We start from the raw sequence: 72,089 nt of genomic DNA on the forward strand, positions 1-72,089 counted from the left end.
TTCTTGACACTTTCCCAAGTTCGCCATCAAAGATTTTGGCTGAAGAAAAATACCTCACATATCGCATTACCCACTTTGCTCTCCAGCGAATCCAAAAACTCAAAGCTCTTAACGTGGGACAGAATCAAAACTGAAAAGGCAGTACCATGATCAGACACACCGAAGCTTAAGTGCTGTCTGTGAGGCACTGTAAGTCGTCTCTGACATGAACTGCTCGCACAAATAACAGCGAGGCAATTCCAAACCCACTGGAGATTTAGTGTATTGCCAAGTCCCAGAAAGCGCTCAAGTATCATAAAACAAAACACAACAACGAACCATTAAAAGTGAACATTTCCAATTACTTCCGTGATTAAATTAGGCCATCAAAGCGCCGGTGCCCCCATCTGATCGAGAGAGCCAATCACCTTTCTCCCTCACCAGGACAGTAATGAAGGAAATGAAAGTATAGCAACGTTTCACATCACGATTGCCCACCTTTTCGCCACAGCATCAAAGAACGGAGAACAGATTCAATGCAGGATCTTCTTTCGAAATAACGGTGAAATAACTATGTCTATTCACTTTCAGAGTAAACGGGGAACAACGCAAGTTGTCTGAAATATGAATAACCAACACAAACTACTTGGGTCCCAGATTCTACTGATGCACAGACTTTCATATGAAAAGGTACCTTGGGCGATTGCCGTACACCCAGAAATCTTCTGGCTGCCTTCTGTTTGCCCTGTCAGATTAACCTTGTGCTGCTCTAATCGAATTTGTAGTTATTGCCATTTGTCCGTAATGCTATTAGGGACAGCTGGTCGTGGCAACTCGTGACTGCAACACAAATTCTTTGCCAAAATTGGATAGTCCCGCAACTTGATTCGCAGTGCACGAACTTTGCAACGAGTATATGCCACGCGGCAAGTTAAAAAGCACGCTTCCATTTATTCAAGTAAGTTTCTGGGAACTGACAGCCAGATTCCTCCTTACACTCGGAATTATGACAACACATAAACCAACAGCCTCTCTCAGAGACAAGTGACCAATGCCCATCTTGTGCCGGACATACGTAGTTGACAAGATTACACGCAGGGACTGCACAGAAAACTATAGAGGAGAAGCAGACAGACGACCATCGAGCTGCATTCATGCAATTCAGTTACCCTGTAAACCCCATTCACAGCTGTTCCTTGTAGGTACACACAGGGCACTGAGTGTCTCTGACTCCGGGACTTGGAACTCGGATTATATGACCATCTGCAGCACTGCTTACTGCCTTGTGTGAGGTAACTCCCGATGGAACATATGTAAAACACGATAGCTCATTGAGAAATACGTCCAAAATAGTACCCAAGAGACGTATTTCTGTTGTGTTTCTAGTCCTGTTCCTGACATGACATCCAGCATTGTACTTATTGTGTGCTTCCTGACGGTTCGGTGCATGCTTCTGTGATCGCATTGTGTGCAGTAATCTGCGTTTTAGCTGCAATTACGTGTGTTTGAAACCTAGGACCACCGGCCTCTATTTTATTTTCCTCTTCTCGTGCGCAATTGCAACACAGTAAACGATCAATTAATATTGGGAAATGACATACACAGGCGTGTGAAAAGCCCAGTTTCCGTGACAATTATGCAATGGTTAGAGATTACTTTGATTCAGGAGATAAGGATGGAAAGTGTGTTTGGGTAGAGATGAGGAACATTGAGGAAAGAGGAAACCAGCCGCTGTGGCTTACAAGAACACTAACAGTAACCACAGTGTAAAAAAAAGTACAGGAAAAAATACCGCCTGTGAATGATAAAAGAAGGCAAGAATTATGGGAGACATTAATTTCCCTTCTTCCTCTCCCGTTTGAATTGTAAAGAAACTTTGAAGAAAAACAATCGAAAAGTTATATATGCCCCATCGAACAACGTTTGCCGGACCTTGGTCATTGATTACTGTAGATTAGAATACTTACAATGTGCAAACAGGCCCTTCGGCCCAGCAACTCCACACCGACCCGCCCGAGCCCAAATCCATTCCTCTCCTTTAACCCCGTCAATTTAGCACGGCCATTTCAACTAACCGGTACATTTTTGGACTGTGGGAGAAAACCTTAGCAAGCGCACGCAGCCACGGGGAGAATGTGCAAACTCCACACATTCAGTTGCTTGAGTCTGGAATTGACCCTGACTCGGTGGCATTGTGAAACAGCAGCGCTCACGATGGTGTCAGCGTGAGATGGGACTTATTTGCCTTCTTTAATTGGGAAAAATCTCTGTCATTGTGACCATCTGGAAAGACCAGTTCTTTCGCCAGAAAAAGAAATGAATATGTCATTAACCTTTGTTTGTTTCATGTCCAAGAATACTCAGATCAACAGCTCCTTTCAAAGAATAATTTTGGCTCAATTTTGCTGCAAATAGCTTTTCCTAACTTTGTGTTTTTCTTCTTTTACATTGGTGTCTCGCACCTTACAAATGACAGCAAAGGTATGAAAGGAGATGGAAGCATTTAACTCATCAAGTCAGCGGCAGCTTTCAATGAGATCACGGCTGATTTGGTCAATGCTCAAGGGTGCGGTGCTGTATGTAGTCATTGCCAAGTGGTTAAGCGAATGCATTGCAGGAAGGTTCAAATCAAGCTGATGCTAACAACGTCTCGTTTGGAGCCGCTAATTTGCAGTGAAGTGGCGGCGCCAATAAAAGGTGTCACGTATCCCGTCTAATTCCACATCCTGAGCTCGAAATGACCAGATGTCTCTCGCTGAGTTTCGGCAGGGTCTTGCTTGGACGACACCATGACACGTTTTCACTGGAGTGGATCATGAAATCGCGTCGTGACTGTGAATAAAACGATGGACACTTCCAGCAGAGAAGGAGGCGACCCTGAAGCAGGCAGCTGAGGACAAATGTTTCTCCTTTGCCAGTGAAAGGCACTGCTTCACAAATTGGAAACAGTGTTGGTGATTATCTTCGCTGCTTGTTCACCTTTTTAATTCTGATTCCGTGAAAGTCCATGGCATTACATATCGACATTCTGCCAAGAAACCACGTTTCCCTTGGGCCAGTGGCGTAATGGATAACGCGTCTGACTTCGGATCAGAAGATTGTAGGTTCGAGTCCTATTTGGCTCGAGGGGAATGTCTCACTTTAACCGTGCCCCACGTTGACGCTCCCCTGTGAAGTCCTGCCGGGACGTCGCTTCTGTGCTTCCGCATTTAAAACTTGCATTTGTCCTATTGTCCATTTCAAATTCCAGCTCACCACAACGGAGCCCTCTGTGGGTTTGGGGGTATCTTTCTTTGTGGGTGAAAATGAGCATGAGTTCCTCAAAAGAGTTAAAAGTCGTTGTGCAAAGGTCACACATCTGCCCCATTATTGTGCCATTTAAGAACACAGGATAAAGTCATTGACATTTCCCCTGGGAACATTGGAACACACGAGACTTCGGGCCAAAGTTGGAAACTGCGACTGGAATAGATGGCTCTCTGATTAGCTGCGATGCACACAGGCGGAATGACCTTTTCCCACTTTGTAAATCTACGAAGACAAGTTGAAAATAATCTGCAATGAAAATGTTCATAAAGGGTGTTTTATTTACACCAAATACGATAGTATCTATCGCCTTGTCTTGTTATTTACTTGTGAGGATTCGGTACTCTCAGCACCGTGGTCCGGATCGTATTCCCGCTCATGGAATGGTTGTATTGTTCAGCTAACATATCGGTGTACCAGTACTTCTGCCGATTTTCCGATGCTGGCAGGTCATTGGTTTTGTCCAAAACATTATGAATGTTAACATAGTACAAATTGCTGCAGTTGCTGGAAATCTGAGCCAAAAACGAAAATTGTTTGTGGAACGCAGAAAGACTGGCAACAGAAACATCGACTTTCCTGCTCCTCGGATGCTGCTGTGCTTTTCCAGCATTTTCTGATCTAAAATCAGGTTTCCAGCATCTGCAGTCCTCACTTTTGTCTAGTTCCTTCAGTGTCGCTGGTTCCCAATTCAAGAACTCCATCTCTAGCGGTTTCATGTCTGTACCTCCATGCTGTGGAGTTTAAGAGTGAAGAAAAGTAACTCACCCCCTCCATCTCTGGAGTAATTAGGGGCTGAAAATGAATCGTATCACATTGAAGTATATCTACAAGCGACTTAATATCTGTCTTTTATTGGGAACCATCTCTTTCATTGTAACCATCAGGAAAGACCATTTCGTTCGCTAAAAAAAGAAATGAATGTCACTAACCTTTGTTTGTTTCATGTCCAAGAATACTCAGATCAATAGCTCCCTTGATTACCTCTGCTAGTCATGTTCGCAAAGAGATCTAGCAAATTGCCAAGTGTGATTTTCCTTTCAATAAATAATTTTGACTCAATTTTGCTGCAAATATCTTTTCCTAACTTTGTCCTTTTCTTCTTTTACATTGGTGTCTCGCACCTTACAAATGACAGCAAAGGTATGAATGGAGATGGAAACATTTAACTCAAGTCAGCGGCAGCTTTCAATGAGATCACGGCTGATTTGGTCAATGCTCAGGGCGCGCTGTTGTCTGTAGTCATGGCCGAGTGGTTAAGGCGATGGATTAAAAATCCATTGGTGTTTCCTCGCGTCGGTTCGAATCCTACTGACATATGTTATGGACCCTTCCTGCTGGAACAATTCAAAGTTCAAAAAGTCTGTTTTGCAAACCAGGCCTGTAATTTGATTAGACTTGAGAAACTCGAGTTCTTCATCAGAAATGCTCCACATTTAAATCATTATCTCTGTTTCTCTTTCCAGATACACTGGAGAAACGTTCTCAGATGCACTTAAACTATCGAGAATTATAACCCCCGTAAAAAAACCAAACAATGGAATTTATCACGTTCTTAGTGTCTGTTTAGAACATAATGAGTTTTTGTCCATTCCCCTCAAGTTTCAATGCAATCACCTCTTATTCTGTCACAGCGCTACAGATTAATCTTCACTCACTCCTCATGGTACCATGATCCCAGTGATTAGTCTGTTGACACTCTTTCACTTTCTCTCTGTGACGCGGAGATCATTCCTTATGAAGGAGAGAAAATCTGCCTACAACGCCCTAAATACTGCCTCAACAACACTCTCAGAGATTATCATAATAATTGAATTCCATCACTTTTCCGTCTCTGTTTCTTTCCTGTGTTGTGAAAAAGCCATTCCTTCTCCATGCCCTGAGACTGACGTGAAATTTACAAGTTCCTTCCGTCTGTACATCAACATCAATAAAGCCAACACCAGAGATGGAGATGAACATCACTCTTGTGGAGAACTTCAAAGATGTAGAATACACCTAAAACAAGGAATGGTCACCTACCCCAATGGAAATGAGCTTTCGGAATATGGTAAACACGCAGAGGAAGGAGCTCTCTTTCCTTTGTTGTTCCCTCACGGGATGTGTGCAGCCCTGGTCAGACCAGCACGTTATACCAATCTGAAACTGGGTGGCTGGTTCAGCTGTTCCACAGGACAGTAAAGAGTAAACTACATTGCTGTGGGATTGCAGTCACACGGAGACCTGACCAGGCAAGGATGACCCATTGTCTTCTCATAAGGACATGAGGCAAGCAGATGGGCTTTTTCTCACAAATGATAATGGTTTCATTTTAATTATATCAATTTCTTTCATGAGATATCAATGGATTATTATTCGATGGCAGTAGGTTACGCGTCATTGACTTGAGCACTATACAGTGTCTTACATCTGATAGATTCTGTGCAGAGAATAAGTTAAACATCTCAAGTGCAATTATTTTGTGCTGGACTCGTGGTTTGAAGAGACTTGAAGCAACAGCTGCTTCGGATTTAACAAAAACACAAACGATGTTTCATTCAGGAATTGCACTGAGGCTGAGGAGGTGACTGGGCTACCATAATGGTATGGTGGTATTGGAAAGGATTGGTGGGTAGGGAGGATATGGAAATGTAAATTTGTGCAGGATAGAAAGGATTATGGAGTTTGAGAACAGTCCGGTTCCTTCTCGCATATCAGTGAGTAATTCGTAAATAGTAATTTCCTTTATATATTTTATAAGGAAAGGAATTTTTGATTGGAACCGAAGACATTGATTGCCATTTCCTAATATTTACATATCATGAGCAGAAATTCAGTTCAACCCAATTTAACAGTCAAAGAGAATGACTTACTAGGAAGACCAACTATAGCGAGGATGGGATAGTAACCACCTTGAATAATACAAAGGATTTCCTGGATCCCCCATGCTAATGATATCCAAGGCTGAGAAAGAAAGTAAAGACGCCAGGAGAAATCTTGTTCATTGTTGGAACATTCGACTGTAATGTTCTCAGATTCTAATCTCTCCTCCCTTCCCTTTGGAGCTGCTGATCCCTATTAGTGCTGTCGGTGATACTCCCTCTCACACTAAGGGATAATACATTGAGCGAGCCCATTTATTGTTTAAAGATGGAAACCCTCCACTGGGATAATTAGAATCCACAGAGATTGACAATAATCACAGTCGGTGAACAATTAGTTCCAGTTAACCCTTTTCAATTCAATATTAATTTTATTAAAATTCAAAATAACGTTTAAAGGTTTCACAGTCCGCATGGGATCTGTTGGAGTGACTGAGGGAAGGGATGCTGGAGATGGCAGATTGTTTGTGTGTAATCTTTCAATCTGCCTTGGATAGGAGAGGAATGACAGAGAATTGTTGGAACATAAACCAGTTTCTCCATTTATAAATGGAAATTATAGCCTGAAATTATTGATCAGTGATTATATTGATGAATTAACTCTTATAGTCCAAAATCTGATGGGAAAATGTGCTTAAGAAAACATGGATTATAACAGGCAAACTGCATGGATATGTTAACAGAGAATTGTACGTGACAAATACAATTCAGATTGTTATTTGAGGATGAGAAGGGGCAAGTAAGGGTCATGCTGTTGATGTTATTGATGTCAATGAACTCTTATCAAGTATCATTTATTAGACTTCAATTACTGTGTGATTATGACATTAGGGATGAGACAGAAATCAGAGAGAATTGGCGGAAATGGCTGCTGCGACTGGAGGGAGAGATAATGAGATTGCCAGTCATCAGTATTGGAACGTGCCTCTTTATAAATCATTAGGTCAGAATCATGATGCAGCTATAGTAAGGGATGAGGACAGCCAACATTAACCATAAGATCAGAAGACATAGGAGCAAAAATGTGGCCTTTCTGCCCATTGAGTCTGCTCCGCCATTTGATAATATCTGTTAAGCTTCTCAACATCACTCTCCCGCTTTCTCCCCATAACCCTTGGTCTGCTTGACAATCAAGAACCTATCGAGCTCAGTCTTAAATATACGTAATGACCTGGTCTCTCCAGCTTCTGTGGCCGTGAATTCCATAGATCCCCGACTCTCTGGCTGAAGAAGTTTCTCCTTATCTCTGTTCTAAAAAGTCTTCCCTTTATGCCGGGATCTCGAGTCCTAGTCTCTCCTATCAATAGAAACATCTTTCCAACATCCTGTCTGTCCACGTCATTCAGTATTTGGCAAGTTTCAATTAGATGCCCCAGATCATTCTAAACTCCATCAGATACTGACCCAGAGTCCTCAAATGTTACACATATGTTAAGCTTTCCATTCCTATGAATCTTCTCTGAACATCCTGCAGTATCAGTACATCCTTCCTGAGATACGGGGCCCAAAACTGCACACAATGCTCCAAATGTAGTCTGACCAGAGCCTTATACAGCCTCAGAAGTATGTCCCTGCTTTTATATTCAAACCCTTTTGAAATGAATAGCATCATAGTATTTGCTTTCCTTACTACTGACAACCTGCAAGTCTACCTTGAGAGACTCCTGGACTAGAACTCCCAAGTCTCTGCACTTCAGACTTCTGGTTTTACTCTTAATATTGAAAATAGTCCATGCCTCTTGTCTTTCTGGCAAAGAGCATGACCATACACTTTTGCACACTCTACTCTATTGACCAGTTCTTTACCCAATCTCCCAAACTGCCCACATCCTTCTGCAGGCGAATGTGAGGACTGCAGATGCAAGAGATCACAGCCCAGAAGTGTGGTGCTAGAAAAGCACAACCAGTCACGCAACATCCAAGGAGCAGGAAGTGCGACGTTTCAGACATAAGCTTTTTGTCAGGATTGAGGAAGGTGGGCAAAAGTGTGCTGAAAGATAAATAGGAGATGGTGAGGCTGGGGGGATGCAGCGTGGAACAGAGTAGTTCGACGAAGGTGAATTATGATCGTGAAGGACAGGGAAGATGGAGAGATTGGACAGTTCAAAGGGACAGTGCGAAGTTGGAGTGTTCGATGTGAGATAAGGTGGTGAAGGTGAGATGACGAAATTGGTGAAATTGACATTGATACCGTGTGGTTGCACAGTCCTAGGGTGAAAGATGAGATGTTGTTCCTCCAGGTGTTCGGTGACTTGGGTTTGGCAGTGGAGTAGACCCAAGACTGGCATATCTTTGGCGGATTGGGAGGGAGAGTTTAAGTTTTCGGCCATAGGGTGGTAGGGTCATTGTGTGTGTGTGTGTGTGTGTGTGTGTGTGTGTGTGTGTGTGTGTCCCAGTGATGCTGCCTGAAACGTTCCAAAAGTTGACATCCTGTCTCCTCAATGTAAAGGAGACAGGGAACAATGGACGAAGTACAATGTCTACGGGGTGTGGAAGGATCCTTTGGGGCCTTTGATGGAGTTGAGGGGGAAGATGTCGGCGCGCATTTTACACAACTTGGGATGGCAAGGGAAGGTGCTGTGAGTGGATGATGGCTTGGTTGGGATGTTGGGGCGTGGACTACTGAGGGAGTTTTGGAGGAAATGGCCTCCGCAGAATGCTGATAGGGGTGGGGAGAGAAATATATCTTTGGTGGTAGGGTCTGCCTGGAGCTGGCAGAAATAGTTGAGGATGACGATTCCATCTGGAGGTTGGTGGGGTGGAAGTTAAGGACCATGGCGGCCTATCCTTGTTGTGGTAGGAAAGGTGGGGTTCAAGTACAGAGGTTTGGGAAGCTGAGGAGAATCGGTGGAGCAACTTTCCGCAAACTCACTACCTCTTCAATGCAATCTGACCCTCTTCATATTTTTGTACTTTTTGCACATCAAGCTGTCTGTGGCAAGGTGGCTTAGTGGTTAGTACAGTGTCAGGGACACAGGTTCGATTCCCACTTCGGGTCAATGCTAGTTTGGAGTTTGTGTATTCTCCCCAAACTGCGGGTGTTCTGGTTTCCTGCTGCAGTTCAAACATGTGAAGATTAGGTGAAATGGGCATGCTAAATTGCCCAGATATTGCGTTATTGGTCTGCTTAGATTACTCTTCGGAGGGTTGGTGTAGGACTTATTTTGCCAAAAGAGCTGTTTCCACACTCTAGTGATTCTAATACTAAAAATTAGCCAAAGTGTCCTCTGTTCCTTCATCTAGATCGTTAGCTTTATAAGGTGAAATTTGGTGCTCCCAACACTGAGCCTTGTGGCAATGCTTGTCACTGACTGCCATCGTGAGATGGCACATTTTACCGTTACTCTCTGCTGGCTTCAATCAATGCTAGCACGTTGCCTCTGACACCATGGGTCCCCTTTCTCAATAACCTCCAGTGTAGCAATTTGTCAAAGGACGTCTTGAGGTGTAGGTAATAATATCCATTGGCTCTCCCAATCTGCTCAGTACTTCCTCAAAACATTCTAGTATGTTTGTTAGGCATGACGGCCCCTTGATGAAACCATGCTGACTCTGCCCTATTTTACCATCTACATCCAAGTATTCAGAAATCCCATCCTTCATGATGGATTTCAGAATCTTACCCATAACTGAGGTTAGGTTAACCAGTCTGTAATTTTCTGTCTTCTGCCTTACTCCCTTGTTAAACGGGGTGTCACGTTAGAGATTTTCCAGTCCACTTTGCCCTTTCCTGATTCTAGTCATTCCTGAAAGATCACAACGAACGCTTGCACTACACCTTCAGCTATCTCGCTTACAAGGCTTGGGTGTAGTCCATCTGGTCCAGATTATTGATCTGCATTCTGGTTATTCAGTTTTCCAACCCGTTCTCTTTGGTGATGACCACCATACTCCGTTATTCCCCTCACTCTGTTGATTTTTTTGGAAAAGTAATCGTGTCTTCCACTGTGAAGACTGACGCAAAGTTCCTCAGCCATTCCTTTGTTCCCCAACACGACCTCTCTGGCATCATTTCCAATATCTACTTTTGCCTCTCTTTTCCACTTTATATATCTAAGTGGCTAGCTTACCTCGTTATTTAATTTTCTCCCTCCTGAAACATTTTTGTTGCCCTCTGTTGGTCTTTATAAGCTTCCCAATACTTTGGTTTCACACTGCCCTTCACCACATTACATACTTCTCTCCTTTGCTTTGATACTATCCGTGACTTCCCGCGTCAGCCATGGTTGCCTCATCCTCCCTGTACCATGCCTCTTTATCCTTGCAATGTATCTCTGCTGTGTCTCCTAAATTACCCTTAGAGCCATTGCTGTTCTACTGTCTTTTCTGCAAGGCTACTCTCCCAGTCAATTCTACCCAACTTCTCCCTTATGCCTCTGCAGTTGCCTTTATTCAGCTGAAGTACTGTTGCCTCTGATTCTATCTTCTGCCTCTCAAATTGTAGTGTAAATTCAACCATGCTATGATCGCTGCTTCCGACGGCTTGCTTCAATTTAAGATCCCTTATCTAGTCTGCCTCTTCGCACAGCACTAAATCCAGTATTGCCTGTTCCCTCGTGGATTGCACCACAAGCTATTCAAAAAAAAATCTTGTAGACATTTCATTAAATTCTGTTCTTACAATCCACTACCAATCTGATATTCCCATTCCCCCTGAATATTGACATCGCCCATGATCACTGTAAGCTTGCTTTTCCTACATATCTTTTCTATCTCCTGATATATCTGATGGCCCAGCTCCTCACTACTGTTTGGAGGCCTCTATAAGACACCAACTGTCGTTGCTTTAACATTGTGCTTCCTCAATTTTACATATGCAGATGCTACACCATCTGACCCTATGTTATTTCTTGCTATTGATTTAATTTCATTTCTTACTGATAAGACAACCCCACCTCATCAGCCCACCAGCGTATCTTTTGGATAGGGTGCATATCCTGGAATATTTAGCTCCCAATCCTGATCCCCTTGCAGCTATATCTCCGTGATGCCCATCACGCAATACCTGCCAATTACGTTCTGGGTCACGAATTCATTTACCCTATTCCTCATACTGCATGCATTCAGATATAACGCTGTCAGTCCTGTATTAACCATCTCTCCTCTCATTGTCATTCGTATTCCAGTGTGCCAGAAGTTTCTTTGTTAATCATTTCTAGATACTCTATTCTATTTATGTCTGTGGAAGAGATTTTAATAATCTATCCTGAATTCTGCACTCTTACCTCCTCTTTTAATTCAGGTTTCTAATTACCCCCATAACTGATTCCCGTTCCCCCACTCCTATTCCATTTCCAACTCTGTCTATCGCCCTAGTTAAGCGATTCATTCGGACTCTGGTCCCAACATGGATCTGATAAAGGCTGTCCCATCAGGACAGGTCCTTTCTTCCCCAGAAATGAGATGCGTTTATTCAACACAAAATACAGCGACAAAATGATTTTCTCGACAAACTAAAATATGAAATGTACAAAGAGATAAGATTGTTAAAATACACTCATGATATCGAGCTATATGAAGTGAAATGTGGATTACTAAACCATGGAAGTGGTGTGCAAACCTTTTCAGTCATTACTTGACCAACAGCTGAGATGCTGATTTCCCCTCTGACAGTGATTCCACTCACTGAGATTCTCTGGCTCACTCACTCACACAGTGTCTCAGGGGGTTACCAGTTCTGCTACCATTGGCACAGTCTATTTAAATTAATCCACCTTCTCTCTGGAGCCAGTCAATTGGTCTATTGGATTCTGTTTAGCTGTCAGTCACTCAACTCTGTGATATTATATAAGATAAATGATCTGGGATCAACCAGTATCACCATGGTGCTCACAGGGTGTGGCTCCCAAACAAAGAGCTTTTGGTTCAGGGGAAATGTTTAAATATAACTTCCATGTTCTGTCTATGTCTCCTCATGCTGTCTCCTGATCTATCTAATTTCATCCCCATTTCACACCCCTTCATTTCTCCCTCACTCTGTCACTCCATTTTCTCTCCTCTCTGTTCATCTCCCTTCACATTCTTTCTTTCTATTTCATTCTCTCTCTCTCTCTCTCTCTCTCTCTCTCTCTCTCTCTCTCTCTCTTTCTCTGTCTCTCTCCAATAACTCTTTCTGCTTTCTGATTGCATAGCTGGAGAGCTCGTGAATGTACGAAGGACTGAATGGCTTCTGTCTGTGCTCTATTAATTCTGCGGTGCTCTGACCCACAATAAAAACATTAGGTGCCTGTAAAGACAATCTGATTCAATGAAGGACACAAGTCACAATCATCCATTACCTCTTTCTGTTCTCTGGTATACAGCGACTTCGAAATATCTGTTCAAATAAAATAGATTGAAATTCGAACAGTCGGGAGGACGTTCGCCAGATGATATTGCAATCAGGATTTAATAAACAGTTGCCACACACAAAATGTGTGTGGCCCTATTTTACTATGCACCTCCAAGTACTGCATAGCTACTCCAAGGGCCCAGTTCTGCAGCGAAATATCCCAGGCCAAGCCATCTCCAGCTGCTTCATCAATGTCCTTCCCTCCATCATAAGTTCAAAGGTGGGAATATACAATGACAAATGTGGAATTAATTCCACCCACAACTCCTCAGTTTAAATTTAACTTAACACAATCCATTAGAGATTGGGCAACTTTAGATTTAGTCCGAGCAATGAGAAAGTCCAATTGCTAGGCCCCAAGGGATCCTTCCATATCCGCCACCAATTCACCTGCACCTTCACACATATCATTTACTGCATCCGCTGCACCTGATGTGGCCTCCTCTATATTGGGGTGACAGGCCGCCTACTTGAGGAACGTTTCAGAGAACACCTCTGTGACACCCGGACCAACCAACCCAACCACCCCCTGGCTCAACACTTCAACTACCCCTCCCACTCCACCAAGGACATGCAGGTCCTTGGACTCCTCCATTGCCAGACCATAGCAACATGACGGCTGGAGGAAGAGCGCCTCATCTTCCGCATAGGAACCCTCCAACCACAAGGGATGAACTCAGATTTCCCCAGTTTCCTCATTTCCCCTCACCCCACCTTGTTTTAGTCCCAACCCTCGAACTCAGCACCACCTTCCTAACCTGCAATCTTCTTCCTGACCTCTTCGCCCCCACCCCCACTCTGGCCTATCACCCTCACCTTAACCTCCTTCCACCTATCGCATTTCCAACGCCCCTCCCCCAAGTCACTCCTCCCTACCTTTTATCTTAGCCTGCTTGACACACTTTGCTCATTCCTGAAGGACTTATGCCCGAAACGTCGATTCTCCTGCTCCTTGGATGCTGCCTGACCTGCTGCGCATTTTCAGCAACACATTTTCATCCTAAATTATTCACAAGGTTTATAAATAAAACATGCAGAACTGACAGTGCGTACTTAAAAGGAGAGTGCAGCTCTGTGTTCAAAATGCTACTTCAGGCTCCCTCAGAAATGACCTTAACTACATCACTCTGTACATTCCCCAAAATAAGAACAGCAAGAGATTGTCCCACTTTTTCCATCGCTGTCAGGATCATGTGGTGAGGAATACAATCTCCAAAATTACACAGCATCCTGGCTTGAATCAATATCATTGTCCTTTCACTGTCGCTTATTTAGAATTCTGTGGCTCTCTTTGAAACATATCAGTTAGTGTCCCTGCACACCGAGGATCACTGGGGTTCACCACCATATTCTGAATGGAAATTAGACATAGGCAATAAATGCTGGTCTTGCGAACGGAATTCACCTTACAAGAACAACTGACAGGAATCTGCTCAATTAACGGCATCCATTCTAATCTGTCTGATTTCTAACGCAGTTTTAATGAAGCTTTTACTTTGACCTAAGCATCTGATCTTTCTGTAACTCCATGAAACTTCCACGAGTGCTTTCGCAGTGCTGATTAAAAATCACATTTGCAAATTGTGCTCATCATTCTGAAAGGGAGAGCCTTTTTGCAGTTGAGAATGCTTTCATTATTTGTCATTATCCAAAGGCAATAGAAACAAAGAAACTAAGATCAGGAGTAAGTGATTGGACAACTTGAATCAAGTCTGCCATGTGATAAGATCATGGATGATTTGATTGTGGCTATGCCCTATAACATTAATTCATAATTCATAGCTGATAAACTGTCTGACTGTGTCTTAAGAATATTCATTGTCCTACCTTTCATCACTCTCTGGGAGGGAAGTTCCCACAGACGCAGAACCCTTTGAGATGGTTAAAACAATCACGAACTCCTTCACTGGGATATTCTCCAATTTCCAGGAGTCCATCCATTTCTGGAAATCTCTCGCACAAATTGAAATATTGTTTCAGCAATCAACTTGAATAGACTACTCAGAATATTATGGGTTTAAAAGAGATCATGCGTCATTTGTAAAACCCCAACTGATCCAAGGCCAATCTGACAATGTTCTCCCAGAGATAAATGCTCCTCACAGGAATCAGTTGAGTGAATCTTCTCTGGACTGCTTTTCATGTCATTGGGCCCTCAGCTCTCCTACTGTGGTCTCACTGTACCCTACGAAACTGTAGGATATCTTCCCTACTTCTGAATGCATTCTCTTTCAAAAAGTTTGAAAATTTATATTGCCTCCCTATGATGTGCACGCAACGTGTTTTTTTGTGTGTGATCCAGGTGCCTGATTCCTCTGTGCCTCAGCTTTGCAATCTCTCCATTGGATTAATGCATTGTTTTTCCTTCAAACCACCAACCTATTCAAACACAGACACATGTTTCCTGCTATGCCCCATATACCAATATATCATTCACTTGACCCACTTCGAACTCTGTATAATATAATGAAGTGGAAGTCAACATCCATCGGATAATTAAAAGCAATGCACACAGCGAAGAGAATGTGACAAGTGATGTAACCCACCTCCTTGTTGACAACCCAGTTTGTTATAAAGGAATGTTTCAATGAAATGGAATCCTTTCACGCATTCTGTAATTAACAAGTACTATTTGCTTGTTTAGGGGTGACACCGTGGCTCAGGGGCTAGCACTGCTGCCTCATAGTGCCAAAGACCCAGGCTTGATTCCAACCTTGGGCAACTGTCTATGTGGAGTTATCACATTCTATTCGTGTCTGCGTGGGCTCAAACACGTGCTCCTGTTTCCTCTCACAATCCAATGATGTGCAGGTTACTTGAATTGGGCATGCCAAATTGCCCATAGTGTTCACGGATATGTAAGTTAGGTGCGTTAGTCAGGGGTAAATATAGTCAATATTGTAGAGGAATGCATTTGAGTGGTTTACTCTTTGGAGGGTCAGTGTTATCCTTGTTCGTCCACAGGGTCTGTTTCCCTACTCTACGTATTCTATGATTCTAACTTTAACAGTGAACAAATCGCTAACAAACTGAACAATCTCTCTGTAACTAAATACGTTTTCCAGAAAAAAAAACAAGATTTTCCTGATATGCGGTTTCACTAATACAGATTCCACGCATAAATCCATTATTACTAAGAGTAAAATTAAAATTTATTTTCTCAAAGTTCAGTCAGAATGGACTCTCTTGCAATTTCTGTATCTTATTCCCTCGTCTTTCTCTGTCTGAAATGCCTTCTCAGTTGTTTTCTGGTTTCAAGAATATTTGCTCAGCGTGTTGTGTACCTTTATTGATGGATAGAGCTTTTTAGGCAGAGCATGGAGATTTTTTGTGAGACCCCAATATTTCTTTCACAGATGACACTTCCCTGTCATCGTTTTTTCAACTAGCAGTGGACTCTCCCCCTCGCCCAATTGCCTCTCTGTTATATATATATCTCCTTGACACAAGAAATTCTTAGTATATGATTGGTTTCATATTGTTAACGCTAAAATGGATCCTTAATCTTCAAGTGCCGTTTTAAGTTAATTGGCAGCATTTGAACTGTTGCTTGGATAAAAATGCTGCTTGGGCCTGAAAACTGAACGAGTTTGATCCATTCTGTCAATTGGGAACCTGCAAAATGCTTACCCACAGACATTTGTTCTTCTGTTTAATCACCGAAAAGCCCCTTACCTTGTCAAAGGTCATCATGGTATTGACCAAAATTTTGCAAGTTCGCCGTTTTTACTCACCAATAGACTGATATGCACACGGATACCTCCACCTCTATAATAATAGTCCGATCAAAAAATCCAGATGAAGATTTTTTTAAAAACTCTTATTTCAAAACCAGGCAACTGTCGATTCTTCTCCACATTCCTGACTTCTTTCCTTATTTTTGGGGATTCTGCTTCCCAGGTCTTTGGTTGATAAAGGTCCCTGTCAGAGAGCAGATCTTTCTGCTGCCAGGCTGGACTGGTTGGCGGCTTACTGCTCTTTGCCGCTCTGACCAACTGTTCAAAATGTTTGATATTTATAGCCCAAAAGATTGGATTGTTTCATTGGTTTTAATATTGTCAAAACACTATGTACAAACTTGATTAGCGTTTGGCATCTTGGCACATTATTTAAACTGATTGGCTGAATTTGAATTTGAATTTGTCTCATAGCAACGCAGATACTGCTAGCTGTTTGACCAAATATTGCATTTTTAATTTTTCTCGTACTCTGGCCAGCCTTTCAACTCTCTTGAAGGTATAGTACACTTAAAATTTCATAACACTGTCCACCCTATCTAACCCTCTGATTATCTTTTCTAGATCAATTCAGACAGCTCTCATCCTTCTTCTCTCGAATGAAAACAGCGGCAACTACCTCAAACTTTCCTTATAAGACTTTCCCTCAAAATCAGGCAACATTCTTGTAAATCTCTTTTGAACCCTTTCCAAACGTTCCACGTCCTTCCTGTAATGCAGCAAGCAGAAATATACAGTACTCCAAGTGCGGCCACATCGGAGTTTTGTGCACCTGCAGTATGATCATGTGGCTCCAAAATTCTATCCCTCTTCCAATAAAAGCTAACATACTGTACGCCTTCTTAACAAGCCTATTAAACAGATTGGCAACGTTCAGTGATCTACGTACATTGACACTGAGATCTCTCTACTCATGGACACTGCCAAGAATCTTACCATTGGCCCAGTACTCTTTATTCATTTTGCTGCTTCCAAAATGAATCACCTCACACTCTTGCACATTAAACTCAATTTGCCACCTCTCAGCCCAGCTCTGTAGTTTATCTATGTCCCTCAGTAACCTGCAACATTCTTCACCACTATCCACACTTCACCAACCTTAGTATCATAATTAACTTTACTAACACATCATTTTATGCCCTCATCTAGGTAATTTATTAAAACGACAAACAGCAGTAATCCCAACAAGTTCCTCTGTAGGAACTACAGTTTTTCGTGTATTCCGTGAAAACAGAAAACATTGCTTTTGTGCCTTTGCCATTTTTGAGTTTTTCGTCGTTATCTTGTCAGTTTCATCCTGCAAAGAGGCATCACTTAGTTTCACTCTGCGATTCTTTTTTATGTACTAGTGAAAGCTAATGGTATCAGTATTTATGTTTCCGTTCATTTCCTGTCATAGCTTCTTTGAATGTTTGTGTTAACCCTTTGCTTTTTTTTTTGTTTGTTTTCATTAATTCACAGGAAGTGGGCATTGCTGCATAGGCCGGCATTTATTGCCCATCCTTGATTTCCCAGAGGGCAGTTAGGAGTTATCTTCATTGATGTGGGTCTGGAGTAACAAATCGACCCGACCAGGTAAGGATGGCAGTTTCCTTCCCCATAGGACATTAGTGAAACAGGTGAGCTTCTCCTGACAATCTGTTCATGTTCACCACCAGTTTGTTAATCCCAAATTTGAATTCAAATTCCACCATCTGCCATGACAGGATTCGAATCCAGCTCCCCAGAACATTATCTGGGTCTCTCGATGAGCAGTTTAGCTGCAATGCACTAGGCCACCGCCTTACCCAATCCCCGGAGCACGACTAACTTGTGCAGTATGATTTGCCCTCGTTTTTGCCCTCATGCTGTCATTGAATTCCTTATCTAGACATGGATAAATTTTCTCTGTCATGCAATTCCTCTTCTGTCACAAATATACTTTACTTGAGACGTATTTAGTATCCCCTTAAGTATTTGCCAAATTTCTTCATCTGTTCTGTCTTTGACTGTTCCCCTAACCCCACCCCCCCTCCGCCCCCGCCTCCCCAACCAACACCTTCCTTCAGCCACTGTAAGTATTATTACTCAACACTAAGGCTCTCGTATGTGACTCTGTTCTCACCAGTATGTTGTGGTCATTCTTTCCAAGAGGATCCTTTCCTGCAAGATCGTTTTTCATTCCTTGCTTATATCAAATCTAAAGTACCCTGCTCTCTGGTTGGCTCCATGACATGTGTTCTTAGAAACAATCCTTCATATACTCTATGATTTGTACTTGGAGCCTACCCTTTGCCAAGTTGATTAATTGATTCAATATGCACATTTCTCCCACCGTTGTTAACTTGTCACGAACCCTCATTTCCGACCTCAGAAGTACTTTGGGGAGACGGTGGCTGAAAATTACTCTTCCAAAGAGGTTTCTTCAGTTTCTTTTTATTTGCACCTGGACTGATTTTAATTTTGTTCCCTCGTGCCAACATCATTTCTTAATATCGTCTTGATATCATCCTTAACCAATACCCCAAATCCACCTCCTTTACATTAATGTCTATCCTTTCGGAATACGGAGTACCCATGCACAGTTCACTGTCCAGTCCTGATCTTCCTGTAACCATGTTTCAATCATCCTTACCAGGCCATACCCATTTATCTCAGTACCTACTGCCAGCTCATCAATTTTATTCCAAATACTGTGTGGTTTTAGGCCTAAGGATTTTAAATAAGATTTTTTCAATTTATTTTTCCCCGTGAATTGTTTCTTGAGTACGAGCTTCCTGATCTCACACACCTCACTCCTTCACGAACCCCATACATTCCATCTTCATTTGTTAATCGCTGACATACATCTCCATTATTTATTCCAATCTCCAACTCACATTTTGGACTGATTTGATTCCTTCTCGCAGCATGATACTGGCCGTGCCTGATGTCCTATTCACCTCTACCTTCTGCTCCGTTCCTGACCTACTGCTTTGTTTCCCAGCCTCCTGGTTTATTAGTTTAAATCCACCCAATTTGCACGAGAAAACCTCCCCTCTAGGATGTTGGTGCGCATCCAGTTAAGATGCAATCTCTCCATTTCTTAAAGCCCTCACCTGTCCTGGAAGAGGGCCCAATGATCCAGAAATCTGAAACCATCGCCCCTGAACAAGCTCTTTTACCATACGTTAATCGTTACCTAATCCTTACCTCTTTTATACGAGGCACTGGGTGTAATTCAGACATTACAGAGAATTGTTTTTTCTCTCTCCCTCTCTCTCTCTCTCTCTCTCACACACACACACACACCACACACACACACACACACACACGCACACCCTTCATTACTTTGAAGAAGAATACCTGGAACCTTATAAATAATCAGAATGATAAGTGGAATGAAGAAATTAGTTAAAGGTAGGATGCGAGAAATTAGAGTAATAAAATTGCTCCTGATTGATCAGAACAGACGAAGATGTGAACATATTGCAGTAATCAAAATTATGAAAAAACAGAGTAAAATAAGAATACTTCATTTCTCTTAGCTGGCATTACAGCATCCCAGTTTCAAGATCGTCGGCACAAGACCTTGGAGTGAGATAAGGCAAAAGCTCTTTATTGAGAGAGTTGTTAGGATTTGGAATGCCCTACCTGGGAGATTTGTGAATGAAGACGCAAGAGGGAACTGGATATATATTTGAACGTTCCGAAATTAAAGGGCAACAGTGATAGAGGTGGCAAATGGGAGGATTTGGGAGACACTTCACAAGCTGATGCATAAACAGTGGCCAAATAGCCTCCTTGTGTACATTAAAGTTCTGAACTCTATCATGTACAGATGCAAGTCAAAGCCAGTATCAGATTATTTCCAGCTGTAAATGTTGGCAAATATGTGATCATTTTGTTGCAGCATAACAATTTATAATGCAAGTATTGCAAGTTCAGTTTGATGATGAAGTCTAATTAGTACTCAGCACACGAATATTTTAAATTTTGTATCCCAACAAATAAAACAAATATTTCCTTTGCTTTGCCACAAAACTCTTTCGAAAATGTCTGACTGTTCACTCACATGGATATATGTTCTTCATTCTTTTTCACATTTCACATTAATACCATTCATTCTGAAAATTGCAAGGTTTCAAATTGTTGTTCACTTCAATTTAATAACACAAATCATTTATTTAATCTAATATTCTCTGTTCATATTGAATTATTGTCATTTTTCAATTGTTGGTAAAGAACTGAAGCTCGCACATTTAGTGAGAAATTAAACTGATCGATTATGTATAAATATGTAAGAAAGCAATTTCTGTATGACTGTTCAATCGTTTAATCACTCGAAAAATACAATCATTCAGATGCCAACGACTTTCCAAATGTTGGAGCAACGATGTATTCATTTGAATACTGACAATGAGTATGTAATTGTAGCCAGTTTTGAGAAGATTTGTAGCTCAGGTTGAAGTTTTGGGTGTCGGCTTCTTCGCTGAGCTGGGAGGTTCATTTCGAGATGTTTTACCATCTTCATCTTCAGGGGAACCAACGCTGAAAATTCCTGCTTTCTATTTATATGTTTGAGTTTCTTTGGGTTGGTGATGTCATTTCCTGTGGTGAAGTCACATCCTGCTCCTTTTCTCAGGGGTCTGAGTTGAGGTCGAACTCGGTGTTTTTGTTGATAGAGTTCAGGTTGAAATGCCATGCTTCTAGGAATTCTCGTGCGTGCCTCTATTTGGTTTGTCCTAGGATGGATGTGTTGTCCCAGTTGAAGTGGTGTCCTTCCTCATCCGTATGTGAGAATACTAGTGAGAGAGGATGATGTATTTTTGTGGTTACTTGATGTTCATGTATGCAAAAGCATGTAATTGTGATCACCACTGTAGTCAGATAACATGTTCTTTGTTCGGTATTAAATAAAATATACAATCTTTATTTTTGTGTCATAAAATGTTGGCAGGAAAGTATATTTTAGTTCCATAAATATAAAATCAACCTAATTGTTTTCAGAAGTGATGCAATTATTGTTTGGTTGAATAATGATATTTCGCACTTTTGTGAATCACAATTCACGAACATAGCAAATATGATTTTTTTCAGATCAGATTGCAATCATAACTTACATTGAAAAAAGACTTTAAAAGATTTGAATTCAGTCACAGCTGCCTGTGATACTGGGTAAGACATTTGTCTGCTCTTAAATGAATCCAGAGAGCTTCCACCTGGGTCACGGCAGTCATTCGAACATTATTTCACAACAAATTATTTCGACTCCATCTTCGGTCTGAGACTTGACTGGGGGCAGATGAATGGACATCGAGTGTCAGAATCACATCGCACAAGTTAATTATGGTGATGATATCTGGCCTTCCTCCCAGACTCCAAGCATCTGCTCTCTGGACCAGACACTGGGTAAAGACGTTAACAAGTTGACAGTATTCTGCAGCACATTGTGTCTCGCAAAGAAAGCTTCAAAACCGTGTCCAATAAATGTCACCTTCACATTCACCAGTATACAAATAAAATTGTACATCTCTGTTGATGGACAAAAATTAATACATGGGTCAACCAATAAAATCTATCTGAAGATAACAGCAGCAAATGACAAGTCCAGAATCACCTTAATAACAGAACTTGACGGATTCTGTCTGGTGTAGGTCATCACACACATATTGTACTGGTACTCAGGTGATTGTAAGAATGCACTCCAGAAGTGGACATCTTGGCCTAACGCCCCTACAGAGTGTCCTGATCTCACACACATCACTCCCTCACACATTCAACAATTGAAAAGAATCCACAGGCTGAGTGAAACATAGAACAGTACAGTGCAGACCCTTTGGCCTTGACGTCCTGCCGACTCTTTATCCTACTCTAACATCAGACTAACCGACATACCCTTCATTATGCTATCATTCAATTGCCCATCCAATGGTCTCTTAATATATCCCCAATGCAGCTGACTCTACGACAGTTGCCAGCAGTACACTCCAACCATCCACCATTCTCTGTGAAAGGAACCTACCTCTGACATCTCCATTCAACCTTCCTCCAGTTACCTTTAGGTTTTTCTCCCTCATGATAGATATTTGCACAATGGGAAAAAGTATCTGGCTATCCACTCTATATTTGCCTCTCGTCGTCTTATACACCTCTATCAAGTCATCTCTCATCCTCCTTTGCATTCATCAAATGCAACTTTCCAGAACTAAGTAATGGAGAAAGTGAGAACTGCAGATCCTTATGAACTGCTGATGCCCAAAGCTTTGACTCTCCTGTTCCTCAGATGCTGCCCCACTGGCTGTGCTTTGCCAGCGCCACACGTTTCGACTCTGATCCCCAGTACCTGCAGTTCTCACTTTCTCCATTACTTAGTGCTCTCCCCTCTGCACACTGCACAGGGAATTAATCAGCAGAAACCCATTGCATGTGGAGCTGACGGTTTAGTTCTGGAAAGTTGCATTTGATGAATACATTTATTAAAAGAGAAATTACAATTCAACAAATATTCAGTCATTCCCTGAGTTACAGTTTTGGTTCATGAATTTGGCAGTTTGAGAACAAACAATGAATGACGAAAGATATCCGCGTTATAGAGTATTCCAGGTGTTATATTCCAGGCTGGATGCTGTTTACCTGAATGCTGGGAATATCATCGGGTAAACTGATGTGATAAGGGAATGAGGCGAAATGGGGAAGTGTGACATTTTTGCCATCACAGAGATGTGTTTGAGGGAGGTCAGGGCTGACAACTCAATATCCTGTGATACAAGATCTATAGGCACGACAGGAGAGGTGGTAAAAGGGGAAGTGGGGTTGCATTACTAATTGTGGAGTTAGTTACTGCAGTAAGAATGATCTAATGAGGCTTGGTGGTTAGAGCTCAGGATCAAAACCATGAAGACACACCGCTGGGGATATATTATAGACTCCCAAACAAAAGAAAGTACAGGAGCTGATATAGAACCAATTTACTGAGGTGTGCTAATATAACAATTGGATCATTATATTCAGGCATTTCGATTCCAAACATTCATTCGGACAGTGATAACATTATTAAGATGGGACAGATGCCTTGAAATTTATTCCTGGGAGCTTGTTATATCTACGTGTAGCAGATACAACAATGGGCGGGGCTGTGTTGCGCCTCACCGTGGGGAACGAAGCCAGTCAGATGTTGCAGGCAGGATTGGGTGAGCATGAAAGGACCAGTGACCGTGACTCCTATGTCTTGAGTTTGCTAAGGAAAAGACCCAAAAATGTTTGAAAAATAAAAGCTTTTTGCATTTGGGAGACCGATTTTATGAAAAAAATATGACAGGATCTGACTAAAGTGCAGAACATCGTGAGGCGCGAGTTTGGGGTTCACTTGAGCAAAATGTCATTGATGACAGTGTCGGCTCAGCATGTTACACCGAAGATGAATTTTAGGAATACAAGCCCAGAGAAACTCAGGTGTCGACACATTTCTGAACAGAATTAAAAAGGAAAAAGAAGCTTAAAGCAGTTACAAAGTGAGCAGGTCAACGGAGGTCCGAAAAGAATATAGAAAGTGTAGGGCTAAACTTTAAAAAGTCAGTAGAAGAGCAGAAGTGGTGGCGGGGAGTTAAAACATTCGAGGGTAGAGATTAGCAAGAATTGAAAGACATTCTTTCAGGTTATTAAGGGGAAGAGGATAACGCGGGAGAGAATGGGCAGTATTAGGGACCAAGGGGGCAGCCTGTGCACGGAGCCAGAGAATATGTTAAACACTGACTTTCTTCCGATCTTCAGTTTGAAGAAGGAGTTCCTGGATTCAAGGAGAGTGACCGTGTGATCCTTGAGTGAATTGATACAGAAGCCGACAAAGAATTGGAAGTTTTTGCGGGATAGAGAGTAGGCAAATACACAGACCAGAATGCGCTGCATCTTAGGCTGACGTGAGGAGATTACAGTCTCTTAACTTTTCATTTTTGTTTTGCCTCTGGCCACAGAGAAGGTGTGATTGGACAGGATAACATCTAATATTGATACAACTTTCAAACAGAGTGCTAGAAATACCGCATGGGTTTTAAGACCACCAAGTCTCACATCAGTGAGAGGGAAATCATTTTCGAAAATTCTTCGGGCTGTTGAGGCTGGCTCAGTAAATATCTTTAGGATTGAGGCAGGCTGATATTCATACAAGGTTTATGGGGAAAATGCAGACAAGTGGAATGGGGGGATTATCAAAATCGATCTCACCGAATTGAGTGGAAAAGCAGACTCAGTAAGCGGATAGACATACTGTTGTCCCTATGTCGAATTGTATCATTTTTACAATAGCCTTGTATTCAATGGAACATTAACCTCTCTCGCTGTGGAGTGAGACACAGTTTGGAATGCAGTCGACGGATTCAAGGAATTAATAAATGCAGTACTCTTAAACAGAAAGGACCAAGGGACTGTGACAACGCAGATTGGCTATCGGGGTGAGGATTAGCATCAGCGCAGTTAGCATTACCAGAAGGAAAATCTCAGTAAGACATATTCCAAGGCCAATCAGTGATCTTGGATGGAGAGCAGGTAGTCAGCAGCCAGGTGTCAAGGAGTGCTTAATGCCCAAGTGCTACATCACTGCAGTGTCTCCCTCCTTCCCTAACCAAAACTTAATGTGAAGGGGTAGAGAGACATGCGGTTGGTAGCAGAGTCAGGAGTATTGTTTGGCTCAAGAGGTTTTGGACAGCAGCAGCTCAGCGAAAACTACTGGCAAGCTCAAATAAAGCCCTTTCAACTTTAGTCTTGCAGCAATGGAGATGGCAGTTAGGACTGTTGAATGTTCCTCCTACGGGATGTGGGGAGCTCAGGGAAATTCCCACAGTCCCTGGTAACTACACGTGTGGAAAATGCACCCAGCTGCAACTCCTGGGAGACCGTGTTCGGGAGCTGGAGCTGGATGCCCTCAGGATCATCTGAGATATTGAGAACTTCATAGATAAGAGCATTCGTGTTGTGGTCACACCCAAGACTTGCCCCAATCATGTTTCTGTAAAGATTATAATATCCCAGTCCCGCATTAAGATCCATGCTATGAGTACATCAGGCCTATCTGTCCTGTTGCATTTAAATAAAGGCAATTTAATCCAACAGGAGTCCTTGCTCCCTGTTGTGTTCAAGACAGAGAGGAAGTTGGCGACGACCTGGAATGGCGAACGGAGTAAGCAGAGAATGCAGGAATCCCCTGTGGCAATTCCCCACGAAAACAAGTACACCGTTTTGGATACTGTTCAGGGGAAATACATTCCAGGGGAAAGCAGCAGTAGCCAGGTTGGTGGAACTACCATTGACTCTGGGGCACAGTGGAAAAGGGTAACAGTTAACAGGACCTCAGAGATAGGAGAGTCGATTGTTAGAGGGACAGATTGGAGATTCTGTGGCCTCAAATGGGAATCCAGAATGTGCCAGGTGCCAGGATCCAGGATGTCTCCGAGCGGCTGCAGAACATTCTCAAGGGGGAGGGGGAGCAGCCAGAAATCATTATACACGTTGGCACAAATGACACGGGTAGATGTAGGAATGAGGTCGTACAGAGTGATTAGTGAGAGCTGGGAGAAAAGTTAAAAACCAGGACCTTGACGGTGGTAATCTCCTGATTACTTCCATTGTAATGAGCTAATGAAAGTAATAACAGGAGGATATGGCAGATAAATAAGTAACTAAAGAATTGGTGCGGGGGTGGGAGGCAGAGAGATTCAGATTTTTACATTGTTGTCGTTTCTGTGACAGAGTTGACCTGATCAGGAGGGACAGGTGGCCCATGCACTGGGAAGGGGACCAGTATCTTGTTGGCGAATTTTTTTCATGCTACAAGGGAGGATTTAAACTATATTGGCGAGGAGCAATACCGTCATGATCAGGGAGGCAAGAACGAGGCTGGTAGGAGATACAGTAATCAGAAACAATAATGTGATGAGACAGGTCAAGCTGGAAAATGATATGGACTAAGGAATGCCTGTTGGATTAAACTACTTTTATTTTGGTGCAAGAGGGTTGGCAGGTAAGACCAATAAACTAATGGCGTGGATAGGAACATGGGATTGGGATAATGTAGCCTTTATAGAAACATGGCTAAGCGAGGGTCAGGACTGGCAGCTTCACGCATCAGGTACAGGTGCTTTAGGCGGGACAGGGATGGTGGAAGGAGGAGAGGAGGAGTTGAATTTCTGATTAAGGGGATTATCACAGCAGTAATCAGAGATAAAATAACTGACCGATACTCCAGTGAGGCTTCGTGGGTGGAGCTAAGAAGTAGGAAGTGGATGATGATGTCACCGGGGTTGTCCTATCGGCCTCCAAATAGTCAACGTGAATTTGAGTAACAAATGTGCAGGGAGAAGGGAGACATGCAGGAGCAATATGGTTGTCATAAGAGTGGATTTTTATTTTTGTAACAGACTTGAGACTGCCAGAGCGTGAAGGGATTTGATGGAGTGGAATCCGATAAGTGAATTCAGGAAGGTTTCCTCCAGCAATACGTAGAGGGTCCTACTTGGGAAGGGGCAAAACTCGAACAACTCTTGGGAAACAGAGCAGGACAGGTGACTGAGGTGACAGTGGGGGAGCACTTTGGGACCAGTGACCATCGTCCTATTAATTTTCAAATAGCTATGGAGAGGGACAAAGCTAGTCCACAGGTTCAAGTTCTAAATTGGGACAAGGGGAATGTTGATGGGTTTGGACAGGATCTTGCAGGGGTCGACTGGAGTAATTTGTTTGCAGGTAAATGGCCCGCTGGCTAGTGGGAAGCCTTTAAACGTGAGATAGCTAGAGTTCAAGGTCTATATGTTCCTGTGACGGTGAAGGGCAAGGTTGGCAGGAATGGGGAACCCAGGATGACAAGAGATATTTAGGCATTGACTGGAAAAAAGAGGGATGCGTGGCTCAGGTACAGGCAACTGGGATCAAGGGAGGCCCTGGCGCACAATAAGGGATATAGGAGTTTACCTTTGATGGAAATCAGGAGGGCGACAAAGTGGACATGAAAGAACCTTGGCTGAGAAGATTAGGATGAATCCAAAGAGGCACTTTGAGAATATGTGAGAAGTCTGGTTGAATTTATAACACAGATGGCAAGCTGGAAGATTAAGTCCAATCCCAAGATCCTGTGCTTAAACAAAGTGGACTACAACAGGATGAGGCAGTAATTTTTCAAAGTGCACAGCAAAATTATATATAATGGTGAAAAGGAAGGACTGTAGGAAAAGGAGTAATCTGCCATTTGTGTCAAAGGAAACAAGGGAGTCTATCAAATTGAAATAGAAGGCATACAAATTGGCAAAGACCAAGGAGAAACTAGGAGATTAGAAAAGCTTTAAAGATCAACAAAAAGCTGGATGGGATTTTGACTGGGTATACAAATGAGTAGCTATCCCCAGGGCAAGAATAGCAGTTTACACTGCTCAAGGGAACCTATTGCGTGGGGAACATATGGCCTGTTTAATTGTTGAAGTACTTATCTGAAGAAGTTGTCAGCATAGAGATGAACCTGATAAAGTTAAAAATTACATCGTGTTTGGAAAGCTAGTGCTTCCTAATAAACCTGTTGGACTATAACCTAGTGTCGTGCGATGTTTAACTTTGTCCACCCCATTCCAAGACCGGCTCCTCCACATGAGAATCCTGACAGACAACCCCACCGAAACTGAAGCACCTTTCAAGTACTTGACTGAGCCACGGAGGTGTTGGGGAGGGGTGTGTTGTTTAAACACAAAGTGCTGAATTGAACTAGACTTTTTAAACTGCCGTTGCCACGGAGATAATCCTGACAACCAGCCTCCATTCAAAGCCACAAAGCACTCTTACATGGACTTGGCTGTGGCTCAGTACTTTTGCAGTCACACTGAGATTTGAAATATTCGCCCACGGACAGAATGCACAACTTTCCTTCCAGATGAAAAGGCCAATGATATTCAGATCGGCACGGATCAAATAACTATCAGATCAGAACATGAAGTTCAATATGAATTTCTCATCTGCAAATCCACCCTTTCCATACCCTACAACAGAAAAAAAACAAGTCACCATTGTTAATACAGGATGGAACTTTATAAGACAATGATAGTATTAAATTGTAGATTCCTTGTTCCCCCAAAGCTTTAAATCTCAGTCTCACAATTTCTCTCTCTTGTTAACTGAAATCCAAACCAATCTCGTCCCTCCTTTCCTCCATACCCCGTTCTCACAATCTCTCTCCTCGCCTTGAATTCAGTTTCCGAGCTGCTGTCTGCAGACTAAGAACCAAATCAATGAGTTTGACTTGGAGCCTCCAGGGTGTTGGTGAATCCTCCCCCTCATCTCCCAGAACTCCCATTCTCTGATGAGAACCGTTCTGCACACACTGGCCAAATCATATCTGGTTGAACTAAAATTAACCAAATTAGAACTCTAATTGTAGGCTCATCCTTGTCATTTTCCATAACAATCCTGACTATTCATAAGAGTTCTGACAACTTGCTGCAAAATGCTCTCCCATTGATACTTTGACCAATCGTCAGGACACCAGGCAAAGGGCTATTCCCCTGGGTCGTGCCCTCAGAAGAAAGAAGGAAGGGAGCTGTTAATGACAGATTAATCCCACACATCCACAGCCTCCCTCCCTGGCACTGACCTGCCCTGCACATACGCCAACAACTGACCAGCACTGCGCCCGTGCACTGATCTCCCTTCCTACGGAACATGCTCTAGATCACACAGGAGCCTGGAGGATTGAGATCAGCTGCTGTCCAATAGAGTGGAGGGGCCGGGGCTGGAAGACTGGGACCATGGGATTGTAAACAATGAATGAATGTGGAGGACACTGGGGGATGGACAGGTCAGTGAAGGACAGGATCAGTGCAGCAGCAGGAGGGGACCCTGGACAAAGGGAGCAATGGGAGAGTCTGACAGGAGAGAAAATACAGGAAGGTTCTGTTTGGAGGGTCAGGCAGGGACAGCTGGGAGACAGTATGGCCTGGTGGCTTGGGCAGGTTTTCTAATCATTCTCTCCAAAGCCATTGTTACCAAACTTGGTCCAGAGGAAAGGACACTACCACCATTTCATAGTGGGGTGGTGGAAAGAAAGGAAGATTTTCTCAACCTCACTCACATGGAAACTCCATGAGCTCCTCGTACTTACTGTCTACGGTGGGGATGGAGGAGACAGAGCAGTTGGGAGGGGGTAGGGATATAGGGATTGCCTTTCAAAAGGAACTCACCTGTGTTGTTGTTATTAACAAGGCTCAATACACAGTCACCAACACAAAGCTGGTGTACGTGAACGCATCCAGAATATTAACTCCCATAACTGGGCGACGCAGACCCCAATGTACAGAGTTAAGTCCTGGATATCAATAAAAGCCTTGCCCGTGGGAAATCATGTCTCATGAACTGGACTGAGTTTACTGAAGAAGTAACAAAGCGGATTGATGAGGGCAGAGCGGTGAACATGATCTTCATGGACTTCAGTAAGGTGTTCGACAAGGTTCCTCATGGGAGATTGGTTCGCATGGTTAGATCTCATGGAATACTGGGAGAACGAGCCATTTGAATATAGAACTGGCTCAAAGGTCAAAGACAGAGAGTGGTGGTGGAGTGATGCTTTTCAGGCTGGAGGCCTGTGACTAATAGAATGTCACAAAGATCGGTGCTGAATCCACTACTGTTTGCCATTTAATCAATGTGAACATAAGATGCATCGTTAGCATGTTTGCAGATGACACCAAAATTGGCAGTGTAGTGGACAGTGAAAAAGATTACCTCAGAATACAACGGGATCTGGATCAGATGGGTGAATGGGCTGAGGCGTTCAGTTTACAAAAATGTGAGATGCTGCATTTTAGGAAAGCAAACCTTCGCAGGACTTTTGCAGTTAATAGTAAGTTCCTGGGGAGTGTTGCGAAACAAAGAGACCCTGGAGTGCAGGTTCAGAGTTCCTCGAAAGTAGAGTCACAGGTGGAGAGGATAGTGAAGAAGGCAGTTGGTATGCTTTCTTATATTGGTCAGAGAATGTAGTATAGGTGTTGGGATGTCATATTGTGGTTGTACAGGACATTGATTAGGCAACTTTTGAAATATTCCAGCAATTCTGGTCTCCTTCTTATCGGAAGGATGTTCTCAAACTTGAAAGGGGTCAGAAAAGAATTACAAGGATGTTGCCAGCGTTGGATAGGGTGTTTTCCCTGCAGCGTCGGAGGCTGAGGGGTGACCTGATAGAGATTTATAAAACCAGCCGGTCATGGGTAGGGCAAATAGACAAGGTCCTTTCCCTGTGGTTGGAGTATACAGAACTAGGGGAGAGGGAGGGGAGAGTAGGCAGAGAGGGTGGGTTGAGGGTGGGGGGAAAGAGAGGATGTGGGGATTGAGAGTTTCGCACAGGTGAGGACAGAGATGGGGGCAGGTGAGGACAGGCAGAGGCAGGGGAGAATCAGAGAACGGGGAGTGGAACAGAGGGGGAGGGAAACAGAGAGGGGGAACAAAGAGTTATTTTATAGATCTACTACTCAACCCTGTTCCTGTTTTCTCCTCCTCACTTTTAATCCCTCTGAAGAGCTCAGAACTGCATAGTTCCTGGAAAGTCGAGTTTCAGGGAGACTGGGTGCTGAAGACTGCATTTGGGATGCTGACCTTTATTGGTCTGGGCACTTATCAATAAAGGGACCTCGGCTCGATTCCACTCTGTGTCGTGTTTGCACATTCTCCCTCTGTGTGTTTGCACGGGCATCCTCTGGGCGCTCTGGTGTCCTGAAAAAATCCAAAGACGTGCAGGTTCGGTGGATGAACTGTGGGTAATGCTGGGTCACATGGTTCAGGTGGGATGCTATTCCGATTGTTGGTAAGGTCTCATGGGCTGAATGGGCTGCTTCCACACTGTATGGATTTTGTCACTGAGTATAAGAGTTAGGAGGTCACGTTGTGGCTGTACAGAGCATTGGTGAGGCCAGTTTTAGAATACTACATTCAATTCTATTCTCCCTGATTTCAGGAAGACAGGACTCAGCCCCATAATAACAAGTTCCTGGGAAGTGTTGATGAACAAATACACTGTGCAGAGTGGTTTGATAGTTCCTTGAAAGTGGGGCTGAAGGTAGACAGGTCGGTGAAGGTGGTGTTTGGTATGCTCGCTGTTATTGGGCAGTGCATTGAGTATAGGAGTTGGGAGATCATGATTCGGTTGTACAGTTTATTGGCTCAGCCACTTTTGGAATGCCCAGACTGCTTTACATTCTAGTCTCTCTGCTATAGGAAAGATGTTGGGAAACCTGAAAAAGTCCAGAAATGATTTATAAGGGTGCTGCCAGTATTGAAACATGTGACCCATAAGGAGGGCCTGAGGACATTTTGCCTGGAGTAGTGGACGTTGTGGGATGGCATTATACAACATCTTCAAAACTGCAATGTGACCATTTCAGATGCTGCCAGACCTGCTGAGGATCTCCAACAATTTTTTTTTGTTTGTTTTTATTTCAGATTTCCACGATTTTGCTGAGGCACATAGAGTCATAGACATTTAAAAGGCTTCATATTTTGTTGACTCTCACCCCTGAGATGGCAGGACTGATGGATGAAGAGGATTCAATCCTCGTTTAATTCTCCTTTCCTTTGTCTTTCTGAGCTGTTGCCTGCATCACAAATACTCTATCTCCCATTCCCTGACCTGAATCTGGCCCATCTAAGCCACTCTTTAGCTTCCAACCCCCTGCCAGACTAGTTACAATCTCACCAATGGAACTGGCAATCACCCTACCAGGAGATTTCTCCCAGCCCTGCCCATGGGTAACCAGTCAGGCTGGTACAAGTCTCACCTAGCCCAGAAACGGTCGCAGTGCCAGGAAAATCTAAACCCTTCTCTGGTACACCATTTCTCCAGCCACACATCCAGCTGATCTATCCTCTTGTTCCTGCTCTCACTAGCACATGGCACTGGGTGTAAGTCTGACATTATTACTTTTCATTTTAATATATCTCTGATTTTCCTGTATACATACTTCAGGCCCTCATCCCTTTGTTTCGCGATGTCGTTGGTATCTGTGTGTTCCACAACCATTGGTTATTTACCCTCCAGCTACAGAACTCACTGTAGCCACTGCATGCTATTACAGATCCTAGCACCAGGGAGGTAACATACCATCCTTGATTCATGTCTGTGGCCACAGAAGTACCTGCCCTTACTCTGACGATTGATCCCATGTCACTATAGCCCTGTAACTGTCTTTCCTCCTGTTCTGTGCAGCAGAGCGATCTGTGGTGTCATGACCCTGGCTGTTGCTGATTTCCCCGAGAGGCCACCCCACCCATTCACCCCCAACAGAATTCCAACCGGTAGACAGTATCTGTTTGAGAAGGGGATGATCACTGGGGACTCCTGCACTCCCTTGCTGAGCCTTTTATTTGGTTTGATGGTCACCCATTCCCTTTGTGCCTGTGTAACCCTCACCTGCAGTGTGACAAACTCACGAAGCGTGCTGTCCATAATATTCTCAGTTTCATAGATGGTCCACAGTGAGTCCACTCACAGCTCCAGGTCTGAAAAGCAGTTTGCCAGTAGCGCAGATGGACACACTTCCTACACACATAGCCGTCAGGGACACTGGAAGCGTCCCTTATTTCCCACATTGTCCAAGAGGAACCCACCACGCGTCTGAGGGTTCCTGTCTCAATGTCTCTCTAGATTCAGCTAGTTCCTCCCATTAAGAGAATTTAAAAGAGCTTTCAACCTTCCTTCACTTCAAACATGTCCATTATAATCAATATCCCCAATCTTTACTTAAGCTGATGTATTATACTTTAAAAACTGTTAACAAATACTCCGCAGTATCGCTTACAAATTGACTGTTCCCATTGGGACCATGCGAAATTCTGAATGGCCTAAACAAAACCAGAGTTTCAGCTTAACCTTCTCCCTATCTCATCTCCCTCTGTTTACACCCAACTCCAAAACATTCTCATTGAGCCAAGCAGCACTCAGCATCAACATGACCTTCAGCAATTTCTGGATGAACAGATAATTGTCAAAATCTGGAAAATTCCACCTGAAAAGTTACTGGAATTTGAGTCCATAAGAAATTTTATTGGGAAATTTAGAGGGATTTGAAAAGGAGTTCACAGGTTAAAGTCATGAAGTGGTTGACTGAGTCTAAACATGACAGTTCCTGAAAAAGAGTCGAGGTGTAGTTTGGATAAATCTATGTTCCATCTCAGACCAATATCTCCTTTCCGGGCTGCACGGCCTAGAACAGAGCACATACCCCAAGGGTGATCCAACCACGAATTTGGACATCTTTCTGCTATTTGCTTGACAAAACTTTGACAGTCTGGAATACGATGTTTATGGAAAAGCACAGCATTTCAGGCAGCAACCGACGAGCAGTAAAGTCGACGTTTCGGGCAAAAGCCCTTCATCAGGAATAGGGACAGGGTGCCTGCAGGGTAGAGAGATAAATGAGAGGAGGGTGGGGGTGGGGAGAACGTAGGAAAGAGTACAATAGGTGAGTGGGGTGATGCTGAAGGTGATGGGTCAGAGAGGAGGGTGGAGTGGATAGGTGGAAAGGAAGATAGGCAGGTAGTACAAGTCATGGGGACAGTGCTGAGCTGGAAGTTTGGAACTGGGGTGAGGTGGGGGAAGGGGAAATGAGGAAACTGGTGAAGTCTACGTTGATGCCCTGGGGTTGAAGTGTTCAAAGTCGGAAGATGAGGCATTCTTCCTCCAGGCGTCGGGTGGTGAGGGAGCGGCGGTGAAGGAGGCCAAGGACCTCCATGTCCTTGCTGAGTGGGAGGGGAGTTGAAATGTTGGGCCACAGGACATTGTTTTTACCTAAAAATATGAGCCACTTTTCGACAGACAGAACAGACAAACCTTTCTCGTTCCACAGTTAAATGCCAATGATATTCAGATCTTGATGACTCCGCTGACTGTAGAAACATGCTTTTGAGATCCCGGTCTCAATTATTCTCAATTAATATCTGATATAAAAAAAATTCACAAGACAAAGCTCACAGTCAGTGCAAGATGAATATTAAAGACAAATATTTCCTTGGTATGTGTCTGATGTGTAAATGCTCCTCTTCAAATCTCCCCGCCCCCACCCAGGAAGAGGACATCTCCATGCGCCTCGCTGTACCTTGCCCCCAAAAAAGATGGCGGCGATAACCTTGGACCTATCATTGCCTGAGGGCCAGAGACATTTTCCCTTTTGCTGCAAACGTGGGAGCAGGAGTGTCTAATTCAGGACTAGTGATCTGTACAGAGTGTAATTAAACCCGTCCCAGTCTAAACTGATACATTTCATTCGGTTTCCGCTGCCACTCTCCCTTTCCCGTTTCCACCTCCTTCACACACCAAGGGTCATTCCGGTACCTGTAACCCTTCCTTAGATCCGATTGTAGGAATTCTAAATTTTCTCAGCTCCCGTGTGGAAACAGGGCCATCAGCCCAACAAGCTCACACCCACCCTCCGATGATGATCCCACCCAAACCCATTCCACGACCCTATTACTCTACATTTCCCCTGACTAATACACCAAACTGTGCATCCCAGAACACTCCGGGAAATGTAGCTTGGCCAATTTACTGAATCTGCATATCTTTGGACTGCAGGAGATAGGGGATAAAGAGTAAATAATAGGTTGAGATGGAGTGCAAAGAGATACAAGAACATTTGGAAAGACAAAAGAGTGGATAATGATCTTGCTGGGAGGGTGCATAGCTGTTAATGGAGGGGACAGGAGCCTGTGTCTGGCAGCATCTCAGTGGCGGTAGTGGAAATGGGGGCTGATGATCTACGTTCTGCTTCAAAAACAGACCCTGAGCTTCCAGTTGCCTGCTCTTTAACACACGAGCCTGTTCCCTGGCCAACATCTCTGTCTCAAGCTTAGCGCAGTGTTCCAGTGAAACTTGATGCAAGCTGGCAGAACCCTCCAGAACATACCAAATTGCCTCCTCTTTCAAGGATTCACAATTTCCCCTCCCATGTGGTCAACAATGCCCTCCAGTGTATCTCCTCCACTTCCTGCACCTCTACTCTTGAACTCCACACCTCCAACTGCAACAAGGATAGAATCCCCCAGTCCTCACCTTCCACCCAGATACAACACATCATCCTCTGCCAGTTCCACCACCTTCGATCAGACCGCACCATCAGAGATATATTTCTCTTCCCACCCCTTTCAGCATTCCACAAAGACCATTTCCTCTGTGACTCCCTCATTAGATCCATGCTCCCCACCAACCCACCCTCCACTCCCAGCACCTTTGATTTCCAGTTTAAGAGGTGTAAAACCTGTGCCCACACTTTCCCCTCACGTCAATCCACGGCTCCAAAGGATCCTCCCACATCCAGCAGAGATTTCCCTGCACGTCCAGATACCTCATCTATTTTATCCTTTGCTCTCGATGTGGTCTCCTCTACATTGGGGAATCAGGACGCCAACTTGATTCAGAGAACATTTTTGGAACACATGCACCAAACAACTCCACCACCCTGTGGCCGACCACTTCAACGCCCTCTCCCACTCCACCAAGGACATGCAGGTTCTGGGCTGCCTCCATCGCCAAATCCCAGCCACCCGACGCCTGGAGGAATAACACCTTATCTTCCATCTTGCGATCCTTCAACCACACGGCATCAAGGTTTGCTCATCTCCCCTCCCCCCACCTTATCTCAGATCCAACCGTCCAACTCGACACTGGCCTCTTGAACTGTCCCACCTGTCCATCTTCCTTTCCAATTATCCACTCCAACCTCTCATAATTACCTCCCATCTACATCTACCTATTGCCTTCCGAGTTCCCATCCTACCAACCCCACACTCCCCTCTTATTTACCTCTCAGCCCTCTTACCTTTGGAGAGCTGATGAGTTAAGCAGCCTCCTATCCGCATTAACAATTCTGTGAACATTTCATCCTGAGCCCTGTAAGGAAATATCAGGGCAGGCTTTGTAAACAGGTCAGATTGAATGAGGGTCTCAGTGAACAAAAGTGAGACACAGATACAGAGAGGTTTTGGGAAGGATTGAATCAAATGTTATCAATTTGCACGGATGCCAACATTACAGAAGTTACAAAGGGGAGTGATCAAGAGAGTGGAATTAGAGCAGCAAATAAATCTTAAACATTTATGGAGCTATAGGGGATGCTGGGTAAAGATACCACAGTTAGTACTTATTTCATTCCAGACACACCAGCCAGGGCATACATCCTTGCTGTGTCTACCATATTGATCTCTTTAAGATTTTGGTTCATTTGAAGTGTTTCATGTTTAGATAGTCCAGAGAAGACAGCTTCATTCTCCTCAATCTCTTCTGCCAAGGCAATGCTGCTGTTAGAATTCAAGTCACTATGGTGTGTTACTGGCTGCTTCAAGGACTGGAACTGGCAATTGAGACTGAAAGGTTACTGTATAAAATATCTTCAACTGTATTGCCAGATTGCCAGACACGAGGGGTTTTAAGAAAAAGAACTTAAATGATGGGCACTGAGCGTCAGAGTGGCTACCGTTGTGGGGACATTCTGTTTAGATCCAATCTATTGGTAATTGTTAGAATTGACTTATCCTGACTCCAGGGAAGTGGGCAGAGCATTATAACGGTCATCGAAGATGGTAACAAATTTCCCAGAGGTTGCAAATCGTAAATGACAGAGTAGGCATGAGTTCTGCTGGTAAAGTGTATAAATTTATTCAAAATGGCTCCAATTTACTTTCAGAAACAAGTGAGAGAAAAGCACATTACTGAGGTGCATTAGTCCAAATTTCGACATTCAGGAGAGCTGAAGGGAGAGCTGGTGTTGGGAGTTGTAGTAATGATAGGGAAAAAAACTTGTTTCACAGAGAGAGAGTTCCCTGATGGAAAACTCAGCTTTAACATCACATCAACTGGAAAGTCGTCCAATTCTGCAGGTCCTGATCCTTATCAGTAATATAAAAGGGGAAAGCAGCTTTCCTAGCTCAGAGAAATCATTCCCATGACCACTTCCCTGTGTGCACTCACTGGTCTCTCAGTCGTGTTGAGTCTCTGCAAATCCCTTGTCACACAGAGAGGGAAACATCTCCTACCCAGTGTGAACCTGCTGGTGTCTCAGGGGGTCAGGATGAATCACTGAATCCCCTCTCACACCCTGACTATCTGAATGTCCTCTCCCCTGTGTGGGTTCACTGGGGTCTCAGCAGGTGGTGCATTTGAGTGAATCTCTCCCCACATTGGGAACAAGAGAATGGTCATTCTCCAGAGTGAGCTCGCTGGTGTTTCAGCAGATCAGAGGACTGAGTGAATCCTTTCCCACACATGGAGCAGCTGAAGGATCTAAATCCATTGTGCCCCCTCTGGTGCAGGTTGTCGAATATTTAACCGGTCATGTAATCTGGGAAGACACCAATGTAACGGGACCAGGGCGAAGCTGTGTAAATGTGAAGAAATTTACTTACCCCGCTCAGTGGGATACTCACTGACACAGTCACACTGGGGAGAGGCTGTTCACCTGCCTCACGTATGGGAAGGGATTTACTCGATCTTACAATCTGCTGAGGCAGCAGAGAGGGCACAGTGGATTTAGATCCTTCACCTGCTCCATGTGGTGGGAAAGGATTCACTCAGTCCTCTGATCTGCTGAAACACCAGCTAGCTCACTCTGGAGAATGACCATTCACTTGCTCCCAATGTGGGAGAGATTCACTCAAATGCACCACCTGCTGAGACCCCAGTGAGCACACACAGGGGAGAGGACATTCAGATGGTCAGAGTGGGAGAGGGGATTCAGTGATTCATCCTGACTCCCTGAGACCCCAGTGAGACCACACAGGGGAGAGGCCATTCAGATGGTCAGTGTGGGAGAGGGGATTCAGTGATTCATCCTGACTCCCTGAGACCCCAGTGAGCCCACACAGGGGAGAGGCCATTCAGATGGTCAGTGCGTGAGAGGGGATTCAGTGATTCATCCTGACCCCCTGAGACACCAGCAGGTTCACACTGGGTAGGAGATGTTTCCCTCTCTGTGTGACAAGGGATTTGCAGAGACTCAAGACGACTGAGAAACCAGTGAGTGCAGACAGGGAAGTGGTCACCCCCTGCTCCGTGTGGTGGAGAGTTCACACATCACTGCAGGACTCTGATTCTGCAGTTACTGTCCATCAGAGTCAGGACTGGACCTTGTACATGATGACACTGCTGGAGTATTGATGTTGTTGTTGTTAACCACATTAACTGGGCTGGAGTTGACTGAATTTATATTGCCACTTTCTGAACCTCAGGGTGTCTCTCTGGGCAGTAGGTCACCACAAACAGCAATGTGACAAGGAGCAGGGTTCATCTATATTGATTTAAATTGTGATCATAGCACTGCTGTCTCACAGCACCAGGTAAAAGGTTGGAGTCCAGCCTTGGTCAACGGCCTATGTGGGATATGCATATTCTCCCCATAATAGTGTGGGTCCCCTCCATGTGCGCTGGTTTTCTCCCACAATTCAAAGATATGCAGGTTAGGTGGATCAGTCGTCATAAATTGTCCACAGTGTTCAGAATTTACAGACTAAGTGAATCAGCCATGGGAAATGCAGTGTTACAGGGATGGAGTGCTCTGGGCGGGATGTTCTTCAGATGGTTGGTGGGATTTGATGGACCAATGCTCTCCTTCCACACTGTAGGGATTATATTCTATGATTGAGGAGAAAGAATATTCTCAGGGTCTCCTTGGAGGAGGAGCATGTGGTGTGTATCAATGCTCTCTATGCCATTAGATAGAGGTGGGCACCGCAGGGGATACAGTGCATTATCTCCACCGTCACCCCCAACCCCTCACCCCCAACTCTACTTTGATTTAGTCCCTTCCCACTGTGTCACTTGTAATGGTTTGCTTTGCCCATATTGGGCTTTGTTTGTAAATATTCAACTGATGACACTGGTGTGCTACTGCTGGTGATTATACGTTAACAAAAAGCTAAATAATGGAATAATGATGTTGATGGTGGGAAGGTTGCTCAGCTGTGTGAGATAACACTTCTGGGTCGGAGAAATGGGAGAAAAATGCTTCACAGCTCACAGAACAAGAACTGAAAGTAGTTAAATCAAACCAAAGGTTCAAAGAGGGAAGGAATATTTCACTGGAGTTTGAGGAACTGAAAAGTGATGGGGTCCGGGAGTAGACAGAATTTTGTTTAAAGGGCATTGGAAATTTTAAAAACTGTCATATGCAGATAGTTTCGATTCTTTAAGTTTTATTTATTGTGGAATAAACTTGTACTTTTCAAAACAAAAACAAATTCACAAACCTTGCGTTAAAGACAAATGTTAAATAAAATCCATCAAACCATCCCTCACTGAAAACTGATGTGGAAGTGCAATCTCCTCCAGAATCCCTACCCTGACTACTTCTTCCTATCTGGGCTCCATGGCTATATACATACCTGGGAGATAGCAGCAGGAGAAGGCCATTCGACCTTTGAATCTGGCTCCACCAATCAATGGGAAACAGCTGACCATCCAGCTCAGTCTCCTGTTCCTGCTCTGTTCCAATCCGCTTTCATGACTTCACCTTGAAGAACTATATTTCAGTCCTCCTTTGGCTTCACTGTCTTTTATGCCAGCGATGTTGCTGTGTTTTTGCTGGGTGTAGGCAGGGGTAATATGATGGTTCTCTTCCTGGAGGACACACTCAGCGTCCCTCATCATCCTGCAGTAACATCAACTGGGTGTCAGCAATGAGAGATAGATCCCATTTCCAGGATATGGGCATCACTGGCTCAGCCAGCATTTATACCCCATCACTAGGTACCATTGAGAAGATGGTAGTGAGCTGCTGTCTTGTACCATTCACAGTCCATTTGTCACAGATAGACCGACAATGCCGTGAGGAGAGTGTTGCAGGATTTTGGCCGAGTGATTCTCCATCTTTGGTTCCTCAAATGCTGGTTAACTTAATCACAATCTTTACATGATGTTGAGATTTCAGTCTGCAAATCTTCATCATCTAGCACCCTGTGTAAAGGAATATGCACAGATTAGAAATTCAGAACAGACGATTCCAGTTTCTCTGGAATATCTTTTTCCCCTTTCTTCCCCCAAAGCTGTAACCCTCCAGCCCACTTATTCTCTCCCACCGTTCTGACTCTGCTACCACTAATGTACACCCTTCTCATTCTCATGGAGTTACTGATAAACAGTAACAGTGGGCGGCACGGTGGCACAGTGGTTAGCACTGCTGCCTCACAGCGCCGGAGACCCGGGTTCAATTCCCGCCTCAGGCGACTGACTGTGTGGAGTTTGCACGTTCTCCCCGTGTCTGCGTGGGTTTCCTCCGGGTGCTCCGGTTTCCTCCCACAGTCCAAAAATGTGCAGGTCAGGTGAATTGGCTATGCTAAATTTGCCCGTAGTGTTAGGTAAGGGGTCGATGTCGGTGTGTGGTGTGTGGTGTGTGGTGTGTGGTGTGTGGTGTGTGGTGTGTGGTGTGTGGTGTGTGGTGTGTGGTGTGTGGACTTGTCGGGCCGAAGGGCGTGTTTCCACACTGTAAGTAATCTAATCCATGCCACCACTTCCCGTCCTGGTTAGACTCTGCACCCTTTCTGGGTTTACTTGCTTTCCCTTCAGTTGCTGCAAGTCAATAATGTAAGAGCAGAACGAAACATTCGGAAACAGAAAGGGGGGGTGGCAGATCCTGGACAGAAGAGGAACCTTCAGTCTGGGAGAATGGGTTAGATTCTTCCTTGTTTCCCATTAGTTTATTCCCAGCATTACAATGAACTGGGGATGGAGGGTGGTCCCACGAGGGTGTAGTGACACTTTGACCCCCTCAACTGATCAATTCTACATGCAGATACGTTCCTCCTCTAGCCAATCCCAGTGTGAAATACCTTCCCCTAATTATCCCAAAACACGTGCTCCAAAACCCACCCACATTCTGTACATATACAATGCCGGGTTTCCCAATACACCTGTGGTTCCTGCCTCAGGAATTATGGGAGTTACAGTCCCCATGAAGTCACTGGAGCCCTGTCTCTGGAAAGTGAATGAAACGTGTGGGGTGGAAGGGTGTTGTGTATAGGATCCCCATTCAGACAGAAAGGACATATGGCTTGTCACTGGGTTTTACTGAGACATCTGGTTAGACAACCCAGTTTCTGACGTAAGGAATATAGATTCAGTCAATTGCGGGGTGGAGGGGTCAATAAGGGGAAGCAGTTTTAGTCAGAGGTGGCTCAGTGGCTAGCACCTCTGCCTCACATCTTCAGAGACCCTGGTTTGATTCAAGCCTGAGGTAACAGTGTGGAGTTTACACGTTCTCCCAGTGGCTGTATGGTTTTGTTCGGTGTTCCAGTTTCTTCCCAAAGTCCAAAGATGTGAAAGTTAGTTGGATTCGCCATGCTAAACCACAGTGTCCATGCATGTGCAGGTTAAGCCATTAACCATGGGAAATACTGGGAATGGGTGAATCTGAATTATAGGATTGGTGTGGACTCGATGGATGAATACCCTGCTTCTGCACTGTAGGGATTCTATTTCATTAGCATGAAGAAGAATGAACCAATCTCAATGTGTTATGAATCTGTGGAATTCCCTATTCAAAACACAGTGGATGCCAAGACAAGGATGAGAGAGAGAGAGAGAGAGAGAGAGAGAGAGAGAGAAGGCGGGACAATCCAGCTGAGACCGAGGTGAGCTCAATCATCACCGTATTAAATGGAGGAGCTGGTTCGAAGGCTGCATTGCCTCTCCTGTGCCCAGTGCTTATCTTCTTACGGTAATAACCAGAAAGATGAATCCAAAACTCACCACCTTCACCAAAGGAGATTTTCGGAAAATGTAGGATAGTCAAGTGGAATAGCATTCAAAACTGAGATAGTGAGGAAGTGTGTAGAAGATAATGATTTTGCAATTTTAAACTGAGGGGTAACAGTGATTTATGGTTATAGATTGTGTCGTACATTCACACTGTCCAGAATACTCTGTTGTGAATATCTATTCTGTAATTTATTACAAAGCCAAGGTCACTGATAATGAAAACCAAAACACCCAGGAAACATCGCCTCACCTCGTAATCTGACAAAAGACGCATGATAAATCTGGTTGAGTTTAGAACACAGATGGAAAGCGGGTCGATTAAATCCAGTCCCGAGATCCTGTGCTAAAACAAAGAAGACTACAATAGGATGAGGCAGGAGTTGGTAATGTAGACTGGGATCAAAGACTGCACGGTGGGACAGTTGACAGACAGTGGAGGAACATCAAAGCAATTTTTCGAAGTGCTCAGCAAAAGTATATATCAGTGAAAAGGAAGGACTGTCGGAAAAGGGGTAATCTGCCATGGGTGTCTAAGGAAATAAGGGAGTCTATCAAATTGAAATAGAAGGCATACAAATTGGCAAAGACCAAGGAGAAACTAGGAGATTAGAAAAACTTCAAAAGGTCAACTGAAAGCTTAATGGGATTGGGTATAAATAGTGATGAGTAGCAATGCCCAGGAACAGAATAGCACTTTACACTGCTAGAGGGGAACCTATTGTTTGGTGAACATATGGCCTCTGTAATTGTTGAAGCATTTAACAGTTACGAGAGAGATAATCCTGATCAAGTTAAAAATCAGAGCACACTCCAAAAGCTTGTACTTCCAAATAAACCTGTTGGACTATAACCTGGTGATGTGTGGTTTTTAACTTTGTCCACCCCACCCCAACTCCGGCTCCTCCACATCAGAATCCGGATAGAGAGCCCCACGGAAACTGAAGCACCTGTCAGGTACTTGAGGGAGCCACGGGGGTGTTGGGGAAGGGGGGGGGGGGAGAAAAGGTGTGGTGGGGGGGTGGTGGGGAAGTGGTGTGTGGTTTAACCACAGAGTTGAACTGAACTAGACTTTTTAAACTGTTGTTGCCATGGAGATAATCCTGAGAGACAGTCTCTATGCAAAGTCACAAATCACAAAGGTAGAAAAATGGCAGCCGTACATCGGACCTGATGCGGCCTAAAGGCGTTTTGCACGTAAAATATCCAGGTAACTACCATGTCTCATCAATAAATACTCAAAGAAGACCTCTCAGAGTTCTGTGCCCAGTTATTCCTATCCAGCAGGGTTCAGGAATATGAGTACACAGCAGTCAGTCTTCACAGTGGAGGATACGAAGAACATGCCAGTAATTGATAAGGAGACTGAGGAAGGTGAGGACCTAGATAATAACCATTATCGTGAAAGAGTTAGTGCTGGACAAGGTAATAGAGTTAAAGGTACACAAGTCTCATTGCCCTGATGGAATACATCCCAGTATACCAACAGAGTTCGTGGGAGAAATAGCAAATGCACTTAGTTACAGCATCCTACAGCAGAGACAGGCCCTTTGGCCCAAAATGGCCCATGCCGATCAGAATGTCCATCCACGCTAACCCCATTTCCCTGCACTTGGCTCATCTTCCTCTGAAACTTTGCTATCCATGTATTTGTCCAAATGCCTTTTACATGTTGTTAGTGTACCCGCCTCAACCACTTCCACTGGCAGCTCATTCCATATACATACCACCCTCTGTGTAAAACAGTTGCCCTTTAGCTTCCCTTTTTTTCTTTCTCCTCTAACCTTAAACTGATGCCCTCCAGTCCTTGGTTCCCTGGGAAAAAGACTGAGTGCATTCACGTTACCCACGCCTCTCATGGTCTTATACACTTCTATAAAATATTCCCCCTCGGTTTCCTCTGCTCTAAACAAAAAAGCCCTCACTTGTCCAACCTCTCCCTGTAACTCAGATCCCTGAGCCCTGGCGTCATCCTTGTAAATTTCTTCTGCACCTTTTCCAGTTTAAAAAGTGAAACGTACACTGCATTCATCACATTTCCAGTGTTTCCCCACGGCGTTGGAACAGACATGACAACGCCAATGGATTACGATTAATGATCGATAATTTACCCCGTTAGAACAATCCCATTTTCATAGCTTTTTCCATGATGCAGGAATCCTTTTGTCTTTCTGGTTTCATGGTTAATTGTCCTCATACAAAACCAGTGGCTTAACTGTTCCTGTGAAACATGCCATGGTTTTTTAGACTTTCAAAAACCAATGAAATCTCTCTCCACAGTCCCCACGCTGACATGGACTTCACTGTCTCAGTACATTTTCCCCAGTCACACTGACATTTGAAATATCCGTCCACGGACAGAATGCGCACCTTTCCATCCAGATAAGGTAAATGATATTCAGATCGGCACGGATCAAGTAACTATCAAAACTGAACATGAAGTTCAATTTGAATTTCTCAACTGCAAATCCCCCCTTTCCTCTGTTTGTAATTTTTATTAATGACTTAGATGAGGGAGTCGAAGGGTGGGTCAGTAAATTTGCAGATGATACAAAGATAGGTGGAGTTGTGGACAGTGAGGAGGGCTGTTGTCGGCTGCAGAGGGACTTAGATATGATGCAGAGCTGGGCTGAGGAGTGGCAGATGGAGTTCAACCCTGCCAAGTGTGAAGTTGTCCATTTTGGAAGAACAAATAAGAATGCGGAATACAGGGTTAATGGTAGGGTTCTTGGTCAGGTGGAGGAACAGAGGGATCTTGGGGTCTATGTACATAGATCTTTGAAGGTTGCCACTCAGGTGGATAGAGTTTGTAAGAAGGCCTATGGAGTATTATCGTTCATTAGCAGAGGGATTGAATTCAAGAGTCGTGAGGTGATGTTGCAGCTGTACAGGACCTTGGTAAGGCCACAGTTGGAGTACTGTGTGCAGTTCTGGTCGCCTCACTTTAGGAAAGATGTGGAAGCTTTGGAGAGGGTGCAGAGAAGATTTACCAGGATGTTGCCTGGAATGGAGAGTAGGTCGTACGAGGATAGGTTGAGAGTTCTCGGCCTTCTCTCGTTGGAACGGCGAAGGATGAGGGGTGACTTGATAGAGGTTTATAAGATGATCAGAGGAATAGATAGAGTAGACAGTCAGAAACATTTTCCCCGGGTACAACAGAGTGTTACAAGGGGACATAAATTTAAGGTGAAGGGTGGAAGGTATAGGGGAGATGTCAGGGGTGGGTTCTTTACCCAGAGAGTGGTGGGGGCATGGAATGCGCTGCCCGAGGGAGTGGTAGAGTCAGATTCATTGGCGACCTTTAAGCGGCATTTGGATAGGTACATGGATGGGTGCTTAATCTAGGATAGAAGTTCGGCACAACATCGTGGGCCGAAGGGCCTGTTCTGTGCTGTATTGTTCTATGTTCTATGTTCTATGTACACAACAGAGAAAACAGAAAGTGCTGGAAATCCTCAGCAGGTCTGCCAGCATCTGAAACGCTGACAGATGCAGGGAACATTGCAGCCTTGAAGAAGTTGTTAGATTATCACACCAGGCATGTGCGCTTGATGGCCAGTATGTAGAAGATGGGGGCATTGTGTTGAACAGTTTTATACCAGAGACTCTGACCTCATCTGATTCCATGTTTCTCGGCGATTCCCTCTTTTTGGAAGCAGGCAGGAGTGGGAAGCAGTGGAGAATGTAAATGATGTGTGACTTTCCTAGTGAGAGGATTCGTGTACAGTAACAGGGATCCCTTTCTGGAAGCGCCTTGGTGAGACCACACCTGGAGTACTGTGTATACCTTTGTTCCCCTTTCCCAAGGAAGGCTCTCCTGGTTATTGAGAGAGTAAAGGAGGGTCACCAGCCTGAGACCTGGGTTGTGGAGATAGTTAAGGGCTGCAGATGCTGGAAATCAGAGTTTATCCAATGTGAATCTGGGGAAGTGCAGCAGGTCAGGCTGCATCACAGGAGCAGGAAGGTTGATGTTTTGGGTCGGAACCCTTTGTCAGCCCTGATGAATAGTCCTGACCCGAAACGTCACCTTTCCAGCCCCATCGTATTCATGCTGGTCATCAAGCACCGCTTAATTCTAGTCCCACGTTCTGGCATTCAGCGTGTAACCGATATTGTAGTGCATGGTGTAATCATCTAAACACTTCTTCAAGACTGCAAAGTTTCCTGCATCTGTCACCATTTCGGATGCTGCCCGACCTGCTGAGGATCTCCAGCACTTTTTGTTTTTATTGTGGATTTCCCCCATTTTGCTCAAGCACTTAGAGTCAGAGAGCTGTACAGCTCCATATTTTGCTGACTATAATTCCTGGGATGGCAGGACTGATGGATGAAGAGGGACTCAATCCTCATTTCATCCTCCTTTCCTTTGGCTTTGAGCCGCTGACTACATCATTAATATTCTACCTCCCATTCCCTGTCCTGAATCTGACCCACCTAAGCCTACACTTTAGTTCCCATCCCCCTGTTAGACTCGTTAAAACGACACCAATGGGACTGGCAAAAGCTTCCACCAGGAGATTTCTCCCAGCTCTGCCCAGGGGTAACCAGTTTAGGCTGATACAGGACCCACCCAGAAACGGTCCCAGTGCCTGAAGAATCTAAACCCTTCTCTGGTACACCATTTCGCCAGTCACACGTCCAGCTGATCTATCCTCTTATTCTTGCTTTAACTAGCACATGGCACTGTGAGTAAGTCTGACATTATTTTATTTCAGGTGTTACATTTTACTGTATCCCTGATCTCCCTATATCCAGCATTCAGGACCTCATCCCTTTGTTTAGCGATGACATTGGTATCGGTGTGTTCCACAACCACTGTCTTTACCCTCCAGCTCCAGAATGTCCTGCAGCTGCTCCATGATAATCGCGGATCCTGGCACCAAGGAGGTAACATACCATCCTGGATTCATGTCTGTGGCCACAGAAGTGCCTGCCTGTACCCCTGACCATTGAATCCCCTGTCACTATAGCCCTGCCACTGTCTTTCCTCCGGTTCTGTACAGCAGAGCTATCTGTGGTATCATGAACCTGGCTGTTGCTGATTTCCCGAGAAGCCACTCCACGCATTCACCCCCAACAGAATCCCAAGCAGGATTCAGTATCTTTTTGAGAAGTGGATGATCACTGGGGATTCCTGCACTGCCTTCCTGAGCCTTTTATTTGGTTTGATGGCCACCCATTGCCTTTGTGCCTGTGTAACCCTCACCTGCAGTGTGACGAACTCAGTAAATGTGCTGTCCATAACATTCTGAGATGGTCCGCAATGAGTCCACTCATAACTCCAGCTCTGAAAAGCAGTTTCCCAGCAGCTGCAGGTGGGCCCACTTCCTGCACACAGCCATCAGGGACACTGAAAGTATCCCTTATTTCCCACATTGTACAAGAGGAGCCCACCACGGGTCTGAGGGCTTCTGTCACAACGTCTCTCTAGATTCAGCTAATTACTCCCATTACGAGAATTGAAAAGAGCTTTCAACCTTCCTTCACTTCAAACATTTCCATTATATATCAAAAGCCCCAATCTTTACTTAAGCTGATACATTATATTTTAAAAACTTAACAAATACTCTGCAGGTATCACTTACACATTGGCTGTTCCCATTGGGACCATGTGAATTTCTCAATGGCCTGAACTAAACCAGAGTTTCACCTTCAACTTCTCCGTGTCTCACCTCCCTCTGTTTTCACCCAACTCCAAAACACACTCATTGAGTCAAGCAACACTCAGTGCAGCCCTCTCATTTTCATTGTCTGGTCACACCTACACTGCCCTCAGCGTCCTGTCCTGTTCCAATGCATCACAATGGGAGCTCAGGAACTGCACCTCATCTTTCAGCTCAGCCCTTTGTAACCTCAGAGTCAACATGGACCTCAGCAGTTTCTGGATGAACAGACAGTTGTCAGAATCTGGAACATTCCACCTTAAAATGTGTTGGAATTTGAGTTCACAAATAATTTTAACGAAAATTTTGCAGGAAGTTGAAAATTAGGAGTTTACAGGTTAACATCACGAAGTGAGTGATTGGGACTAAATCTGACAGTCCCTGCAAAGAGACTAGGTATAATCTGGATAAATCTGTGCTCCCACTCAGGCCAAATCGCCCATGGGGGATTCAACCACAAATTTGAACATCTTTCTGCACGTTGCTTCACAAAAGTATTGGAGATATTTTCCCAGAGACAGAACAGACAACCCCTTCTCCTTCCACAGTAAAATGCTAATGATATTCAAATCCTGATGACTCCACTGAGTGCAGAAATCTGCTTTTTTGAGATCCCGTCCTCAATTATTCTCATTTAATATCCCATAAAAAGAATTCACAAAACAAATCTCAGCCAGTGCAGGATGAATTGGAAAGACAAATATTTCTATGGTATGTGTCTGATGTGTAAACGCTCATCTTCAAATCACCCCTCCCCCACCCAGGAAGAGGACATGTCCATGCACCTTGCTGTACCGTGCATCCAATAAAAATGGCGGCCATAACCCAGGACCTATCACTGACTGAGGCCCACAGCCGTTTTCCCATTTGCTGTAAACATGGGACCAAGAGTTTCTAATTCAGGACTAACACCCTGTACAGACGTGTAAATAAAACTTCCCAGTCTAAACTGAATCATTTTCCCCCGGTTTCCGCTGCCACTCCCCCTTCCCAGTTTCCAGCTCCTGCACACACCAAGGGCCACTCCGAGTCTAGTGACCCTTCCTCAGAACAGATGGCAGCTGGGAAAATTAAACTCCCTACAGTGTGGAAACAGGCCATTCGGTCCAACAAACCCACACTGACCCTCTGAAGAGTATCCCACCCAGACCCATTCCGCTACTCTGTTACTCTAAATTTCTCCTGAACAACGCACCTCACCTACACATCCCTGAACACGACGGGAAATTTCGCTTGGCCAATTCACCTAACCTACACATCTTTGGACTGCAGGAGATAGGGGTAAAAGAGTAAATAATAGGTGGGATGGAGCGACCCTTCAACAACATGGCAACATTTACTCATCTCCTCTTCCCGACCTTATCTCAGATCCAACCCTCCAACTCAGCACCGCCCTCAAACTGTCCCATCTGTCCATCTTCTTTCCCAATTATCCACACCACCTTCTCACCATTACCCCCACCTGCATTTTCCTATCACCTTCCCAACTACCTTCCCCCCAGCCCTACACACCCATCCTATTATCTGTCCTGTTCACCACCGTCACATTCCTGAAGTAGTGCTTAGGCCCAATATGTCAATTCGCCTGCTCCTTGCATGCTGCCTGACCTGCTGTGCACATCCAGCGCCACACTTTAACACAAATTGGAAGAACATCACCTCATCTTGTACCTGGGGACCCTTCATCCCTCTGGCCTCAATATTGGATTCCATAATTTTAAGTCCTAAGCCTCCTACGTACTAGTGTCCTAGCCCCCATCCCATAGACCAGGCCCTGTTATTACATCGCCTGCAATTACACACTACCTATGGTTAGTCACTAACAGTCTCCATAAACAGCTATTCACCCTCCCCCAGCCAGATCATTATCCACTCCTTTGTCCAACTGCTCCCATCGCGTTCTCTGGAATCTATCACCACCTATCATTGACTCCTTAACCCCTACCTTCTGCATATAAACCGACATTGTTTCTCAGGAACATCAGTTCTGACGAAGGGTCATTGGATCAGAAATGTTAACTTTGACTTCTCTTCACAGATGCTGCCAGACCTGCTGAGCATTTTCAGGATCTTCTGGTTGTTGTTTCTGATTTACAGCATCCGCAATTCCTTTGGTTTTCATTTACTGGGAGTTTGTAATTCAGGTCTAGCAGCCCTGAATCGTGTGTTTATCATCCCACCTAGTACACAAACTCAATTTCTCTCCCAGTCTCTGCTGTCTCTCCCACTCTCTTCACACTCACTGGGTCCCCCCTCACAGTGACATTGCACCTGCACAGCTCATGGTCACGTGTTGGCCTGCTGGCCACACCCCTCATTCACTCCCATTGGCGGGAGGGTTACACCAACTCCCCTATTGGTCTGAAGCTGCCATCAATCAGCCAGGTCCCATTGTGACTTGAGTGGTAGGAGGCTGAGGGGTGACCTCAGAGGTTCATAAAATCATGAGGGGCGTGGATGGGATACAGAGACAAGGTCTTTTCCCTGGGGTTAGGAAGTCCAGAACGAGGGGGCATAGGTTTAAGGTGAGAGGAGAATGATATAAAAGAGACACAAGGGGCAACTTTTTTCATGTGTGTGTATGGAATCTACTGTCAGGGAAGTGGTGTAACTATACAAGCTGTCACCATCTGAAAGGCAGCTGGATGGATATATGATTAGGAAGTGCGTAGAGTGATATGGGCCATCTGCTGTCAGATAGGACTAGATTAGGTTGGGATATCTGGTCGGTGTGGACGATTTTGACTAAAGGGTCTGTTTCCTTGCTGTACATGACTGTGGCTCTGCCCTGGGATGAGCTTCATCATTCAGTGAATGGGGCAGTATCACAGAGCACAGGGACTGGGGGCTATTCAGCCCATTGGGGCTGTACTTTCTTCCTCTGGAGATGCTGTCAATCTGCCCTTACTCCACTCCCATTTACCAGTACCCCTCAACATTTATCCTCAAATAGATAAATTCCAAATCTGTTTTGACAATAACAAAAGCTGCATCCAGCTGTAATTCAAACTGTTCCAGATGCTCAGAACCTACTGAGTAAAATAACCTTCACATTTTTAACCTGCATTATTTGCCAATTACCTGAAAGTAGTTCCTAAAAATTGTGACAATAATTTCTCTCAGTGTCTCTGTAAATTAAATATCCTGGAAACAATTCTGTTTCTGGTTGAAATCACTGCTTAACCTTCTCAGCTCCAAGGAGAATTGTCAGGTCTTTTGCTAACTCTCCATAAAAGAGAAATCTATCTTAATTTTAATTTATTAGTGTCATAGAGATGCACAGCACAGAAACAGACACTTCGGTCCAACTCCTCAATGCCGCCCAGATATCCTAAATTAATCTTGTCCCATTTGCCAACACTTGGCCCATATCCTTCTAAAAGTTTCATAAACATGTACACAATCAGATGCCTTTTAAATGTAATCGTACCAGCCTCCACACTTCTTCTGGCAGCTCATTCCATACACGTACCATATTCAACTTGATAACATTGCTCTTTAGATCACATTTAAATCTTTTCCCTCACCCCTCCCGTTTGTGCTCTCTGGTTTTGGACTCCCCTAATCTGGGAATAAAACCCTGGCTGTTCACCCTAACCATGTCCTTCACCATTTATCAACCTCGAAGGTCACCTCTCAGCATCCGATGCTCCAGTGAAAACAGCCCGAGCCTATTCAGCCTCTCTGTATGGGCCAAACCCTCAACCCTGGAAACATCTTTGCACATCTTTTCTGAAACCTTTCAAGTTTTATAATATCATTCCCATAGCAGGGAGACCAGGACTGAAAGCAGAATTCCAGGAATGGCTGAATCAATGTCCTGTACAGCTGCAAAATAATGTCGCAACTCCTATACTCAATGCACAGACCAATAAAGGCAAGTTAACCAAACGCCTTCTTCACCACCCTGCCTATTCCACTTTCAAAGAACTATGAACCTGCACCTCAACGTCTCTTTGTTCAGCAACACTCCCCAGGCCCTTCCCATTAAATGTATAAGTCCTGCCCTGATTTGTTTTTCCAAAATGCAGCACCTCACATTTATCTGAATTCCACTCCATGTGCCCCTCCTCAGCCCAGTTGATTGAAGTCTCATTGTACTCGGAGGTACCTTTCTTCCCTGTCCACTGCATCTCCAATTTTGGTGTCGATGTAAAGTCACTAATCATAGCTCCTATATTCACATAGAAATCATTTATATAAATGATGAAAAGCAGTGGACCCAACACCAATCCTTACACCATATTGCTCATCACAGGCCTCCAGTCCGAAAAGCAACCCTTCACCACTATCCTCTGTCTCCAATTTTCCAGCCAATTTTGTATAATTTGTTAACCAGTCTGTTATGTTGAACCTTGTTGAACATCTTTCTGAAGACCAAGTTAGTGATTTCCAAACACAAAGCCATGCTGACTATCCCTAATTATTTCTTGCCTTTCCAATTACATCCAAGCCCATCCAACAACTTGCCTGACTTCAGGCTCACCGGTGTATTGTTCCCTGGACTTTCCTCACCACCTTTCTCAAATAATCGCACCCGTCTTACAGCACCTCACCTGTGGCTATTGGTGATACAAATATCTCAGCGAGGGGCCTGGCAATCACTTCCCTAACTTCCCACAAAGTTCTGGGACACACCTGATCAGGTCCCAGGGATTTATTCAGCTTTATGTATTATCAGATATCCAGTACCTCATTCTCTGTAATATGGACACTTGTCAAGTTATCACTATTTATTTTTCCAAACTGTCTCACTCCCACATCCTCTAAGTAAAAGCTGACATGAAATCCTCCCAACTCCGATGGTTCCACAGACAGCCTTGCTGATCTTTGAGGGTCCCTAATCTCTGCCTGGTTACTCTTTTGTCCTAGGTGTATTGTCTAATTTCTTTGGGTTCCCCTTAAATCTATTTCCCAAAGCTATCTCATGTCCCCTTTTAGCCCTCATGGTTTCCCTCGACTATACTCCAACTGCCCTTTTACTCCTGGAGGGATTCACGCAAACCCAGCTGTCTGTACCTGCCATATCCCTCCTTCATTTTCTTGACCAGGCCCTCAATTTCTCTCGACAGGCAGCATTCCCTACACCTCCCAGCCTTGGCCTTAACAGGAACATACTGTCTGTGTACTCTCGTTGTTGCAGGCCTATGGATGCAATGACAGATGAGGACAGAGAAGCAATCATTCTCAGTAAAGAGGTGGTGTTGGGAAAGATAACAGCCTGAAGGTAGATGGGTCGTCTGGCTGTGATGGAGTGCAGCCCAGGGGACTCTAACAGATGGCAGCGGCTAAATAGCAAACGCACTTGTGATAATTCACTAAAATGTGCTGGACTCTGGGACGGTTCTGACAGATTAGATAGCTGCAAATGTGATGCCACTATTTTAAAATGGACCTGTTAACATAACTTCTGTAGTGCTCGATCTCTCAAGGAAGAAATAGTGAGCTATCTGGATAGAAATGATCTCAGAGCAGACACAGCATCGATTCATGAAAGGTAGACAACACTAAGCTGAGTGGTAGAGCAATGTGTGCAGAGGCCAATGGTAAGTCTGCAGAGGGATACGGATAGGTTAAGTGAGTGGATAAGGGTCAAACAGATGGAGGACAATGTTGGGAAATGTGAGGTCATCCATTTTGGCCGGACTAACAGCTAACTGATGAAATGGTGAAAACTTGCAGCAGTCTGCTGTACAGAGGGAGCTGGGTTTCCTTGTGCATGAATTACAGGAAGTTGGTTTGCTGGTGCAGCAGGTAAATAAGACAGTGTAGGGAATATTGTCCTTCATTGCTAGAGGGATGGTTGTGCTGCAGCTGTACAGGGTGCTGGAGGGGCCACACCTGGAGTACTGTGTACAGGTTTGGTCTCCTTACTTCAGGAAGGATGTACTGGCACTGGAGAGGGTGCAGTGGAGGATCACTAGTTTGAGTCAGGATTTCAGAGGGTTGGCGTATGCGGAGAGATTGAGAAAACTAGTTCTATACTCATTGGAATTTCGAAGTATGGGGGTTGGATAGGAAAACAAATTGAAATTATTAGGGGAGTAGATCAACTAGAAGCAGTGAGGTGATTTCCACTGGGGACAGAGCAAACTAGCGAGCAGAGAGTCAAAATAAGGGGATATCAGATTTAGGACTAAGTTCAGGATGGACTTCTTCAGATAAATCTGTGAATCTGTGGAATTTGCTGCTGAGTGCAGCAGATGACGTTATCAACTTTACTATCGTTAGGTCAAAAGATAGATTTATGAACAGGAAAGGAATTAAGGGTTATGGTGAGAGAACAGGAAAGTGGAGCTGAGGCCATGAAAAGATCAGCCCTGATCTTATTGAATGGCAGAGCAGGCTCGAGGGGCCAGGTAGCCTACTCCTGCTCCTCTTCCTTCTGTTCTTATGTTCCCACTTTCCAGCTGTCCCTTTACCTGGGAATAGCAAAGAAATATTGAACGTTCTCGCCTTGTACCATCAAAATTCGCCTTTGTCCAATTTAGAACACCGGTTAGATCTGGTTTATTATTTTCTGTAACTATTTTAAAACTAGTAGAATTATCAGAGAATCCTGAGAGTGTGGAAGCAGGCCATTCGGCCCATCACATCCACACTGACCCTCAAAGCCTCCTACCTTAAACCTGTAACGCTGCATTCCCCATGGCTAATTCACCGAGCCTGCACATCCCTGAACAATATGGGCAATTCAGACTGGAATATCTACCCAACCTGCATATCTTTAGAGAGTGGGAGGAAACCACAGCAAACAGACGACACCCACACAGGTAATAACAACAAGGTGATCTTCCCTTTCTTATTTCCCAGGTCAACCTAAATAACTTCGCTGGACGAAATCTCGGAATATCCTCCTTCAGCACAACTGGAATGTTACCCCTTCTCAAAAAGGACACTCCCCCTCCTCTCATGTCCCCCTTTCTATCCTTCCTCTTGCATCGATACCCTGGAACATTACGCTGCCGGTCCTACCCATCTCTGAGCAACGTTTCTGTAATACTCATGATATCCCAGTGCCACATTCAAACCCATACCCTGAGCCCATCTGCCTTCCCTGTCAGGCCTCTTGCATTGAAGTAAATGCAGTGTAACTTGTCAGTTCTACCTGGTTCTGTGCCTTGCCCTTGCCTGCCTTGATTGTCTGACTTCTGAACTGTACCAGCCTCAGACTTTCCTCTTTTCTCACTATCTCCTTGAGTTTACCCACACTCCCTCACTGGTTTAATGACTCCTGAGTAGCACGAGCAAATCTCCCTGCCTGGATATCAGACACCTTCCAATTCAGGTACAATCCATCCTTCTTATGCACATCAACTCTACTCAAGAAGAGATTACAATGATCAAAAGTGGTGAATCCTTCTGCCCTACACCAGCTCCTTAGCCAATCATTCATCTCCTCCATCCTGCTATTCCTAGTCTCACGAGCATGTAGCACCTAGAGTAATCCACATACTATGACCGAGGACGTGGTTTATTATATTCCAGGCTAATTTGCTATATTCTCTCATCAGGACTTTATCTTTTCCCCTTCTTATGTCATTGGTACCAATGTACAATGACCTCCCACTGGTCATTCTTTCCTTTGATAATATTCTGCTACCTGTCCGAAACATCCTTGACCCTGGCACCAGGGAGGTACCACCCCATTCTGCTGTCTCACTGTCAGCTGCAGAAACAGCAGTCTGTGACCGACTAGAAAGTCCCTTATCATCCTTGAGCGTTTGGAATCTGATAGACCTCTCATTATAGTGGAGTCAATCTCAGTACCAGTAACTTGGCTGTCAGTGCAACATTCCCTGAAAGTCTATGACAACCTACATTATCCAAAACGGTAAACTTGTTTCAGATGGGGATAGCCACAGGAGACTCATGGCTGAAAGAATGTGTTGCTGGAAAAGCGCAGCAGGTCAGGCTGCATTAAAGGAGCAGGACAATCGACGTTTCGGGCATAAGCCCTTTTCTAGCAAAACATTTTTCAGCTCTGATCTCCAGCATCTGCAGTCTTCACTTTCTCCACAGGAGACTGATGCTCTACCTACCTCCCCCTCCTAACTTTCTGAGAGGTAACCCATCTACCTGACTGTATCTGCAGTTTTTCGGCCTGAAACTGCCACCTATCACACATCCTGACTCTTGTAAATTCATCATTACCATTAAGCACCGCTCCACCTGATCCATGTGATCCAAGAGGATTTGCATCACTTCCTGCAGGCTCTCATCAGGATCATTCAAACTCCCCCTACTCTCCTCCAGGAAGTGCACATCACTGTACGAATGGCCATCTCTGCACCTTAATCTGTAGACCCAGAAAAAGGCAGAGTCTTACAGCTTTAAAAAAGACTACTCTCGAATAGATTAGAACCTGTATTTTATATTTAAAACATTCAACCAAAAGATCATAACAGAGGCACTTAAACTAGTAAACACTCACCCTACTGAATGTTGTGGATTTTAAAAAGTAAAACAGTGTAAGATTTACCTTTTAAGAGACTGAAACCCACTGAGCTGATCCCCGGCTGCGAGTCACAGACATACAGCACGGAAACAGACCCTTCAGTCAAACTCGTCCATGCTGACCAGATATCCGAACCTAATCGCGTCCCATTTGCCAGCACTTGGTCGATATCCCTCTAAACCCTTCCTATTCATATACCCATCCAGATGCCTAATAAATGTTGCAATTGTACCAGCCTTCACAACTCCCTCTGGCAGCTCATCCCATAAACGCAACTCCGTCGCATGAAAAAGTTGCCCCTTAGGCCCCTTTTACATCTTTCCCCTCTCACACTAAATCTATGCCCTCTAGTTCTAGACTCCCCCACTCCAGTGAAAATACCTTGTCTATCTATCTGATCCATGCTCATGATTTTATAAACCTCTGAGATCACGCCTCAGCCTCTGACGCTCTAGGGAAAACAGCCCCAGCCTATACAGCCTCTCCCTATATCTCAAACCCTCCGACCCTGGCAATATCCTTATAAATCTTCTGTGAACCTTTCAAGTTACACAACATCCTGATAGGTGGAGAACAGAATTGCGCACAATATTGCAAGAGTGGCCAAACCAATGTCCTGAACAGCTGCAACATGACCTCCCAACTCTCTTACTCAATACTCTGACCAATAAAGGAAATCATACCAAACACCTTCACTATCCTATCTACCTGCGCCTCTACTTTCAAGGAGTTGTGAACCTGCACAACAAGGTCTCTTTGTTCAGCAATACTCCCCAGGACCTGACCATGATGTGTAACAGTCCTGCTAAGCTTTGCTTTTCCAAAATGCAGCACCTTGCACTTATCTGAAGTGAACTCCATCTGCCACTCCTCAGCCCATTTGCCCATCTGATCAAAATCCCATTGAAATCTGAGGTAACCTTCTTCAGTGTCCACTACACCTCCAATTTTGGTGCAATCTACAAACTTACTAACTATACCTCCCGTGTTCACATCCAATTCATTTATATAAATGATGAGAAGCAGTGGACCCAGCACCAATCCTTGTGGCACTCCACTAGTCACAGGCCTCCAGTCTGAAAAATAATCATCCATCACCACCACCCTCTGTCTTCTGCCTTTGAGCCAGTTCTATATCCAAGTGGCTACTTCCGTGACATCAAACCTTGCTAACCAGTCTCCCATGGGGAACCTTGTCAACGCCTTACTGAAGTCCATATAGATCACATCTACTCATCTGCTCTCATCAATCCTCTTTGTTACTTCTTAAAAACCAGATCGAGTATGTGACACATGATTTCCCATGCAGAAAGTTAGGCTGACTATCCCTAAACAGTCTGTGCTTTTCCAAATACACGCAAATCCTGTCACTCAAGGCTCCCTCCAACACTTAGTCCAGCACAGCGTCTGTAGTCCCGGGTTTGTCCAAACCGCCCTGTTCACCAAAGCGGTGGCCTGTCCCCTTTTTGCCTTACTGATTTTACTCTGAAGTATGCTCCTCTTGCCTTTATACTCGAAGGATGTTTGTGATTTTTGGATTGGAATAAATGCATAATATTACATCTTGGTAAAACTAACGAGGGCAGGAATTACAATGATTAAAAGTTGGGCCTCGGATAGTGATTTGGAACAAAGAGACCGAGGGGTTCAGATCTTTGAACTATGTGTCACATGCAGACAGGGTGGTTCAGAAGGGCTTTAGCACATTTGCCTTCATTGCTCAGATCTTTGAATATAGGAGTTGGGACATTATGTTGAGGTTGTACAGGATGTTGGGGAGGCCTCTTCTGGAATACTGTGTCCAGTTCTGGTTGTGCTGTTATAGGAAGGATATGATTAAATCGGATCAGGTTCAGAAGAGATTTACAAGGACGGTAATGGGAACAGAGGAATTGAATTATAAGCAGAGTCATGATAGGCTGGGTCCTTTTTCACTGGAGCACAGGGGGCTGAGGGGTGACCTTATTAGAGGTTTATAAAATCCTGAAGAGTTTCAGTAATGTGAACAGCAGATGCCCTTTCCAGGAGGGGGCGCGATTCAAGATTGGGGACATACTTTTTAACGTGAGAAAAGGAAGGCTTTAAAAAGAAGTTCTGGATTTTATTTTTTGTTTCTGCACAGAGAGTGGTTACACGTGGAATAATCTTGCAGAGGACATGGTAGCTGTGAATACAATTACAACTTTAGGGTGGCATAGTGGCTCAACGGTTCGCACTGCTACCTCTCAGTGTCAGGGACACAGGCTCAATTACTGGCTTGGGTGACTGTCCATGTGGAGTTTGCATATTCTTCCCCATGACAGCGTGTGTTCCTCCAGGTGCTGCCGTTTCCTCCCACAATTCACAGATGTACAGGGTAGGTGAACTGGCCGTGCTCAATTGCCCATACTGTTCATGAATGATTGGGTTGAGTGAATTAGTCAGGGGTAATTGTAGAGGAAAAGGGTAGGGGAATGGGATTCTAATAGGAAAAAAACATTTGGACCCGTATTTCAATAGGGAATGCTTGGACCAAGTGGAGGCAGATGTGATTAGTTCAGTTCGAATTTATGGTCCACACGGACTGGTTGGACCACAGGGTCTGTGTCGATGCCGTATAACTTTATGACTCGTTATCTCTATAAATTCCCCTATGCTTGGAACTGTCCCTATCAGTGCCATCTCATCCAGCCTTACAAATCCTCCTGATCTCTATAATTCCTTTCCAGCCTCCAAATCAAAAAAACCTCTATCACAAATATCTCTCTCTGTAACATCCTCCATCCTCACAATCCTTTCCCACTTGCATCTCCTCCAGCTTCATTATCCTCCCCATGTCTAATCCCCTCCAGTCTCTCAAAGCTCTGCTATATGTGCCTTTCGTTACTTACAGCTTTCAGGATGCCCAATGTTTATTTCTCACTTGATGATTGCCCTTTACAATTCCTGCGCTGAGCTTCTGAATTTCCTTTTAAACCTCTGTGTCTCACTTTCCTTCCAAAAATATCGACCAATCATGTGTCATCTATTCTAGTATCACCTTTTCTGACCTGATGTCCAACGGAGCCTGTCATATTCCTATAATAAACCTCGCAGCGGTCTACAGAACAGAAAAACGCTCTGGTGGTCCATCGGATCTGTGAGAAAGAAAACTACCACCAAACTGTCCTCATCTATTTTCCAGTACTTGTGGAAAAGTGTCATCTATCATGGCATAGCAAGTGCACACTAAATACATCTCAAATGTTTTGGGGATTTGTGTCTCCCACCCTCACAGACAGTGAGGTTTAGTGCAACTGGTGCTCGATGATGACATCACCCACAGGAACACAGAGCAGCTGGGTCTGTGCAAACCAGAGATCGGCCACACATTGGGAAGGATGGCAGGGTCCCCGAGAGGGGGCCCAGGAGATTTACCAGGATGGTTCAAGGAATGGGGGATTTTAGTTGCAGGGACATGGGTGTTGTTAATACATATCAAGAATAACCATCTATAATAGATGGACTCTCATTCTCAACCTCTCCCCTTGCCTGGGCTGTGGTAACCTTCAGGTTAAACCACCACCAGATATCTCTCCCTAATAAGAGAGCAGCCCTATGGTCTGGTAGGACAATGCTGACTTTACCTTTCACACAGTGATGCCACTGTGCATCGGGGGTGGAGAGAGGGAATGCTGAAGGTGGTGGATGGGACACCACTCAGGCACAGTGCTTTGTCCTAGAGGATGTTCGCTTTCTTTAATACTGTTGAGGGCTGCACTGATGAAGGCAAGTGGAGAATGTTCCAACACAATCCTGATGTGTGCCTTATAGAGAGCAAACAAACATTGGGGAATCAGGGGTTTGGGAAAACTGACGTGTTCTCCTTGTAGCAAAGGAAATTGAGGGGAGCTGAGAGACAAGTGCTTACAAAACATATACATCAGGATGTTAAACCTTACTCTCATCAACTCATCGTAAATGGATTACTGGACACACATTGAAGATTTTGGGGAGATCTATTGACAGGACGGTTTGATTCAAAGGAGAATTCTTATGCAGAAAATGGAATTGAGCTGGAACAAAATACTCACACACAGTGCAAATATCCAGGTCCTGATGAATGGAGTAATTCAATCACAGTTTGGCGTTACAATGACTGAGATTCTCATCTGAATATCCACCTGTAGTATCCTGTAATACAAGTTTATAAAATCTGTCACTGTCAGGTCAGGTTAGAAACTCACACCATTCCCTCCTCCTGGTCCAGGATGACTGTACAAATTACCCCTTGTGGATACCAGCAGTAAGTTCAGGGGGAAATCTATATGGGTTTCTATGAGTTTCCACCTTGGGACTTCATGTGACTGAACAGGACAGATCTTTGACACATGGGACAGAATGTTCCAAGAGTCAGTGAGATGCGGACAGCAGGATTTTCTTCCTTTTCTTTCCTTCCGTGCTGCCGCTGTGCATCATCAATAAGACATGGGGGGTGAAAGTCTCATGCAGCTTGATGGGCAAGTTGTCTCCATTCTGACCAATGGGCAGCAAGATCCTCCCAGTCACTCCAAAGAGTCTCTCTGAAAAGACAGCAACTCAGCATGCTTCCCACTGTCCGGTGCTCCCTGGAAAGATTTAGAAGAATGAGGGGGGAAATCTCCTAGAAAATGTAGAACAGTAAACTTCCAAAAGGATTATAAACAGTTTACAGAAAGGGATTCGGAGAAGTGGACAAGTTGGTAAATGGAGCATAACTTGGGATGATGTGAAGTTGTTCATTTTGGAGGAGGTAATAAAAGAACAGAGGACTATTTAAATGGTGGAAACTGTAGAAACCTGCAACACAAAAGGGACCGGGGGTAACATTGCAGGAAACACAGAAAGCTAGCACACAGTTACAACAGGTCATCAGGAAGGGGAATGGAATATTATTCCTGATTTCAGGGGATTTGCAGTATACGAGGTTGGAGTATATACCTGAGAGCCACTTTATACAGTGCGAGTGAGACCACATCTGGAGTAATGAGAGATGTTTTGATCCCTTTATTTAAGGAAATACATCACTTCATCTGAGGCATTTAGAGAAGATTGACTGGGATGATCCCTGGTTTGCAGGGACTATCTTTTAAGAAAAGGCTGAAGAAGTTGGGACATGACTCATTGGATTTGGGGGAGAATGAGAGGGGATCTTATTGAAACATATAGGCTTATTAAGGGGTATGACAGGGTAAATACTGAGAGGATGTGTCCCATCATGAGGGAACCTGGAACCAGTCTCTGGGTCAGTTGCAGAATCAAGGGATCTGTTTTAGATTTGTCAACTTTAATGCAACACAGACATGGGTAAGGGGTTTCAGTAGCAATGGAGCTGGGGTGAGGTGGAGAAAAGCAACATTTTAGAGATTGGAGATCCTGGTGTTTGCAATTGTGTAGATGTCTGATCAGGAGGTCACCTTGGGGTCAGAATATGAGAACAATATTGTGAAGTTCTGCCTCAGGCATTTCCCAGTAACAGTGAGGGGCTCAGCAGTAAGGGAAAGTAATTGGTAATGGCAACTGAAGGCAATGGGTTTAACCATTGCAGTGTTTCATTGGAGGAAATTGCAGCCAATCGAGTTGTAGGCGTGTGGTAAGCAGTTTGATGAATGAGTAACAGTGGAGCAATGGAGACGGATGATAGGGAGAGAGAGCTGGGCATTGTCAGTGTACATGTGAAACCAATACGATGTCACATCCTGGTAGTATGTAGGTGAGATACAGGAAGGAACAAAGATAGATCCTGGATGAACACCACATATGAGGAATTCAGAAAGGAAAGGGAGAGTGGAGATGGAGCAGGATTTTCCAACAACCGTGAGGTCAAATATTAGTTCTTAGCAGAATTGGAGAGAAGGACATAACCAGAAAAGACAGACAGAACAAGGAACAATATTTGTGAATTGGTGAGGGCGAGTGATGAGGAGGAGCCCGACTCCAAAACTGCTATTTCTACATCAGTGACATCACCCAACTCCACCCTAGTCTCAGCCCATTTACTGAAATACTCGTCCATCCTTGTGTTATCTCCAAATTTCGTTATCCAAACACACTCCTGGCCAGCCTCCCACATTCAACTTACATATAATCTCAAGAGTATCTAAAACCCTACTGCCCAAGTGCTCACTTGTACCAAAACTTGTTGATTCATCAAAAGGCTCCTATTTACAAGCAACAATTTAATATTCTCACCCTTGATGTAATTCCTGGTTGTGAACATCCCTGTCTCCCTGCACCACACAACCTGAGAGACCTCGACAACTCATTTTCTTTCAGACACCAAACATGCATTTACTCGTTGCTTCGCCAGTCTGGCTGTTTCGACACGGTCAAGGGAACACTGTCTGGAATTCGCACCCTAACCCTCTCAGACTTGCTTTCCTCCTTTAAGGTATTCCTGAAAACCTGCTTATTTGGCAATACTTTTGATCACCTGACGCAATAGCCCCATCAGAATGGGGATATGTCAGAAATTCTCAATTTCTGTGAAATTATGAAAATGATAAAAATACAAACCGTTGTTGATTTGCACACACATTGTCAACTCTTCACTGTCGCTGAGTGAATAATCTGTAACATCTCTTACCCAACCACATTGTGGGAGCACCTTCACCACACAAACTGCAGCAGGACAAGGAAGTCAAACATCACCCTTTCCACAGGCAATGGGACTCTGGCATTAATCACTGGTGTCTGTGGAGAGAGAAACACATAGTTGATATTTCAGGGAGTGCTAAATGCAATACAGGAAGTGAGAATGTTAAGAATTTGATGGCCAGAAATGGAAGGAAAATGCACTCTTTTGTTGAAGAAAAAAGAATTATTCACTGGGAATTATACTGTGGAAAATTTAGTCCGTTTAGAGAGCAGCACATTGTCAGGGGTTGGGCAGCAGAGGAAAATTAACTTACAAAAGGTCTGTGAAAGTAACAGTAAAACACTAAACAAGCCAAACAGCCTGTGCCCAAAGACTTTAACTCCCCTTCCCGCTCCACCAAAGATATACAGGTCCTGGGCCATCTCCACCGCCAAATCCCAGGCATCTGATGCCTGGACGAAGAATGCCTCATCATCTATGTTCAGATCCTCCAACCACATGGGATCAATGTGGATTTCACCAGTTTCCTCATTTCCACTCCACCCACCTTATCCCAGATCCAGCCTTCCAACTCAGCACTGCCCTTTTGACCTGTCCTACGTTTCCATCTTCCTTCCCACCAATCAGCTGCTGCCTGACCTACTGTGCTTTTCTAGCATCACACTTTTTGACATTGAAAACATCCTGACTCTGACACTGTGTAAATCCTGCCCTATCACTCCCTGCCAGGGAAGGCTGTGCATGCGTCCCCCGACAGCTTGCCCCTCTCAAAGTTGGCAGCCACACACGTGTCCAGTGGATCACTGCCCCCAATAAAGATGGCGGCGATCACTCACGCCTTTCACCATTTGAAGCATATTCCCGTTCGCCACAAACACGGACTTGGGATTTTCAAATTTGTGTTTTCTGATGTGCACTAAGTTCTGTAAAACCTCTCAGCCCGTTCCATTAAAATTTCCTTCTCTTCCTGGTCAATATGTCTTTCCTAAACCGTGCCCTGCACCTTCACACATTTCCAATGCCTTGGTCACAACATCACAGTTCTGCCAGTGAAGCTTATCACCTTATGCCTAATGAAGGGCTTTTGACAGAAACATCGATTTCGCTGCTCCTTGGATGCTGTCTGAACTGCTGTGCTCTTCCAGCACCACTAATCCAGAAGCTTATCACGTGGTTCTGTAGCCACGCCCCTCATTCACTCAGACCAACCGGCACTACCTTGTCTTCCAGCCCCGTCCCCATCCTCTTATTGGTCCTGCACTGAGATCAATCACCAGAGGCCCTTTGTGGGCTGGAGCATGCTCAGTGCTTCCTGCTTTTGCTGCTGTTCATCAGGGATAAGAGAGTGTTCATTCCTGTTTCTCCTAATGTCAGACATTAACAACAACGACCTGCATTGTATGGAGCCTTTCACACTGACAATTCTCCTAAAGTGCTTCACGAATGCTGGAAACGTTGATTAAAGAGAACAACTTTAAGATACATCTTTGAGGAGTACAGAGGGGGTTGGGAAGGATATTGAAGAGGTTTTTAGATCAGACAAACCATCTAAAGAGCAACCCACCCAGACCCATTCCCCTACATCTAACACTATGGGCAATTTAGCATGGCCAATGCACCTAACCTGCACATTTTTGGACTGTGGGAGGAAACCGGAGCACCCAGAAGAAACCCACACAGACACTGGGAGAATGTGCATGACCCACACAGACAGTTGCCTGAGGTGGGAATAGAACCCGGGTCTCTGGCACTGGGAGGCAGCAGTGCTAACCACTATGCCACCGTGCCACCCATCTGCAGCTATTCTCTGCAGCTCCAATCATGGAGTGATGTCTGTGGAGAACAGCTTACACCGGAGACAGTTCGTGGCTAACCATAGTTTAGCAACCCCATGTCCTCGCCCCCTTTCCCCACACACCAGTCCTTGTTCTCACAGCCTGTCATTACACACTACCTCCGGTTAGCCACTAACAGTCTCCATTAACAGCTAGTCACCCTCCCCCAGCCACATCATTATCCACTCCTTTTTCTAACCCTTCTTCTCGCTCTATCCCCACCTATCCTTTAATCCTTACATCCTCCCCTAAACCCTACCTTCTGCAAATAAACCAACATTCTTTCTCTCAGTATCAGTTCTGAGGAAGGGACACCGGATCTGAAACGTTAACTCTGATTTTTCATCACAGATGCTGCCAGACCTGCTGAGCTTTTCCAGAACCTCCTGGTTGTTGTTTCTGATTTACGGCATCTGCAGTTCTTTTGGTTTTAATTTACCGGGAGTTTGTAATTCAGGTCCAACAGCCTCCGTCCCAGTCTCTGCTGTCTCTCCCAACCCCACCCAGTGACACTGCGCCTGCACAGCTCATGGACATGTGTCATCATGCTGGCCACACCCCTCATTCACTCTCATTGGCTGCAGGACCACACAGACTCTCCTCCCATTGGTCTGGAGCTGCCGTCAATCAGCCGGGCCCCATTGTGATGAGAGTGGAGGGCTAATCATCATTCAGAGTGAATGGGGCAGTGTCACAGAGCACAGGGCCTGGGGGCTATTCAGCCCATTGGGGCTGTACTCTCTCCCTAAAGAGATGCTGCAAATCCGTCCCAATTCCCCTCCTATTTGCCCACAGCCCCCCAAATCTTTCCTTAAAAATTAAAATTCCAAGTCTGTTTCAGAATACCTGCTGAATCTGTGTCGTTCAGAATGTTCCAGATGCTCAGAACTTACTGAGTACTATAATGTTCACATTTTCACTTTGTATTATTTGCCAATTACTTGAAAGTAGTTACTAAAAGTTGTGACAGTGTTAACAATTCCTCTCTCTCCGCAAATTCAAGACCTTGGAACCAAATCTGCACCAGGTCAAAATCACTGCTTCACCTTCTCAGCTCCAAGGACAATTATCTGTGCTGCAGCTTGCTCTCCACAAAAGAGGAACGTATCTTAGTTTATTAACATCATAGACATGTGCAGCACAGAAACAGATCTTCGGTCCAATTCATCCGTGCCAACTAGGAATCCTAAACTACTGAAGTCCCATTTGCCAGCTATTGGCCTGTATCCATCAAAACCCTTACTGTTCACGTACCTAATCGGATGCCTTTTAAATGTTGTGATTTTATCAGCCTCCACTACTGCATCTGGCAGCTCATTTCATCCACACACCACACTCAGCTTGCAAACGTTGCCCTTGGATTCCTTTTAAATCGTTGCCCTCTCAACCATGTGCTCTAGTTTTGGACCCACCTAACCTCAGGAAAAAGAACCCTGGCTGCCCACCTTATCCATGCCCCTCGTGATTTTATAAATCTCCAAGAAGTCACCTCTCAGTCTTGGACTCTCCAGGGAAATTAACCCCAGCCTATTTAGCCTCAACCTGTACCCCAAATCCTCCAAACCTGGCAACGTTTTTGGAAATCTTGTCCGAACCTTTTCACGTTTCACAACATCCTTCCCAGAACAGGGAAATTCAAACTGAAAACAGAGTTCGAGAAGTGGCTTAATCAATGTCTTTAAAATGTTGTAATTGCACTAGCCTCCACCCCTTCCCTTGGCAGCTCACTCCAAACATGCACTGCCCTCAAACTGTCCAACTCTGGCAAAGTCCTTGCAAACATTTTCTGAAATGTTTCAAGTTTCACAATATCATTCCTGGAACTGGGAGATTGGAACTGAAAACAATTCCAGAAGAGCCTTAATCAATGTCCTGTACAGCCACAACATAACGGAGAGCATAACAAACGCTGCATTCACTCCCTTACCTACCTGTGAATCTACTTTCAAGGAACTATGAACCTGCACTTCAAGGTCTCTTTGCTCAGCAACACTCCCCAGGACCTTATTCGTAAGTGTATAAATCCTGCCCTGATTTGCCTTTACAAAATCCAACCGCTAACATTGATCTAAATTGAACTCTATCTGCCATTCCTTGCTCCACTGGCCCATCTGATCAAGATCCTGTTGTATTCTGAACTAACCTTCTTCGCTGTCCACTACACCTCCAATTTTGGTGTCTTGTGTAAAGCTACTAACCATATCTCATATTCACATCCAAGTCATTTATTGAAGGACCCAATAATCGATCCTTGTAGCACACTGCTGCTCACAGTCCTCCAGTCCACAAAGCAAACCTCCATCATCACCCTCTGTCTCCTACCATCAAGCCAGTTTTGTACCCAAATGGCTTGTTCTCCCTTCATTCCATGTTATCTAACCTTGCTACACAAACTACTTTCCAGAACCTTGTTGAACGTCCATATAAACAATGTTCACAGCCTGGTTTATTCAATTTTCTTTGTCACTTCAAAACATTCAGTCAAGTTAGTGAGACATGATTGTGCACGTACAAAGCCACATTGACAACAGGAGAAAGTGAGGACTGCAGATGCTGGAGATCAGAGCTGAAAATGTGTTGCTGGAAAAGCGCAACCAGTCAGGCAGCATCCAAGGAACAGGAGAATCGACGTTTCGAGAAGGGCTGATGCCCAAAACGTCGATTCTCCTGTTCCTTGGATGCTGCCTGACCTGCTGAGCTTTTCCAGCAACACATTTTCAGCTCCACATTGACAACAGTCAATGATTATCCCTTACTCTTCCAAATAGATGGATATCCTCTCTCTCAGAATCCCTTCCAACAACTTGCCTGCCACTGACTTCAGCTTCACTATACTCTTGTTCCACGACCTCTCCTTATCACCTTTTTAAAATTACACCACCTCACCTGTCACTATCAATGATACAAATACCTCAGGAGAGGCCCAACAATCACTTCCCTAGATTTCCAGAAAGTTCTGGGATACATCTGATCAGGTCCCAGGGCTTTATCTACCTTGATGCGATTCAAGACATCCAGTAACACCTCCTCTGTAACATGGATACTGTTCAAGTTCTCTCTGTTTATTTCTCCAACCTCTCGAGCTTCCATATCTTTCTCCAGTAAAAAGGACGTGAAATATTTGCATATCTTTCCCACCCCCAGTGGTTCCATCGACAGCCTCGTTAATCTTTAAGGGGTCCTATTCTCTGGTCCAGTTCATCTTTTGTCTGTGATATACTTGTTTAATCCCTTTGGATTCTACTTAAACCATTTCCTGAAGCTATTTCATGTCATCAGCATCAGCAGCAAGCAACACAGCTAAATGATCCCACAACCAATAGATCTGATCGGAGCTCTGTAGTTCTGCCACACCCAGTTGTGAACGGTGATGGACAATTAAACAACTCACTGGAGGAAGTATCACAGATATCCCCACCCTTACTGATGGAGGGGTCTCACACACCCACGCACCAGATAAGATGACACAATTTGCAGCAATCTTCAGCCAGAAGTGCAAAGTGGGATGATCCATCTCAGCCTTCGCCAGTGGTTTCCAACATCACAAATGCGAGTTTTAAGCCAGTTCGATTCAGTTTGAATAACATCAAGAAATGGTTAAGTAGTGCAAAGTCTACGGGCCCTACCAATATTCTGGCAATAATACTGATGGTTTGAGCTCGAGAACTTGCCACCCACCAAGCCAAGTACCGTTCCAGCACTGGCATCTACCGACAATGTGGAACATTGCCCAGGCATATTCAACACAAAAACACAGGGCAATCCAACCCAGGCAATTTCCATCTATCAGTCCACACTCGATCAGCAGTAAAGTGATGGAAGATGTCATCAACAGGGCTATCAAGCAGCAGCTGCTCAGCAACAGTCAGCTGACTGACACTCATTTTAGGCTCCACCAGGGCCACTCAGCTCCCAATTGTGTTACTGCCCTGATTCACAATCTGGCAACTAACTGAATCCCAGAGGCGAGGTGAGGGTGACAGACTAGTCCCACTCCAAGATCACTATTTCTAGCTGATTCTACCCTTGTCTCAGCTCATATACTCTCATCCACCCAGTGTTATCTCCAGACGTCAGTATCCAAACACACTCCTGGCCAGCTTCCCACATTCAATCTCCCTGTGATCTTAAGAAAAACTAAATCTCTGCTGCCCAAGTGCTCCCTCGTACCAAAACTTGTGGATCCATCAAAAGGCTCCTATTCATAATCAACAACATAGAGCCACAGAGATGTACAGCATGGAAATAGATCCTTCAATCCAATCCATCCATGCTGACCAGATATTCCAACCCAATCTCGTCTCAGCTGCCAGCATCCGGCCCACATCCCTCAATTTAAAATTCTCACTCTTGATTTAATTCCTGGTTGGGATCATCCCTAGCTCGCCGCATTACACATCCTTGAAGACCTCGACAACCCATTCTGTTCGAGACTCCCAATGATCTGTTAATTCATTAGTTCACCTGTATGTCTGCTTTTACAGTTGCCAAAGCAACATTTTTTTGAAATACGCAGCCAAAACGTCACAGGTCTGCTTTCCCCTTTTAAGACATCCCTCAAAACCTGCTTATTTGGCAATGCTTTTGGTCACCTGACCTAATATCATCAGTCTCTGAACTTATGTCTAAAGTTCCCCATAATATTTTTGTGAAATTATAAGCATGATGATAAAACTACAAACTGTTCTTGATTTGGACATTACCTTCAAATCATCACTGTTGCTGTAAAGAATACTCTGTAATGTCTCTTTCACATTGTGGGAGTACCTTCACCACACAAACTGCAGCTGCGCAAGAAAGTCAAACATCACCCTCTCCACAGGCAACAGGGCTCTGACATTAATCACTGGTTTCTGTGGAAGGAGGAACACAGTTGATGTTTCAGGGAGTGCAAGACAGATTACAGGGAATGAAAATGATGCAGAATTTGATAGTCAGAAAAAGAAGGAAAATACACTTGCTTATTGGAAAAAAGAATTCTTGACTGCCAAAGATTTTCCAGAAAAAAAATTAAGAAGCAGCACATGGTCAGGGGCTGGGCAGCAGAGAAAATTAACTTACAAAAATGCCTGTAAAGGTAATCGTAAAATACTAAACAGACCAGAAATACACCCATTGTTCGATTCTGAGCAAGCTAGATATTGACAAAGTGCTCATAAAGGAGCCCAGAGATGAAGCACAGCTGTATAAGCTGTTATGATCCCACAGTCATAGAGACGTATAGCACCGACACAGACCCTTCAGTTTAACTCATCCATGCCAACCAGGTATCCGAACCTAATCTATTCCCATTTGCCAGCACTTGGCCCATATCCCTGTAAACACTTCCTTCTTGTATCATGTGTCTAGTTAGATGCCTTTAACATGTTTTAATTGGACTAGCCTCCACCACTTCCTCTGGCAGCTCATTCCACCTACTGCATGAACGAGTTGCCCTTTAGGCCCCTTTGAATTTTTGCCCCGTTCACCCTAAAGCAATGTCCTCTGCTTTTGGACACCACTGCGTGAGGGAAAACATCTTGTTCATTTACTCTATTCATGCTCCTCATGATTGTATAAACCTCCATAACATCCACCACTCAGCCTATGGCACTCCAGGGAAAACAGCCCCAGCCTTTTATGCCTCATCCTGTCGCTCAAACCCTCCAACCCCAACAACATCCTTGTAAGTCTTTTATGAAACCTTTCAAGTTTCACAGCACCCTTCTGATAGGAGGCAGGCCGGAATTGCACACAATATTCCAAAAGTGGCCTAACGAATGTCCTGTACAGCAACATGACCTCCCACATTCTATTAGATTAGATGATTAGATTACTTACAGTGTGGAAACAGGCCCTTCGGCCCAACAAGTCCACACCGCCCCACCGAAGCGCAACCCAGCCATACCCCTACCCCTACCCCTACCCCTACCCCAACACTACGGGCAATTTAGCATGGCCAATTCACCTGACATGCACATCTTTGGAGTGTGGGAGAAAACCGGAGCACCCGGAGAATGTGCAAACTCCACACAGAGAGTCACCTGAGGCGGGAATTGAAGCCGGGTCTCTGGCGCTGTGAGGTAGTCGTGCTAACCACTGTGCCACTGTGCCACCGTGCCGCCCACTATACTCAATGCTCTAACCAATAAAGGAAAATACACTGAACACCTTCTTCATCATCCTATCTACCTGCAACTTGACTTGCAAGGACTATGAATCTGCAGTCAAATGTCTCTTTGTTCCACAAACGTCTCCAGGGCCTTGCCTTTTTAGTCATCCGCGGCTATGTCATTCTTTTCCTTGTGGGTACTACTCTTGACTGCCTTTGTTACCCACGGGCGGTTCACCTTTCTCTTCGGGTTCTCCTTTTTGCTTCAAATTATTTTTTCCTAAGAATTATGTAAAACAAAACTCATCATATTACAGTGACTGAGCATGTGTTTTTTTTTAAACATTGGATGCCTTAATGTTCTCATTGGGTTTTGCTGTTTCAAGGAAGAGCTGAGATCATCTGGAAAGGAGGTGGCAGGTGATTCACTGTTAATTTCCAAAATTAATTTGAATACTTGCAAAAAGAAATTATTTGCATTACTGTGAGAGCAGGGATCTAGCCAAATAGCTATTTTAAAAAGTTGGCACAGTTGTGATGGGTTGAATAGGGGCCTCTGATTTCAAAAGCACAATGTGATCCAAGTTGTCTTCTAATCTGTGCTGTACTAATTCTTTCTGATCGAGATGACTGGGTTGGCATGTGCGCAGGTTGTAGCAGGCTCTCTGACTGCCACAAACCGATCTGGGGGAACAGCTCCTGTGTCAGTGACTGTGATGTTGGACTAATAGAGGCAACAACATTCAGACTTCATGAAGCAACTGCGAACCAGGGCTGCAAACCCACAATCGGAAGAACTGCAGGTTAGGTGAATTGGTCATGCTAAATTGCCATAGTGTCCAGCGATGCACAGTTTCGGTGCATTAATCAGGGGTAAACATTGAGGAATAGGTTTGGTTGGGGTACTCTTTGGAGGGTTGGTGTGGATTTGTTGGGCTGAAGGGCCTGTTTCCACAGCGTAGGGATTCCATGCTCTGAGTAATTTGGGGGATCTAACAGAATCCTGATATTCAGAGGGTTCTCTGTTAGCTAAAATAGTATTGTACACTCAGCTTACGTTACCTTCTGAAGCAGTTTGAGGTAGACTGCTCTGTGCAATTTCACAGAACAGATGCTCTGGAACAAATCATGGAACAGCTATTTTAGACCTGATAATATGATTGATTAATGAGCTCAATGTAAAAGACCTTTTTGGTAAGATGCAATGCAGCATGATAGAATCTAGCTTTAGGGTGAGGAATTTGGTTCTTCAACTAGTATGTAAACTTAAAGGCAGTGACAAGGGGATAAGGTAGTAGTTCGCTAAACTGGAATGGGACTATAGTTAGAATGTTACAGCAGAAGAATATATTCAGTTATTTTATTATTCTCAACAATATATATTAACTTATGAAAGAAATGCACGATGAACAGCGATGCATAGCTGAGGGAATTATGAGTGACATCAAATTGAAAGAAAAGATGCACAAAACTGCAAAGATGATGGTAGACTAGAAAGTTTAAGAATTTCAAACTATCG

The 72,089-nt window shown here is 44.4% G+C and overlaps 1 long non-coding RNA gene and 2 other non-coding genes across 3 annotated transcripts; 2 read left to right on the forward strand and 1 right to left on the reverse strand.

The window, feature by feature from the left end:
• Positions 1–3,031: 3,031 nt before the first annotated feature.
• On the forward strand, positions 3,032–3,104 carry trnar-ucg (transfer RNA arginine (anticodon UCG)). The gene has a single exon. It is a non-coding gene; the product is annotated as a tRNA-Arg (tRNA).
• A 1,418-nt stretch (positions 3,105–4,522) lies between these two features.
• On the forward strand, positions 4,523–4,605 carry trnaf-aaa (transfer RNA phenylalanine (anticodon AAA)). The gene has a single exon. It is a non-coding gene; the product is annotated as a tRNA-Phe (tRNA).
• Positions 4,606–21,084: 16,479 nt separating this feature from the next.
• Positions 21,085–39,631, reverse strand: LOC140476642 (uncharacterized). Its single transcript, XR_011960573.1, has 3 exons — positions 39,561–39,631; positions 34,021–34,127; positions 21,085–21,707 (listed from the first exon to the last, which is right to left on the reverse strand). It is a non-coding gene; the product is annotated as an uncharacterized lncRNA (long non-coding RNA).
• Positions 39,632–72,089: the final 32,458 nt, after the last annotated feature.

This window comes from Chiloscyllium punctatum, chromosome 4, assembly GCF_047496795.1.
Source record: "Chiloscyllium punctatum isolate Juve2018m chromosome 4, sChiPun1.3, whole genome shotgun sequence".
NCBI lineage: Eukaryota > Metazoa > Chordata > Chondrichthyes > Orectolobiformes > Hemiscylliidae > Chiloscyllium > Chiloscyllium punctatum.